The 60,948-nt window shown below is 37.1% G+C and overlaps 2 long non-coding RNA genes across 2 annotated transcripts; both read left to right on the top strand.

Annotated features, from left to right (window-relative positions):
- Positions 1-564: 564 nt before the first annotated feature.
- Positions 565-12,942, top strand: LOC140947077 (uncharacterized). The gene is made up of 3 exons (XR_012166915.1): positions 565-775; positions 4,980-5,082; positions 12,643-12,942. It is a non-coding gene; the product is annotated as an uncharacterized lncRNA (long non-coding RNA).
- A 22,967-nt stretch (positions 12,943-35,909) lies between these two features.
- Positions 35,910-49,951, top strand: LOC140946189 (uncharacterized). The gene is made up of 4 exons (XR_012166816.1): positions 35,910-36,029; positions 45,271-45,406; positions 47,827-47,933; positions 48,862-49,951. It is a non-coding gene; the product is annotated as an uncharacterized lncRNA (long non-coding RNA).
- Positions 49,952-60,948: the final 10,997 nt, after the last annotated feature.

Here is a 60,948-nt window from a genome sequence, read left to right as displayed (position 1 = left end):
TGCGCGTGCGCGACAAAAAAACCCGCAGCTTCCTGACTCACCAAAGGAGGATTTACTAAAGAATGTGGTTTTACCACTGCAAAAAAAAGCCATTTGTTAAGTGCGTCTGAACGAAACACTTTAAAGAAAACGTTAAATGCCTTTACCTTTTAATTTAGTCTTTTCATTTTATTGTAGATAATGCATTCGAAAATCCCAAGTTCAGATAGACAGGAGTTTTATAAACCACAGAAATTCCGCATTTAAGGGGGTAAGTTTTCCGCTAGGACACACCCGTCGACACAAGCTAATTTCAAGCTGTTTCACGAAAAAGACTACTTCTTCTGTTCATTTGGTATCACTGTAAAATGATTAAGAAAAACTGATTTATATACCCGTTTTGTTTTAGTAAATGAGAACAGTAATGTAGGAGCTGAAAAGACCCAAATGAGAAGGTCGCATGTTTTTTGCACTTGTTTTCAATCACCTCGCACGCATTGAGGACCGTTTTAGTTTTCGCGGGAAATCTAGTGCCGCGAGGATTCTGGGAACGAGAACCGAATGCAGTACAATGGAGGCCATATTTTTAAGGGAAATGGGGAAAATGTTACAGTTTGTGGTCAAAAATATGCGCAAGTTGGACTGTTTTTGGGTTGCTACCATTGGAAGTGTTTCCTTTCTCGTTCTGTGGCTTTTTGGGGCAAACTTAGTCACCAGTATGGCTGCAGATCACTGGAAAGTTGACCATGTTTTGTACTATGTTTTACGACCACATCGCCTCTTCAAATTTATACTGGTAAGTTTTACATGTATACTCCTTGCTTTACTTCGAAAAAATCTTCAGTTACACTTCCTTTAGAGGAGGATTTCTTGCCTGAAAGTTCAGTTGGCGTGAAATGTTGTCGTAGTATGTTGTTGATATTTGTTTGTATTGTTATCTGAGGACTATTTTTTTCACCATGCAAATGAGTATGTGACAACAATAGGCCCATTGTTTTCTAACCCTAAAGTCTGTCCGCAGTCTGCATTTTACACTGCCACGTATTGTTATGCTCCAAGCCAGAAATTTAAAATATTGAAGTGGCAAGTATCAGATTGGCTTGCTTGTTGGAGTGATTTTACTTGAACCGTGAAATAGGTAGTAGAATACAACGAACTACTATGCATTAATTCTATTGTCTTCTTTTGTTTACCCCTCACTATTTTGCACTATTTGTTAGTTTCTATTTCATGGTTCAAGTAAAGTCATTCTATTTATCTTCGCTTTTGTAAGGAAATTTTTACAACTCAATTGTAAAATGCAGTTAATGGAGTGTGACACCCTCAATCAGCAACATGTAGCACAATGTTATGCCAGCCCCTATCACATCTGAGCTTAGTTGTTAGAGGGTCGATTAGCACTAACCCGGGGTTAAATTTTAATCCAGGATTCTTTTTCTTTCTGGAGTTTTACTCATAGTAGGTCAAATTACTTGGTGGCATGTAAATTCACTTCCACAGTTGGGAAATTACGGATACAATGGCAGTCCTAGTTTATGGTGCAGTTGGGGCTAGTTTCTGATACGTCGCTCTTTTTGTAAGGCTAGTAAAACTAATTTTCCTCATGCATATCTTCTGGAACACTTCAAGAGTACGTTGTTTCGGGTAGTACAGTATTTATCATTGGCTTACCCTCAGTTAACAGGTCAACTATAAAAGGCCTAGTAAAAATCCTGTGTCTCATTTTGAGCTGTACTGCTAAGTTGTGATAGTTCAACCATCCTAAAGTTTTGTAAGATTATATAAATTGGGCCTTGTTTAGAATTTTTGGGATACACATGTATAAACTGAATTATTACTTTCAAACTTCCTTGTGCTGCGACTTTCTCCATAGTTTCATAACAAACAAACAACAGCCAACAACAACAAAGAATAACAACAAAACAAAGTTTAAAGAAAACAATAAGTTTATTAGTTTTTGTTATACAAGTACATGTATATAGATGTTACAGGTCAAAATTATATTCCATTTAAAATTTTTTAACCTAGGTTGATTCTAAAGTTTCTTTTTCTCCCAGCCCTAATTCATGAATAATCAGGGTTAGGATTAGGACACAAATGAAATAGCCGATCAACCCAGGTTAAAAAGTTTTGACCTGAATTTAATTTTGACCTTTAACATAGACAAACAGTGACCAAATTTTTTATTAGTTAACCATAGGTGTGCAGGTTGATAATGGGAAGCTTAAGCAATGGCATTTTTTGAGCAACGCACATCAACTGGAAGTGGACTTTTTGCATCCTTGGGCAGGGGTTTGGCCCAAATTCTTGGGCAAATCATCTTGTAAGAGCAAAGACACTTGTTAGTGTCAAGGCAAGGCTGCTATGTAATGGGAGCCCGGGAGCCAGAGGCTCCTAAGGCTTTCCCTTGCGCGACCAACATTTTAAACAAGGAGCCCGAATGGGTGTCTAAAATTTCTGATTATGATTATCTTATGGGATTGGGCATAACCTCCATACCTATTTCCAGTGAATTTGGGCTAAAGTCGTGGCAAAAATCATGGCTGTCATAGCGTAATTTCATCGAGTTGGTAGTCTAGAAGCTTGGTTCCGAATATTCCCAATATACAACTGCTTTAGAAATGGCTTTGCATGCAAAGGAGGACCAAACAAGTATTTAACGTCCTTTATCATTTATTTTAATCTTCCATGATTTTTAAGACTGCTGTCATACGGACAGATGTGAGTGGAAATTCACTTTTATCGACTTTTATATGGTTTTGAAAATCTTTGCAAAGTATGAAGATGTTCTCTTCTTCACCTTGTAAAAGGCAAAGCTTTGTGAAAATGTTGTAACGACAAATCACAATAATTCCTGTAAACATTTTCTCAAAGAATACTTCACCATTTTTTCACGCATTTGATCAAAAAGTAAACATATTACATACAGTTAATATAATTGCTTCAATCTGTAAATATCAATAATTGACATGTGTCAACCTCTACTCAGACAAACTTTTTTGTCTAGCCATTTCAATAATAGCTACTATTTTGCTACCTCGGTATTTCAATCAATTATCGCAGCCTAAACAAGACGGAAAGAGTCTTTACCTTTACCCTATCTGGGCACCTAGCAAAAGCTATCAGATCCCAATGAGAAGACTTGATTGAGAAACACCCAGAACTGAGAAGCTAAAACCTGGAGTTCTTCAGAAATAGAAAGAAAGAATAAAACTTTGCTCACTTCATAAACTTGACTGGTTCACTAAACGTTCTTTAGTTCTTTAACAAGAAAACAATCAGATTCCTAAAAGAAAGAGCACTGAATCAAGATTAGTCGAGTTAGTTCCCATTAAGGCAAGTTTTTGACACACAAAAAGAAAAGTGTGACTGAGATGTGTTGTTGTTAAAGTGAAATTGGCCATTTCCATTCAGGTCACCAGGTGCAATGTAAGTCATCTTTAAGCTAGTAATTTACAGTCGCGTGTTGAATTTGGTGATTGAATGACAATTGAAGTACTACAAAAATACATGTAACTTTTCTGGACATTACCTATTCAAGCCATCACGATAAGGCTACATGTACATGAATTGATGTTTTTCTGTTAGTCTGTGACTCTAACATTTTATAATACATTACAGTTAAAACATAGTTGTAAACGATTGAAAGCAATGTTTCAATGGTACCAGATCAAAGATGAATCATCTCGTGTTCTAGAAAAGTTTTATTAAATTTGCTATTTCTTTTCTGCAGTTTAGTCTATTTCACATAGTATCTTTTACTTACTTTGAAATTATTCCGACTGTTTCTATTGCTGTTTGAATTGCGGTGGTCAGCTTGCATGCCTTATCCATGGAAACTGGAAGGGAGAACAAAACTTGCTAGATCAAGGATAACTTGTAAATTTGAATCATCAATCAATTAATTAACTTTTTTTCTATTACATACTTTGGGCTCGTAGAAATGTGGCGCGGGCTCCTAACTTATTATTTTAGGAGCCTGAAGGGTTCCCGAAAATTTTTCTTAGGCAGCAGCCTTGCAAGGCATAATAAAAAGAAAAAGGCCTCACTTCCAGTTTACATCACTCAAAAACAATTCGCTCAAGCTCTGTAATATCTGTAGAGTGTCGACGACAATATATCAGTGAACCTTTAGTTGAGTATTGGTTACGTTTTCGGCAGTGTGTCAGTTAACAGTAACGTTGTTGCTGCCCGTTGATATAGTAGGCAAGATCATCTCAATTTGAACAAACTAGTCATGTTCAGTCATAGCAGGGCCACAATTATTCACTTCTCAGTTCAAACCTCAGAGAATTTACCAAGGTAGGTTGGTTGACAGTCTACCAACAGTCAACCAAACATTGGTAATATGTTGGCGATGTGACCAATGATACATGTATGTTGCCGCAGCACATCATTGTCTTTTCCCAGGTCTTTTGTCTTGGCCAATTCATTAGTATCTATCTGGTGTCTTCCCATTTTTGTGTGTAACCATGCAGTGAAATAACTTCCCCACTCTCCTGCCATACTTCACATGTCCTGGAAAACATTTCAAACAACACCACAAATCATTTTAGATTTCAATCGGATAACAAAAAGCCTCGGGAAATTTCAAAGGAGGTTTAAACTGCACAAATATTTATCTACAAAGTGAAACTGAATCAACAGTAATTTTGTAGCTGGACTGGTAATAGAACCGATCATTCTGATTTTCTACTTAAATATGACTTGAGGGCGAGAAATTGTTGTTCACCGCTTTACAGATCTCAGCCATAGATGAAAGTGTAGATGCAGTCTACATTGTACGTGTAAAATTTTACACTCAGTTTCCAAAAATGTAAATGTCTGACTGTTATACATGCATGACAGCAAAAATCCCTGAGTGTGGGGAGAGTTTTATTAATGTGGCCCATAAACAAGTACATTGTGTATGAGGTTACAGTTCTGGAAACAATGATTTTTTAAGCTTCTACATGTAAGTTCTTCATGAAAATTAACAAAACTATTCAAATTTATTTCAGGTTCTTCTTGTACAGAATTTTGTATCATTATGACAAGAAAAAAGGCAATCAAGTAGCAAACAGGACCTGAAGAAATAGGCAGAAATTAAAACAAGGCAGAAAGGTGAGTGCAGAATTTTATTGTGTTGAGTAGTTCTTTATCAGGAGATGGTGTCAGTGGGGCTATTATTAGAACATTAGAACTATGGTTGGAACAGCGAACAGCCACACACAATGACAATCATGACATTAAAAACAACAACTTAAAGCGTAAAGAAATAACCATCACATGTATCAATCATAATTGCAGTGAAAGAAATGATTAACCCGAGGAAAAACCTTAGCAAAATGGCTTAAAAACACTCAAGAAACTTGAGGTTATTTCATAGTGGCCTCATGCACACTGATGACAAGGCCCCTGTGTGCATGCTTCTAATAAACAAAGTGGAAACCCACTAGCCAGATTACCAGCAGTTACAATGTACAATGGTTGTTTATAGTTGTGCATTTTGGATTTCATGGTTTGCTGATTTTGATCATTGGCATTGTTTCTGCGAGAAGCTGTTCTCTTAACAAGCTGTGCTCTCTCCACTAATTAACAATTGCTGTTTATAGTATAATCTATTAATATTTCTCCTTATCACTTCCAAAATTACTTTGATTACATCTTTGATTAGTTAATTAACTACCAATAAGCTGATTTCTTTTAGAAGTTACTTCAACATAAAGCTGTACTGCCTTCTCAGTGCTGAAACCTGTCAATCTTGACTTGATTATCTACACTAATTTAATGTATTAACTCAGCTACCTTAATTGAGAATATCATCATTAACAAATGTTTCTGGTAGTAACATCGTTCTTATATTAGTGACCATTACTCCCAGGTTTTTTTACTTACACTGTACATGTACTAGTACTAAAACATTCAACCCCAGAAGAATGAGAAGAGTTTAATCGAGTTTTAGTGACAGTTTGTTAAATGGTGATCTTCCTTATAAAAGACATGATGTTTTGCTGACAACATGTACCTATTATTAAATACCAATTAACAGAAACATGGATGATAATTATTTAGAAAACGACGGTGTGAAGTGTGAATCAAAAAAATGTGAAGAACAAATTTTACGAAAAAGAATGAATTAAAAACATGGTGAAAAAATTTGCTGGAATGGGGTCTGTTTGAGTATTCAAGGTTGATCTCTTTTCCTTGATTAGCAGCATCTTATAATGAGGTACTCAAACTTTCCGCAACATTTTTTTTACGATCATAAAACGTTCATGAAGATTATTCAGCTCTTGCTGGTGCTTTTCCTTCAGATGTTTGCGTAGATGAAGGTGGTGGCTTGTGTACCCAATGTTATTCAGATCACTCAAATTACATTGATATTTGTAAACAAACACATTGTTGGTTCACTAAGGCAGTCCTTCTTTCTGTCACTTTTAAATCTTCCAAGATTTTTGGTTCATGAAGACTGGCTTTAGCATGCGATCAAATTCCTACCAAGGTTGTGTCATTTCTGTGAACAAAGTCAGCAGCAAAAACGTACACTAATGATAATCCGTTAAACGTTAGAAAACTAACGGATAGCTAACGGTTTTGAAAGTGCTTCTAATGGTTTGTCCTGATGTTCTAATAATGTTTCTCCTAATGTTCTGATACTTTGCACTGACCTTCTAACGTTCAAATGCTTGGCCCTAATGTTCGAAAGGCTTGTAATAAAACTTTCTAACGGTTGATCTCTAGCTCTGACTAACAGATCATAAGTTGCTGCTATCAAATTTGCATGGTTACGTATAACCTACCTCTTTCTTTTTAATGGAAGTGTTTAGTCACTGCTACATGTAGTTTCAAAAAAGTAACAGTGAATCATTTCAGTCTGGTGGAAAATTAAAATTAGACTCTCGCTCAATACCCACATTTTCAGGTTGGCTTCCAAACCACTGATAAATGAATTAATTCAAATTTATGTCGAAATTTGATCCATTGGAAATGAAGAGAATATTAAAACGTGACAAGTGGTGCAAAGTCTGGACATCGCTTGTCAATCACTAATGGGGGAGGAGTGACTGGAATGGGAAATTTCCACTTGGGACAGTGCATCATTGAGTGAACCTCACTCTCTCACTCCCTGCAACGATGATTTGTGGCATAAATGGGGCTCATATGCTGACATGCCGCATGAAAATTCCAATCCTTACAATAATCCTTGGTGAGTTTACTAGGAGTGCATCCGCCAGAGGACTGCTGAGACGTATTGCATGGCCCTTTAATCCCTTAATCAAAATACTCCTCAGGGCTCGAAGTTATCTTTTTAGTGCACTTGCAAAGTTTTGCTAGTAAGATTTTTTTCCACTAGCAAACTGGTGAGACCACAAGCAAATTATTTCCCTTTGTTTGGGAGACATTGATAATTCTAACTAGCAATCGTTTGCTAGTGGATATTTTTCTTACTCGCAGATTATCAAAATCACTCGCATTTTGCGAGTTTGCGAGCGTTAATTTCGTACCCTGCTCCTAAAACAGTTGAAACTATACTAGAAGTTATAAAAAAAGTATCATAAAAATATACACATATAAATGTTATAAGAAAGACATCAAAAATATTATAATGAAAAGTTTATTTAAATATATGAAGTATAAATAAATGATATTATAGAAATATGAAATAAGAATATACTAGTAAATGAATTAGTTCCCATGAGTTTTAACAATGACTTAATAACTGGAAGTGCCACACCTTCAAATTTATCAAGAGAGTTCACACTAGTGTTCATTGGCAAATTGTTCCAAGTAACTATTGTCCTTGGGATACACGTTGTTAGATACACTAATCTGGTGGAATGGATAGTGATTAGGTGATCTGTTGACTCGAGTTAAAGGTCTCTATTCAGGCAGAAAGTGAATGGCCACATGGCCCTACCATGTGAGTACGTGGTGATGTTTGTGGGCGCAAATCGTTGTGGCTAAAAAAGGTTTGGGGGCACTCTCGTATTTTGTCGTAATGATGCCAGTGCAACCGACCTTGTTCTACTGCTGTTGCGATGGACGAATGGAAATTCCGAACGCTCGCCCATGCATACATGTAGGTGGACGCCCATTCCATGAGCAACTGTAAATATGTCAGTAAGGCTTACTTATCTCTCTCTTATCCTTCTCATCACTTCTTATGACTCTCAATGTAGAAAAATAGTAGTTTTGAGAATCGCACCACTGTGTGGCAATCGGGTAGAAGATAAAACGGATTGTTGCATAGCAGGATACGACATTTTATGCCATCTGCAGCTGATGCTATGGTGGCAGGTGTAGAAGCGTTGGTTGGTGAACTGATTTCCAAACACTTTAGTTTGAGATTAGCTTTAGTGATCTCAAGATGCAGTTTCCTGAGGGAATTTCTCTCGAACTGGTGATGGCCCATAAAACACATATCCCTAGTGATATGTGACAAACTAGATTGCTTCTACGATTTTTCGTTTAATATATATACATTGTATATGTATTTATAGAATTTTCTTTTCTTTTTTCTCTTGTACCCGCCTCGAATAGCCTTCGCTAATTGCGGGCACATGCTTTTTAAGCTATATTTAATTTGAAATAAACTTGTTGTTGTTGTTGTTGTTGTTGTTGTTGTTGTTAAGGAAAAACTGCTTAAGTGCGAGATTTGAGTCTTTTACTATAAACAGACAGAAATTTCGCAGTTAAGGAAAATAGTTAAGTGCGAGATTTGTATCAGTGTAATAAACATGTATTTAGAGTAAAACTTCGCGATTAACTAAAGTTAAACTCATCACAAATAGATGAGCTTGGGATCCGCAATGATTCGCACTAGCAAAGCGTTTGATCCGCAAAGATCAGCTGATAACACTGCACGTGTAAAGCAATGAACCTTGAAACCCTGTGAAACCTCTAGAGGCCACCCCAAAGGTCACGTGCCGCAGATGGGGGAGACCGCTGGCTGCATTTGCTCACATTTTAACTTTGCCTAAATGATATTTAGCCACATCAAAATTGTGCTTCGTATGTGGGAGTGAGTAAAAAACTCGCAATGATTATTAATTAATTGCGAAATTTCACTCTGTATATAAACACAGTCGTTTATTTCCTAATTTTTGTTTGTGTCTGTAGAGATTCTTAAATGCAAAATTTGCATTTATCAAATCACCCGTTTTATAAAGCAAAACAACAACTTTGCACTTTTTTTTACATTTTTTTTCCCGTTTTTGCACGACTACGCGGTGAAAATGCCTAATTTTGCGTTTTATGGAGGACGTAAACAAGCAACGACGAAATTTTGTTTCTCTTTGTGAGCCTGGATATGGCTCCTTGAAATTGAGCTTCGGTAGGATTCGCCTACATTTGACAAAGTAAGTGGGTAGGAATAATCGCTATAAAGACTGAAAGGACGCAAATTCACCTTTTGAGCGATGTTTTCTTTGTTGTTCGGTCGTTGGACCTTAAAAAAAAAAACTGAAATAGAATGGCCTTCCTTCCTATCTTTACTGAATATATGCTGGAAATAAATCACTAATAATTGTTTTCCCGCCTTTTTGTTGTGCTATTGAACTATAGCTAGTGAAGAAACAAGCTTCATGTTAATGTCGAGGAAACAGGGAATCTAACTGCGAAAAAATAATTATTAAACTCTAATTAATTAACCTTCATAACAAAATGGTCTTACTAGACGGCTTTACACAACTCCATTTATTTCATGGTCTTCTCGATAACTAAGTATACTTCTACAACGAGAAATCATTGGCTATTAAATTGCATTGCCAAAAAGCATTCACTGAGTGCTCCTGAGAAGAGGACACCAGGGGCCTGCCGCAGAGAATCGGCAGTCCTCGACGGAATCACCAAACCTTTTTACGTCTTTCCTTCACGAATACAAATGATTTTTAGGATCCAGTTCAGAGGCATCGGAGCCTTTTGCAAGCGTAAGGGGCCGGCAGGGGAGGTGGGGGCTCATCGTACACCAAACCAAGCGTATTCCTCTACTCAATTTTCCCAGAATGTCGTTTGCATAGTGTGTGGAACAAAAAGCTGTTTGCTTGCTTGTAACCTTAACAGTGTCCGGATCGTTCATACTCAAATTTTTGACGTGCATAAGTAGGCCGTTGTTCACACGTCGATCTTGCTTCATGTTCATGGTTCCTGCAAGGTATTTCTTGAGTCGTCGAAGGACGGAAAATGTATGCTACGAAGTCTCCAAGGTCATGTACAGTTCATAGCAAATTTAATCTTATAAAATGCTGAGCACTTCTCTAAGGCGCGGTTTTGTAACGAGTTTGTGGAAAGCTGGGCTACCCAAGATTTTGAGAAATAACAACTTTTACAAATGATAGCCATATTTTTAATAGCTGAACTGAACGGGCCTGAGTGAATGAGGACGTTGTGTATGAATCAACGAAATTTCCAAACCATTTTTTTGGCCTAACACGCATGCGTCTGTTAAGAACCGTAACATGATTGTTTTAAACCATAAGTCAGCGAAATGAGTTCTCGATCCAAATATATAGGTCAATTTTCTAAGGCAAAGTTAGGTTGATTGTGCTGGTGGGGTTATAGGGTGGTGAGAGATGGCCAACTCTCTGAAACCTGCTTGACTAACCCGTGCAGTAGACGATTGACTTACCGGGGGGGGGACTGTCGAGCTTGCTGACGGACCCCAAACTCCGGCCCAGCAAGTGCAGGGAGGTGCTCGAACTATTAACTCGGTCCCAGAGGTTAAATGGGAACCCTCGCGCCGGAGGTTAAACGGTTAACTCTCTCCCAGAGGTTAAACGGGAAAAATGGCCACCAGAGCTGCCTCCCCTGACAGGGTTTTTGCTTTTTTTTGTGACGTGTCACGCTGTCACGCAATATGTATATTTTTAACCCGGGGGGGACTGCCATATGAAGGGGGGGATGCTCATCGGAAATTTTGAATTAAACTCCTTAAGAAAACCAACCTGTGCGTGGGCCAACCTTTTATTGACCCCTATAAGAGCCAAATTTCAACATAGTTGGCTAAACAAAGATCGATGTTATTTTGTGTAAAAACTGAGATGTGTGACCTGTTTATGTTGAAGGCGAGGGTCTGTTCTGCTTGTTGTGCAAAAGACATGACATGTCTAATCCTCAAAACAAGTCGAAAGTTTTTAACAAGGAGCCCTGTTAACGATTTCGCCCAGACGAGTTTGAAGATCACTGCCGTACGTCACAACATATGAACGCAGTTTCAGCGGAGATACTACAGAGGGTTTCCGTGTTTCAGAGAACCCTTGACGAACGCGAAATAGTCACAGAAGATGTGCTGTTGAAGGTGTTCACAGCTGCTTATTGCATCATGAAAAAGACCTTCCTAACCACAAGATCAAGTCACTTGTAATCCCCCGAGCTTACATGTATTCCCGTTCCGGGGCCAGTGAAAAAACCTCACCAACCAGCGTATTATTTTAGTGTCTCAGAATGTTGTAGTTCTCTTTAATAAAGACGTAATCATCATAAAACTGCTAATAATAACTCTTCTCTTGATGAAGACTGCCCTTTTTTGGCGGTAATGCCTTTTGGAAAATGTCTAAAACTTCTTTGGTGGGGAGAGGGGCTTCCATGACTGCTTCCGACTTTCCCGGTTACTAACCACAATTACCCAGCAACTTGAAATCCTAGTGATTTTGATAAAATAAAAAGTTCAATTTTTTCTCTATTTGTTTTTGGTGAAAAAAAGAAAGACTAAAAACAAAGTTTTATGATGTTCTAGATTCTTGGTTTTCACTGTCACGCAATAAACCCGGCTCAAAAAAATAAATTAGAAACCGTACAGTGGAAGAAGCCAAAAAAAATGAAAGGTTATAAAAGACTAATATGTAAACAATTTTCCCAAATCTCTGGTCTTTGTGGCCCACAGTTTCTGAGTTATTTGCCGAAACATTCCACGCACCTTTGTAGAGCTTTGTATGGAGACGCCATATTGGTGGACAGAAACTGTCCACCAATATGGCCGCTGGAAATCAACAAAAATATCTGGAGTGCACTTTTTCCATAAAAGTTCTTCCTTTTCACTCGAGAGCTAGCAAACGTACGCATAAACACATCTTTTAATACTTGAAATGGTTAAACTGCTGAAAATCAAGAGGAGAGACGTTTTTCAATGAGACATCGTCCAATTTTGGTGTTACGCACTGTGAAAACTCGAAAGTTCAAATTGCTGTATTTTCGAAATGAAACATGCTTCGGGGCTGGAAACTTGTACAAAGATTTATTGTGAAAGGTTTAAACCCAGGGGTCATTTTTTTCTATTTATCTTCAACCTAGTGTAAATAAGAATTCGTAAAACCTCGCTTTTTTGACTTTGCAATCTGATGACGTCACGGTGAAAACCATCAATAGGAAAGAAGCCCTTCTTGACTATAAAAATGTCAGTTTTTCAAAGCCCCAAAAATGGGACTTTTCTAGTAAGGTTAACCCACGATTTTGGTAAAAAAAAAACCTCGATTTTTTTCTCTTTGGTCTATTTTAGTTAAAATAAGACCAGAAGTAATGTTTAATGATGTGTTAGAGAATAAAGATTTTTTTAAAGGGGTAAACCGATGATTTGGTTAAGACTAAAAACAGAATCATCGGCTTTTCATCGACTAGCCCTGAGTAGTATTTAAAACAGCGCACAGTGTTTGTTTTACATTTTGCGAAATAAATCTGTATTTGCAGGTTAACTCTCATATGGAAACAGTTGGTCACGTGGTATAATTAAACGAGTGAGACCTGGGACCCAGAAGCATGTTCTTGTTTCTGAACTTTACAGTGATTTTCGGATCACCGTTTGTACTGAACTTCAGCACCGTGGCTGAAACGGTTAACCATCTCGTGGCTTATTCCTCGTCGTTTAGCTCCTTTACGTGAAAAGAAATGTGCTACTTCAACAACAGGAAACAAGCTTTGACGCAAAGCAGCACAATAAGTCTGTCGGCCTGGAGGTTAAATTAAAGGTAAGGCTCTTCTGAGATCGTAGAAATGTGGTAGAGACTAAGATTCTTTTGTTGATGTAAGAATTTAAATTTTCCAACCGCTACATGCAAGGAGGATAGATGACGTCATAATGTTTGTGCAAAAATACTCGTTGTCTCCAATCATCAGGAAATTGCGATGAAAAAAATATGTTGTTGGCATTGTAACATTTGACCTGATTGGTTTTCTTCCCGCCAATCATGTTAAGTTATTTCTTACTTTACAATAGCATACCAGAGTTTATGAGGAAACCTTCGATGTTAACAGTTAAGTAGTTCAAACAACGCAAAATATTTGAAATTTTATTGTCAAAAATTCGAGCCTACAGGAAGTGGCAAACTCTTGGGACCGGCAGATACAATGAAAAATCTGGTGGCCATTTTTCCTATTTAAGAGTTAAAAAAGGCAACTTTGATCATTCTTTAACTTGTACTCTATTCGGCACGCAGAAATGTGACATATATCGCACATTTTTTAGGTTTTACAGAAGTAAAAAAAGACAGCTTTGGTTATTTTCTGCCTCGCACTCTCTTCGGCACCCAGCAAAAATGTGACGTATATCGCAGATTTTTCAGGTTTTAAGAGTGAAAATAGTCAACTTTGATCATTCTTTAACTCGTACTCTATTCGGCACGCAGCAGAAATGTGACTTATCGTACATTTTTTAGGTTTTGAGACTGAAAATCGTCAAGTTTGATCAATCTCTTTCTTGTACTCTATTCAGCACGCACGTGAATTGCGACAAGTATTTTATCATAGTTAGGCTTTTCAAAAATAAGTAGGCCTGTTATAAATATTATTTCCGTATTAAATAGCAACCTGTTTTGTAAAAGGCCTTTTCTCATTAATGGAAATTAAATTTCAGAAATTGCTGTTTTCTATAAGAAATGTAACAAAAGTTGTAACTTTTTTACCTGATGTCTGTTGATGGCTGTTCCTTACTCATTCTCCAGAAGTTCTTTTACGTTCTCAAGTCTTAAAATTTTCTGCTTTGATGCATTAACTTTTGGATTCCCCGTTTTTAGCTTTGAGTTTTTATCATTTACCTTCAGAACACGTAGAAGAAAACTTCATTTATTAAGCTAAAAAGTACTGAGATCAGCCGCAGAATTTTGTACCTGTTCATTTAACAGGCGGGTCATTGATTGAGGGTTGAATGATTGCGTGATTGACCTTTTAAATGAGTCATTTTCCCCTTTCAACAACAACAGCAACATTTATTGGCATTTCCATGAGTAGCCATTACCGATTACAATATTGATTATGTCAAGGTAAAGGAAAACTCTGTGTACCAACATTTCGCTGTTTTAAGTCATATGAAGTTCCAAATAAATTCGCATTAAAATTTTACATAATGTACTTATTTTGCTTCACTTGTTTAGTACCAAATATTCAGCACTGCGATGTAACCGAGAATGTGTGACAGACGATTTTAAAGTGCCTAACATTTAGCGCGGTTGGATGTCATTTTATATTCCAGATGCACAAGAACGTGTTTTCTCAAATGATCTATGACCAAATAATAGTACTTCGGAATGTTAAACAGGAACTTTAATTTACTCAAACAGGTAGATGAATTAATAAAACTTAATCGTTTGGCTTAAAAGAGTTTTCAATTGTCGAGAATCTAAAGTCCCTTGAAAAGCTTTAAACCCATTTGAGGCTAATTTAATTGGATTCCGAGGTCAGAGCTTTGTCATTATGTTGTCATCAGGTCGATTCAGGAATTTTATAATTTGTCATAATTTATGCATTGTACTCTTCTTGGCACGGTACTCTATTCGGCACTTTACAGGAGCAAACACAAAGACCTTTGGGATAAAATTCTCCTGAAGTACAAGAACTAAAAAAAGACATTGATGTTTTTCCCAAAGAATTTACATGAATGTTGTGATGTGAGCTGCAAACCAGTGATTTGAATACTGTAAATACTTCCTTGCGTACCAGCCAATTCCAAAACTGCCCATTCGCAATTCGCACATTTCCCATTATTGAGCTAATATGTCTGTGGTGTGAACTTATGTATATTTGTGGCTTTGCATCTTTGTATGTTTGGATGTTTGTTGCAAGAGCCAATAAGGTTGAAGGTACTATGAGTTGATGCTTAGGAACCATTGAGATCTTGGCATCTATGTAAACATGGCATTGCTAAAGGTCGAACAAGGGCACTTTGAGACCGCCATCTTGATTCTTCACAATTTTTTTTCGTCTTTTATAATGGCTACAGGTGTTTAGAAGCATTACATAAAATATCTTCATGGTTCAAACGTTCTGTACAGTGATGCAGCTATTCAAGGGTTCATATTTTAGTGTGGATGCTGCTTCAAGACATTTCTGACTGAATTTGGCTATCACGAACAGTACAACACACTTATTTATGAGTTGTGTTTCACCTGCTTCAAGGTAGAGTATAAAAGATCATATATTTTCAAAGCTTTTCCAGTGAAACAATAGTTGATAAAAATATGGACTTTAATTCGAAAGTATGCGGCCTATAAATATTATTGTGGTTTTAGATGTTTGAAAGATAGCTTATTTTTTTGGAAGTTGTACCGAGTATTGTTAATGCTGTAAACAATGTTTATTCTCTTGCTTACAAAGTTCAGCCAACCTTTTTTGTTCTGGCAACTAAGTTGACTCGACCCAGCTATTTTCAGAGGGTACCATCCTACTTTGAAACTCTCTGCTATCCCCACCTTTACTTTGATTGTAAGTCTAACATATAGCATGGATAACATATAGATCAATCTACATTATAGCATAAAATTTTTGGTGATCGGAGTAAATGTCACGTGGTTATAGTGCCATGCCTCTTTGGGGTCTGAGTCCAAATTCTGGTGTTGCCGGCATTATTTCGTGAAAATCTCTCGGCTACATATAGTGTGTATTAGTGCCTTGCGTTGAGCAGAGTTTCAACAAGATCGCAAAGACCCAGTGCGAGAAATTCAGCGTTTTCCAAATTTAGGTCAGGACTGGTATATTAATCCCTCTCTTAAATAAGCCTCCCAATCTCTGATATAGGAAGCCTTGCTTTTCAGGGAGGGAAATTATTAAAGGAACTGTGTCCCAAAATTCAGCCAAATTAGGAAATTACAAAATGCCTGTTAAATTAAGAGAAACTTAAAAATAATCGCTTAAAACTTTAAAGGAAGGTTAAAATAACATAACAGAAACAACCGATGCTACGGATGGGCAAAACTGAAGAAGATTGAAACTGATTGAAAACTAGGATTTTTGAAAACTGTTCAGCCTAACAGTTTTTTAAAGTTGATCCCTGTTGCTTGCAACTTGAAAAGTAATGCTCAGGAGACATATTTGTTTGTCTCATATCTCTGATCTTGTCATTTACATGTGATTTCTTTGCTTACTTAAAGTTCCATAGCGATTGAGGGCGAGTAATTCACAAAATTAAACAAAATGAACTGGACTGCCGTGACACATCCCCTTTAAGCCCTGCACTCTTTTGAGCTTCCCTCCCCCCTGAAATCTTTTATTATTAGACTGTATTAATCAATTGCCCGACTGTAACACATTAATGAGTCCAGTCTGGCTTTAACAATTAAGCTTATAGGCACTTTAGGATCGAACAACTCAACTCCAATAAGAATGTCAAAAACACTAGGGGTGTAATAAGCAAACCAACAACTTTGCATGTGTGTCAGCCTGTTTTCTTTTCTTTGCCATCTTTGGACTACTTCATGTATGACGTAAAAATGCTTAATTTCGCATTTTATGAACTTATATATGGTCCCCTGGAATTCAAATTTAGGAGGGTTTTGTTTACATTTCACAAAGTAAGTGGGTAATAATCATAAAAGACTGAAAGAACACACATTCACTTTTTAAGCAACATTCTTATAGACTCCAAACTCAGTTTTAACAAGCATATCTCATCTACTTGTAGTAAGGTCAACAAACAATTTTCAGTTGTAAAAAGATTGAAGCATCTTTTCAGCGATCATATCAAGCGGAGGTTATACATGTACAATGCCTTTATTTTACCTGCTTTTAATTACTGTAGTGATGTTTGGCACTTTTGTAGCGAGCGTAGTAATGGCAAATTGGAACAACTCAATATGCAGGCTTTTAGGACTGTTAAACCTCTTGACAATGTCCACCTCTCAGATGTTATGTAATTTGAATACCTCTCCGATGACATGTGTCCCCGCTCTCGATAAGCTATCAGCCAAGATTTCAGCTAATATGTTGACTGACACTCGGCCAACTGATGTAGAGTGACATATCAACTGATACTCGGCTGACATGTCGACTGATATTTGACTGATATGTCAACAGAGTATCCGCTGATAGTGTCAACCAATACTCGGCTATGGGGTGCCCAAATTAAAAAAGATCTCGCCTCTCTACAACTTCCACTTTTTCCTGTCCCCAAGGTGACCATTGTGGAGAGGTTCAACTGTATTTAAAAATACCTTGGAGGTCTCAAATTATCATGTACACTTATATGTAGCTAATTGTTCAATCTTCAATTTCTTATTTTCTTTCTCAGGCAGAAGAGAACAAAAAAGATTTGTCTTGAAAAGGGTTGGGGCAGAACTTTAGATGTTCAAAAGTGGCTCCAACAATACAGTAGTAGCTGGAGTGAAGGACGTCATCGCCACGGGGAAGAGATCACAATTCGCCAGGTTGGTTTGTGAACCTTCATTCATACTTTTAATGGTTACCAACTGAATTTTAGGAAAAGATTTAGTTCTGGAAATGTTTGCTGACACAGGCTAGGAAGTCATTGAGTGAGGCAGTGATTTTGCTGAAATTTGGTGTTGCTAGGTATATGAAATTGGTAGCGGGGGAATTAGATAAGGGTTTCATGCTCGCCCATGCATACATGTAGGTGGAAGCCCTTTCCATGAGCAACTGCAAATATGTCAGCAAGGCTTTCTTATCTCTCTTTTATCTTTCTCATCTTTTCCTATTTCTCAATGTAGAAAAATAGTAGTTTTGAGAATCGCACCACTCTGTGGCAATGGCGTAGAAGATAAAACGATTGGTGCATAGCAGGATAGGATGTTTTATGCCATCTGCAGCTGAGGCTGTGGTGGCAGATGTAGAAGCTTTGGTTGGTGAACTGAGTTCCAAACACTTTAGTTTGTCAATTGAGATTAGTTTTAGTGATCTCAAGATGCAGTTTCCTGAGGGAATTTCACCTCAACTGGTGATGTGTGTTCCCCTACCCATAAAACACATATCCCTAGTTATATGTGTTCCCCTACCCATTAAAACACATATCCCTAGTGTTATGTGTTCCCCTACCTGGGAAACACATATAGTGATTTGTGGTCCCCTACCCAGGAAACACATATCCCTATATCGCCAAGCTTAGACATTTTGTTCCCCGTCATCGTTCTTGCTATTTGAGCAAATGAGCCTTTTAATGTACGACATCCATAATAATCTCGCTTCTGATGACATTATGCACACTATACTTTATTTTCGAACACATCATTTTCCCATCTCCGCCTGCAAATAGCAAAAGCTAGACGAGGTGGGCGGAGAGGAAAGGTTACAGCACACATAACAGATAATATTGTAAAGTAACTAAATAACCTTTCTTCATGAAACTGTCTTCTGTCCACAGTTACCGGACTCGATCTGTTACTAATGAAAATTAATATGTTGAACAAGTTAGAACTGAAAATATAAAGCGAGCCTTCTCTGTTTCCGGTGCCTTGATTTGGAACAGTATTCCACTTTCTATCAAAACACACAAAAAAAAATCAATTCAAAAGCGAACTAAAGAGAAAACTCTTTGAAATACTGGTAAAAGAGGACGACTATATTAGAGTTTCTTATATTACAGGGCAATTCTCAAAATCGTAACATGGTGTACTTCCGTATGAAGTGCAGTCTGCCTTCCTGTCTGACTCTGGCTATAAACCACACGACAAACTATATTGCTTCTAAGATTTTTTGCTTAATATATATATATATTTATAGAATTTTTTTTTCTTTTCTACCCGCCTCAAATAGCCTTCGCTAATTGTGGGCACATGCTTTGTAAGCTATATTTAATTTGAAATAAACTTGTTGTTGTTGTTCTTGTTAAAGAAAAACTAATACCTTGGAGGTCTCAAATTATCATGTACACTTATATGTAGCTAATTGTTCAGTCTTCAATTTCTTATTTTCTTTCTCAGGCAGAAGAGAACAAAAAAGATTTGTCTTGAAAAGGGTTGGGGCAGAACTTTAGATGTTCAAAAGTGGCTCCAACAATACAGTAGTAGCTGGAGTGAAGGACATCATCGCCACAGGAAAGAGATCACAAGTTGCCAGGTTGGTTTGTGAACCTTCATTCATACTTTTATTGGTTACCTACTGAATTTTAGAAAAAGATTTAGTTCTGAAAATGTTTGCTGACACAGGCCAGGAAGTCATTGAATGTTGCAGGGATTTTGCTGAAATTTCATGTTTCTGGGTATATGAAACTCGTAGCGGGTGAATTAGCCCGCAATAACAGCCATTTCTCCTTCCTCCTCACCGGTAGCAAGGTTTTGCAAGGAGGAACGTCTGCAACTCAGCGAGAAAAATTGCATAGTTAGGTGGAAGGTGTTGATGGGCCAAACACGACTCATAAGCTCGTGATAGTGTGTTCAGTGACCTTATAGTTTTGCTCTAATGAGGATATCTCCCAGCGATTTTCCTCTTTTATATGAAATGATTGGAGGCTTGTTGTATATTTCCCTCAGTAGTGGTTTATCTTGAATTAAGTGCCATTTGCTCATTAAAATGTTTTTAAGGTTCGGCAAAGCAGTATGGCACGTGGTAACAAAAGGCAGAATTTTCTTTCACACTTCATTGTTCTTTTGTAAAGCTGACTTCTGTTCGGTAAATTTAACCTCAGAGGTGATTTTTTCTATGAGATTCTGAGGGTAACCTCTACCTCGAAGGCGTTTTTTGAAGTTGTAGATGTTGTCATTGAAGGATTTAGCTGAGGAGTTAGTTGTCAGATGTCTAAGGGATTCGCCCCTTATGAGACCTTTTCTGACCTTCTGAGGGTTGCAAAAAGAGAAATGCGTATTATTGAAAAGTCTCTGTAGGTTTAAAATGTGTGCCGGGATGTCAAGGATTCCTTGGTTGTGAAATCTCTTGCCTTAGTAAACAGAAAAAGAGAAAACTCTTTGAAATACTGGTAAAAGAGGACGGCTATATTAGAGTTTCTGATATTACAGGGCAATTCTCAAAATCGTATCATGGGGTACTTCCGTATGAAGTGCAGTCTGCCTTCCTGTCTGACTCTGGCTATAAACCACACGACAAACTAGATTGCTTCTAAGATTTTTCGTTTAATATATATATATATATATATATTTATACAAGTTTCTTTTTTCTCTTGTACCCGCCTCGAATAGCCTTCGCTGATTGCGGGCACATGCTTTGTAAGCTATATTTAATTTGAAATAAACTTGTTGTTGTTGTTGTTGTTAAGGAAAAACTGCTGAAGTGCGAGATTTGAGTCTTATACTATAAACAGACAGAAAGTTCGCAGTTAAGGAAAAATTGTTTAGTGCGAGAATTGTGTTCTTTCATGTAAACAGAGAGAAATTTCGTAGTTGACGAAAAATGGTTAAGTGTGAGATTTGAGTCTTTTACTATAAACAAACAGAAATTTCGCAATTGAGGAAAACAGTTAAGTGCGAGATTTGTATCCGTGTAATAAATATGTATTTAGAGTAAAACTTCGCGATTAACTAATTGCAAAATTGTGCTTCGTATATGTGAGTGAGTAAAAAACTCGCAATTAATTAATTGCGGCGTTTTACTGAGTACATATACAGAGTCGTTTATTTGCGAATTTTTGTTTGTGTCGGTAGAGATTCTTAAATACAAAATTTGCGTTTATCAAATCACCACTCTAAAGAATGTGCAACTAAACGTTTGTGGTACATTTTACCGGTATTGTTTTGTACGTAATTAAACAATGTCCACTATTTTCTGACTTATGGAAAAGGAACGAAAAATACGTGTAAACTTGATGCAACTGTGAACTTCTTTTCAGCGGTTGCAGGCAATATTACGGTAAAAAAACGTAAGTCAAATTTCGAAAATTATAACCTAATCTTGTGTTTTGCAACCAGCGTGTTCTATTGACTTTAAGATTCAATGACGCGACGGCAACCAGAATGTCTGAAAAAAACAATACGTTTTATGAAGCAAAACAACAACTTTGCACGTGCCTCGCACTTTTTTGTACATTTTTTCCCGTTTTTGCACGAATGCGCGGTGAAAATGCCTAATTTCGCGTTTTATGGAGGACGTAAACAAGCAACGACGAAATATTGTTTCTCTTTCTGAGACTGGATATGGTCCCTTGAAAATTGAGCTTCGAGAGGATTCGCCTACATTTGACAAAGTGGGTAGGAATAATCGCTATAAAGACTGAAAGAACGCAAATTCTCTTTTTGAGCGATGTTTTCCTTGCTGTTCGGTTGTTGGACCTTAAAAACCCTTATTGTGTCCTCTTCATCAAAAATAATTAAAACTGAAATAGAATGGCCTTCCTTCCTATCTTTACTGAATATATGCTGGAAATAAATCACTAATAATTGTTTTCCCGCCTTTTTGTTGTGCTATTGAACTATAGCTAGTGAAGAAACAAGCTTCATGTTAATGTCGAGGAAACAGGGAATCTGACTGCGAAAAAATAATTATTAAACTCTAATTAATTAACCTTCACAACAAAATGGTCTTACTAGACGGGTTTGCACAACTCCATTTATTTCATGGTCTTCTCGATAACGAGGTATACTTTTACAGCGAGAAATCATTGGCTATTGGCTAAATTGCATTGCCAAAAAGCATTCACTGAGTGCTCCTGAAAAGAGGACACCAGGGGCCTGCCGCACAGAATCGGCAGTCCTCGACTGAATCACAGAACCTTTTTACGTTTTTCCTTTACGAATCCAACTGTGTTGTAACCTTAACAATGTCCGGATGGTTCATTATCAAATTTTTGACGTGAATAAGTAGGCCGTCGTTCAGACGTCGATCTTGCTTCATGTTCATGGTTCCTTCAAGGTATTTCTTGAGTCGTCAAAGGGCGGACAAGTTATGCTACGAAGTCTGCAATGGCATGTACAGTTCATAGCAAATTTAAACCTATAAAATGCTGAGCACCTCTCTAAGGCGCATTTTTGTAACAAGAGTTTGTGGAAAGCTGGGCTACCCGAGATTTTGAGGAATAATAATAGCCACATTTTTCATAGCTAAACTGAACGGGCCTGAATGAATGAGGATGTTGTGTATGAATCAACGAAATTTCCAAACCATTTTTTTGGCCTAACACGCATGCGTCTGTGAAGAACCGTACCATGAGTGTTTTAAACCATAAGTCAGCAAAATGAGTTGTCAATCCAAATATATAGGTCAATTTTCTAAGGCAAAGTTAGGTTGATTGTGCTGGTGGGGTTATAGGGTGGTGAGAGATGGCCAACTCTCTGAAACCTGCTTGACTAACCCGTGCAGTAGACGATTGACTTACCGGGGGGGGACTGTCGAGCTTGCTGACGGACCCCAAACTCCGGCCCAGCAAGTGCAGGGAGGTGCTCGAACTATTAACTCGGTCCCAGAGGTTAAATGGGAACCCTCGCGCCGGAGGTTAAACGGTTAACTCTCTCCCAGAGGTTAAACGGGAAAAATGGCCACCAGAGCTGCCTCCCCTGACAGGGTTTTTGCTTTTTTTTGTGACGTGTCACGCATATTGCGTGACTGCGTGACAGGTGACGTGTCACGCTGTCACGTAATATGTATATTTTTAACCCGGGGGGGACTCCCATATGAAAGGGGCGGGGATGCTCGTCGGAAATTTTGAATTAAACCCCTTAAGAAAACCAACCTGGGCGTGGGCCAACCTTTTATTGACCCCTAAAAGAGACAAGTTTCAACATAGTTGACTAAACAAAGATCGATGTTATTTTGTGTAAAAACTGAGATGTGGTGGCCTGTTTATGTTGAAGGCGAGGGTCTGTTCTGCTTGTTGTGCAAAAGACATGACATGTCTAATCCTCAAAACAAGTCGAAAGTTTATAACAAGGAGCCCTGTAAACGATTTCGCCAAGAAGAGTTTGAAGATCACTGCCGTACGTCACAACATATGAACGCAGTTTCAGCGGAGATGCTGCAGAAGGTTTCCGTGTTTCAGGAACCCTTGACGAACTCGAAATAGTCACAGAAGATGTGCTGTTGAAGGTGTTCACAGCTGCTTATTGCATCATGAAAAAGACCTTCCTAACCACAAGATCAAGTCACTTGTAATCCCGCGAGCTTACATATATTCCCGTTCCGGGGACACTTAAAAAAACCCACCAACCAGCGTATTATTTTAGTGTTTCAGAATGTTGTAGTTCTCTTTAATAAAGACGTAATTATCATAAAACTGCTAACAATAGCTCTTCTCTTGATGAAGACTGCCCTTTTTTTGGCGGTAATGCCTTTTGGAAAATGTCTGAAACTTCTTTAGTGGGGAGAGGGGCTTCCATGACCGCTTCCGACTTTCCCGGTTACTAACTACAGTTACCCAGCAACTTGAAATCCTAGTGATTTTGATAAAATAAAAAATTCAATTTTTTCTTTAATTGTGTTTAGTGAAAAAAAAAATACTAAAAATAAAGTTTTATGATGTTCTAGATTCTTGGTTTTCACTGTCACGCAATAAACCCGGCGCATAACAGGTTATAAAAGACTAATATGTAAACAATTTGCCCAAATCTCTAGTCTTTCTGGCCCACAGTTTTGCCGAAACATTCTACGCACCTTTGTAGAGCTTTGTATGGCCACGCCATATTGGTGGACAGAAACTGTCCACCAATATGGAAATCAACAAAAAAATCTGGAGTTCACTTTTCCCATAAAAGTTCTTCCTTTTCACTCGAGAGCTAGCGTACGTGCGCATAATCACATCTTTTAATACTTGAAATGGTTAAACTGCTGAAAGTCAGGAGGAGAGACGGTTTTCAATGAGACATCAATTTCCTATTTTGGTGTCACGCACTGTGAAAACTCGAATGTTCAAATCGAAATGAAACATGCTTCGGGACTGGAAACTTGTACAAAGATTTATTGTGAAAGGTTTTGCACCCAGGGGTCATTTTTTTCTATTTATCTTCAACTTAGTGTAAATAAGAATTCGTAAAACCTCGCTTTTTTGACTTTGCAATCTGATGACGTCACGGTGAAAACCATCAATAGGAAAGAAGCCCTTCTTGACGGTAAAAATGTCAGTTTTTCAAAGCCCCCAAAAAGGGACTTTTCTAGGAACGTTAACCCACGATTTTGGTAAAAAAAAACCTCGATGTTTTTCTTTTTTTCTATTTTAGTTAAAATAAGATCAGAAATAATGTTTAATGATGTGTTAAATATAAAAGAAGCCTCTCTAGAGAATAAAGATTTTTTTAAAGGGGACAGTATGTTGCCCAGTATCCGGACACTTCAGTTTAAGATTGTAATAACTTTCCTTTGTTAATCGTAAGAGCTCTGAAATTTGGCCCAGAGAAAATCTATCTAGTCCTTAATATGACGAAAGACAGTTTAACTTTTTGCCTTTGTTTCCATCGCGAAATCAATATTTTTGCAGAGCTCCTATGTTGCCCAGTATCCGGACAGCTGGCCCAGTATCCGGACTACTGTAAACCGATGATTTCGGTTAGAAAAAAATTCAAGTTTTTTCTTTATATGTTTTTGGTAAAAATAAGACTAAAAACGGAATCATCGGCTTTTCATCGATTAGCCCTGAGCAGTATTTAAAACAGCGCACAGTGTTTGTTTTACATTTTTCGAAATAAATCTGTATTTGCAGGTTAACTCTCTTATGGAAACAGTTGGTCACGTGGTAAAGTTAAACGAGTGAGACCTGGGACCCAGAAGCAAGCAAGATGGCGCCTTGAGATGGCGCCTAAGATGTGCTTGTTTCTGAACTTTACAGTGATTTTCACCGTTTGTACTGAACTTCAACACCGTGGTTGAAACGGTTAACCATCTCGTGGCTCATTCGTCGTCGTTTAGCTCCTTTACGTGAAAAGAACTGTGCTACTTCAACAACAGGAAACAAGCTTTGACGCAAAGCAGCACAATAAGTCTGTCGGCTTGGAGGTTAAATTGAAGGTAAGGCTCTTCTGAGATCGTAGAAATGTGGTAGAGACCAAGATTCTTTTATTAATGTAAGAATTTAAATTTTCCAACGGCTACATGCAAGGAGGATAGATGTCGTCATAACGTTTGTGCAAAAATACTCGTTGACCCCAATCATCAGGAAATATTGCTTTGAAAAAACTATGTTGTTGACATTGTAACATTTGACCTGATTGGTTTTCTTCCCGCCAATCATGTTAAGTTACTTCTTACTTTACAATAGCATACCAGAGTTTATGAGGAAACCTTCGATGTTAACAGTTAAATAGCTCAAATAATGCAAAATATTTGAAATTTTATTGTCAAAAATTCGAGCCTACAGGAAGTGGCAAACTCTTGAGACCGGCAGATACGGTCTCTCTTTGATCATTCTTTAACTGGTACTCTATTCGGCACGCAGCAGAAATGTGACGTATATCATAGAGTTTTCAGGTTTTAAGAGTGGAAATAGTCAACTTTGATCATTCGTTAACTCGTAAGTTCTATTCGGCACGCAGCAGAAATGTGACTTATCGTACATTTTTTAGGTTTGAGACTGAAAATCGTCAAGTTTGATCAATCTCATCTTGTACTCTATTCAGTACGCACGTGACTTGCGACAAAAATTTGAAAAAATTGCTCATATGTCAGTGGTGTGAGCGTATGTATCTTTGTGGCTTTGGATCTTTGTATGTTCGGATGTTTTTTTGCAAGAGCCAATACAGGGCTCGACTTCCAGAAAAAAATCTTGGGGCCAGCTGGCCTCTAAGTTTTCATTTTTGGTCGCCAGGACAAGTATTCTAGTCGCCAAAAATTATCTTCAAGAAAAAATAGCATACAATATACTTAAGGTCTTTTTCACCTCAACAAAATCGTCAATAAGTTACCTTCTACAAAACAGGCTACATAACCCCTACAATGGCACTTGTTATAAAATTCATTTTTACGTATTTATGTATTCCGTTACCGTTAAACTAACGGATAGCTAACGGCTTTTCTAACGCTCTAACGGCTTGTCCCAACGCTCTAACGATTTGTTCTAACGGATCGTCTGACGATCTAACGGTTGATTCTTAGCAGCTAACGGTTGGTCCGTCTACTTGTAAGAGAAAATCACTAGTGATGAATTCGATTCGACGGAAGTCTTTTTTAAGACTTCCGTCAAAATTAATCGGGCAAATGGATCGCAGTTTTCAACAGGTCCCTTGTTTGTCCGGGAATAAATTTTAGCGCATCGATTAACAATGATTCCTTTATGTCGAACATGTATCTAGATTGCGGACTCGATTGCAGATTAGTCTGATAAAAACTTAAGAGAACAAACGTCTATCTCGGGCTTCTTGTAAACTACTTTTTTATGCAAATTTATGTTGACATTTGAGCCCTTTGCGACAAAGCGTTACGTGACAACCCAAGTGAGAGCTTTGCTGCATTTTATTGACTTCTAATAAAGTATCGTTGAAGTCAGACTTCTTGAACAGACTTCTAGTCAAATCAACTTTTGCCCGAAAATACTGACCATCTGTTTCTTCTTTGTGAAGGAGACTTTCGATCACGTGTTAGGCAACGAGATAGATCATGTTTCACCGATTTTCATTTCTGAACATCAATGCAAATATGGAACGGCAAAGCGAATTTTTGCAGAGTTGTTTTTTCATAGCCCAAATGAGTTTTTTTCTAATACAAAAAATTTGTTTAACTGCAAGTGTATTTCATTTCCTGAAGCCTGAATAACTGTTTGAGGAAATTTACGCTTCAGTATTTACCTTAAGAGAATCGTGCGAAAGGAAGCCTTAAATCATCGGTTACAAGCTCTTACAGAATAATTTTTCTAAAGCGATGGTGTTACAGACCCACTAAAAGACAGTCTCCGTTGCCCGTTGGAACTTCTTCAACAGTGTATTTCAGTAGAAGATCGACGGACGATCTAACGGATACGGATGAGTTGCTAGCCTAAAGACTGAATTGCCAAACGCCTCCAACGATTTTTATTGATCTGTCTAATGGATGACTGACGGAGTATCGTTAGTGTCATTTTCCCTAAGAAGGTCACAAATATCATGGGGGCCAGCCTGGCGACCAGGCGTGAAAAGTAAGTCGCCACTAAATAAAATCAAGTCGCATTGGCGACCCCAGGGGTCGCAACGTCTAGCCCTGCAATAAGGTTGAAGGTACTATGAGTTGATGCTTAGGAACCAATGAGATCTTGGCATCTATTTAAACATGGCATTGCTAAAGGTCAAACAAGGGCACTTTGAGACCGCCATCTTGATTCTTCACAATTTTTTCGTCTTTTATAACGGCTACAGCTGTTTAGACGCATTACATTAAATATCTTCTTGATTCAAACGCTGTGTACAGTGATGCAGCTGTTTAAGGGTTCATGTTTAGTGTGGATGCTGCTTCAAGACATTTCTGACTGAATTCGGTTATCGCAAACGGTACAACGCACGTATTTTTGAGTTGTGTTTCACCTTCTTCAAGGTAGAGTATAAAAGATCATATATTTTCAAAGCTTTTCCAATGAAACAATAATTGATATTTAGATATGGACATTAATTCAAAAGTATACAGCCTATAAATTGTGGTTTTAGATGTTTGAAAGGTACATGTAGCTTATTTTTTTGAAAGTTGTGCCGAGTATTGTTAATGCTGTAAACAATGTTTATTCTCTCGCTTACACAGTTCAGCCTAACAGGTTTTCAAAGTTGATCCCTGCTGCTTGCAGCTTCAAAAGTAATGCTCAGGAGACATATTTGTTTGTCTCGGATCTCTGATCTTGTCATTTACATGTGATTTCTTTGCTTACTTTAAGTGCCACAGCGATTGAGGGCGAGTAATTCGCAAAATTAAACAAAATGAACTGGACTGCTGTGACACATCTCTTTTAAGCCCCGCGCCCTTTTAAGCTTCCCTCCTCCCTGAAGTCTTTTATTATTAGACTGTATTATTAATTTCCCGACTGTAACATGTTAATGAATCCAGTCTGGCTTTAACAATTAAGCTTATAGGCACTTTAGGATCGAACAACTCAACTTCAATAGGAATGTCAAAAATACTAGATGTGTAATAAGCAAACCAACAACTTTGCACCTGCGTCAGCCTGCTTACTTTTCTTTTCCATCTTTGGACTACTTCATGTATGACGTAAAAATGCTTAATTTCACATTTTATAAACTTGGATATAGTCCCTTGGAATTCAAATTTTGGAGGGTTTTGTTTACATTTGACACAAAAAGCCGGTAATAATAATCATGAAAGACTGAAAGAACACAAATTCACTTTTTAAGCAACATTCTTGTTGCTTGCGTAGTAACGACAAATTGGAATAACTCAGTAAGCAGGCTCTAAGGACAGTTAAACCTCTTGACAATGGCCACCTCTCAGATGTTGTGTAATTTGAATACCTCTCAGCTGACATGTGTGCCCGCTCTCGATAAGCTATCAGCCAAGATATCAGCTAACACGTTGACTGACACTTGGCCGACTGATGTAGACTGACAATTCATATCAACTGATACTCGGCTGACATGTCGACTGATATTTGACTGATATGTCAACAGAGTATCCGCTGATAGTGTCAACCAATACTCGGCTATGGGGTGCGCAAATTAGAAAAGATCTCACCTCTCTACAACTGCCACTTTTTCCTGTCCCCAAGGTGACCATTGTGGAGAGGTTCAACTGTATTGAAAAATACCTTGGAGGTCTCAAATTATCATGTACACTTATATGTAGCTAATTGTACTATGTTCAATTTGTTATTTTCTTTTTCAGGCAGAAGAGAACAAAAAAGATTTGTTTTGAAAAGGGTTGGTGCAGAACTTCAGATGTTCAAAAGTGGCTCCAATAATACAGTAGTAGCTGGAGTGAAGGACGTCATCACCAACAGGGAAGAGATCACAAGTTGCCAGGTTGGTTTGTGAACCCTCATTCATACTTTTAGTGGTTACCTACAGGTCTGAAAATAATGGACAGCAGGTCGCTGGTCATGATGACCAGCCAAATATTTTTTAGCTCGGACAAACCCTGATTCTGGTGGTCAAATACTGAATACTATAAATTTTTTTGGCCCAAGGAATATCGAATTATGCCGGTAATAGATCGTTTTTACTACATTGATGTTCACATTTTTTGACAGCAAGTTGGTGAAAAATGCATTCACACATTGTAGAGTTCCTTTCCGTGGTTCTCGCGTGTTTGAATGTCCGTTCTACCTTGAATACCATCGTGCGGCGGTGTCTTAAGTCTCTAAAGGTGAAAAGTGAAGCGTAAATCCTTTTCAAACTCTCAAGGTTCAGGAAATGGAATACACATACAGTTCAACAAACTTTAGGAATTACGAAAAAAAAATAATATGGGTTATTAAAGAAAAAAGTCTGCACAAATTTGTTTTACCTTGATGTTCTGAAATGAACATCGGGAAACTTGATCTTTTTCCTTACTTGGCACGTGATCGAAAGTCTCCTCCACCAAGAAGAATCGTCGCATTGGCAAGAAGTCTGTTCCACAAACAGCATGTTTATTATCAGTAGTCGATAAATATACAGCAGCGCTTTTGTTTGGGTCATCGCGCAACACTTTATCACGAAGGGCTCAAATTTCAGCAGAAATTTGCGTAAAGTTATTTACAAGAAGGAGAATTAAGTGCCGAGATAGACGACGTTGCTTTTCGATTAGCTTAAATTTTCATCAGGCTATTCTGGAACCAAACGAGATTCATGTTTGACATAAAGAAATTATTATTTATGAATGCGCTAACATTTTATTCCCAGAGAAACACGATCAATTTGCCCAAATTCCGTTGAATTCCCAAAGCATGCAGGTCACATTACTGATTACAGCAAAGCAGAAAGTACACTATGACCTGCAACATTGCATTACTCCACCAACTCAGTTTGTTATTGTTTCGCTTTGTTGTGTTTCATTACGACATGAAATTAAGTTATTGCGGCATTCTTTTTCTTAGAAGGTTTCAGTGCAAAGCGGCAATGTTCGTATCCAAAAGTGACAGGTCAAAATGACCGGCAAGATGAGAGTTTGACTGGTCAAGTCCGCAATCAGGCCAGACATTGTTCGTTGACCGGCCGTTATTTTCAGCCCTGACCTACTGAATTTTAGGAAAAGATTTAGTTCTTGAAATGTTTGCTGACACAGGCCAGGAAGTCATTGAATGTGGCAAGGATTTTGCTGAAATTTCATGTTGCTTGGTACAGTATATGAAACTGGTAGCGGCTGGCAACGTTTTGCAAGAAGGAATGTCTGCGACTCAGTGACAGAAATGCCATATTTAAGTGGAAAGTGTTGATAGGCCAAACACGACTCATAAGCTTGCAATAGTTTGATACTTGACCTTATAGTTTGACGATATCTCCCAGCGATTTTCCTCTTTTATATGAAATGATGGGAGGCTTGTTGTATATTTCTTTCAGTAGTGGTTTATCTTGAATTAACTGCTATTTGCTCATTAAAATGTTTTTAAGGTTCGGCAAAGCAGGGTGGTAGTGGTAACGAAAGGCAGAATTTTCTTTCGCACTTCATTGTTCTTTTGTAAAGCTGACTTCTATTCGGTAAATTTAACCTCAGAGGTGATTTTTTTCTATGAGATTGTGAGGGTAACCTCTAGCGCGAAGGCGTTTTTTGAAGTTGTAGATGTTCTCATAGAAGGATTTAGCTGAGGAGTTAGTTCTAAGAAGTCCAAGGGATTTGCCTTTTATGAGACCTTTTCTGACCTTGTGAGGGTTGCAGAAAGAGAAATGCGTATAATTTATTGAAAAGGCTCTGTAGGTTTAAAATGTGTGTGGATGTCAAGGATTCCTTGGTTGTGAAATCTCTCGCCTTTGTAAACAGTTTTATCCAGAAAGTTAATCCCTTTATCAGATATTTTTAGTGGTAGATTTAATTGAAGGGTGATGCCTGTTTGCAAGAGCAATGAATTCATCTATCTCCTTCCTCTCAGTTCTCCACCATGAGAAAAATATCGTCAGTGTATCTTTTCCACTCAAGAGGTTTAGTTTTGCTGAGGTTCGGTATTTCTGTCTCGACTGCTGACATGAAGATGTTGGCAAAGGCGACTGCCATCTGTGTACCCATTGCAGTTCCGTGTGTTTGGAGATAGTTTTTGCCGTGAATTCAAATGAGTTCTCTTAAAGAATAAGTTTAAGGATTCTTCTGAGGGATTGGGTGGGGATAGGGTGTATGCTTTGCATACTGTGTTTATTCTCTCTTCTTGTAAGATATTTGTGTACAGGGTAGCAACGTCTAAGGAGACTAGGAAAACGTCATCTGGGAGGTTTCTCCTTTCTTAAATTATCATGTACACTTATATGTAGCTAATTGTTCAATGTTCAATTTCTTATTTTCTTTTTCAGGCAGAAGAGAACAAAAAAGATTTGTTTTGAAAAGGGTTGGGGCAGAACTTCAGATGTTCAAAAGTGGCTGTAACAATAGAGGAGTAGCTAGAGTGAAGGACATCATCGTCACAGGGAAGAGATCACGAGTTGTCAGGTTGGTTTGTGAACCTGCATTTATACTTTTATGCTGACACAGGCCAGGAAGTCATTGAATGTGGCAGGGTTTTCACTGAAATTTCGTGTTGCTAGGTATATGAAATTGGTAGCGGGGGAATTAGGCTGCGATAACAGCCATTTCAATCAGTGAAAGATTCCGGCAATTGTACTTTTTAACAAAAAGTTCAACTCTGCTAGTTAAAACCAGCAGAAAAACTAAGTTTCTGTATTCATTTTCCGAAGAACAAAATGCAAACTTGTTACCTTTTTATGTCTACGCTTGTCGTTTAGGTCAAAAGGTACCTTTTTTTTGAAAAAGAAGTCAGGTATTTTCATCTTTCGAGTGAATGATATTTTGACGTCAATATTGTCCGCTCTTCATCCATTTCCAACTTTACCAAACGATGATTTAAAGCGCGAAAGAGGTTCCCATATCTTTTTGTTGCTTTCAAGCGATCTCATTAAAGGCGCAAAAAGGTCCCTGTTTTGCAGTTGGAAGTGATGTTCTCAAAAGCGTCAAAATGGTACCTTTTTTGCAGTTGGAAGTGATATTGTTAAAAGTGCAAAAAAAGGTACCTTTTTAAAAATATAAAATAGCGTTTTCAAGCTTTTGGGAAGCCATTTAAAATCTTACTGATTGACAGATGTCAACCGTTAATACCTCTTGAGCTTCAATGAACGATGCAGAGTTTTTTAGCGGATTCTAGGTGATCCTGTTAAAATTGAAATGGTCTACAAGGGGAATCAGCGGAGTAAAAAGTTTTAGCTCACTTCTTTTAGCCAAGATCAAAAGCGAGAAACTATAAGAAATCCGAAAATTCTGGCCACCAGCCAAATGGATAAAATGGCTCCTGAAAATGTAGCAACTTCTGGTACTTTAAAACTAGATGCAAGAAGAGAAGCTCAGCAAGCGCAATTTTAAGCGTGGAGCAAATACTTTATCCTGAAAGAAGTCCTACATTTAAAGCAAAAGTGTTCATTTTTCTTTTCCTTTAAGTCTAAACTGAGCGGGTTCCAAGCGGGTCATTTTAACACAGTGAAACCTGTATTAAGTGGACACCCTTGGGGAATGCTGTAGTGTCCGCTTAATACAGGGTGTCCGCCTAATACAGGTTTCGATTAGATAAAGTCATATGAGGTGTCAAATGTCATTCAAATGAACAGTGGAAACGTTTAGAATAGTCCCAGAGACTATGATGATATACTTTTGCACTAATTTCTTTATCAAAGTGTACCAATTTGATCATAGTACCATAAAAATAGATTGCAGCCCAAAATTGAAGAAATCAGATGAGCGAAACAAGCTCTATACAAATAAAACGAAATAGAAAACAATACCGTACTGAGAAAATGATCAAATAAGTTCGTCAAGTCACGTTTTTTAATGTAAATATCGAAAAATTTGTGGCGGGCAATTCGAGGCAATCTTTCACATTTCCGGTGTCTGGCGTGTTGGGTGGTGGAATTTAATTTCACATGTCCGTTTATACAGGTTGGCTACAATAGAAATGGCCATTTCAGGTACTTTTTAGGTGTCTGCGACCGCTTAATAGAGGTGTCCTCTTAATAAAGGTTTCATTTAAAATAAATAAGGGAAATAAATTTGGGGACTTCGTCTACTGTCCGCTTAATAGAGGGTGTCCGCTTAATACAGGTTTCACTGTAACTGTCTTGTTTCGTGGGTGATGTTTTTCGCTCCAGAAAGGTTATCAGAGACTTGAGTCTTGGGGTTATTTTTGTTTCCTATAATATAAATTGTACAAACAATTAAACTTCTGGTGCTTTTTGAGCTACAGACCGAAGTAAAGCCATTAACAGTAAAAATGCCACCATACTAACCACCCCCTAACTAAATAATAAAGTAAGCCTGAACAGCTTTCCTCTTCTTAGACTTTTGAACAGCATGCCAGCATTTTTTTCGAGAATTTTGTTGCAATTTCCCGAAAAAATTTTTTTTCAGAGAAAATGAAAATAGAAAATAAACTCTCAAAACTGAAAATTGAAATAAATTCAAATGCCACTGTTTAGACAATTATCTTTTGGTGTATTAAAGCCATTAGCATACATTCTGGTTGTTTTAACACTTATACGATACTTATCATCATCTCATCGTCACACATTTTAGTAAATTTTTTTAGGTTGAGCATGTTATTAAAAAAAAAATGGAGCATTAAGGTAAAGCATTTTAGCCAGGAATAAAAAAAAGCATTTTAAATGCACAAGAGCCTGGCCCGGCTTCTCTTCAGGTTACTTATAACTGACACCTGTCATTCACTGATAACCATTTAACCAGTGACAATGCTTCCAACTTCACTCTAACACTGATCAAGATGGCTCACACCCAAGCCAGAATCAAGCACGGGGAATAGATTTTAAAACTGCGACCTGACACTGTCACAGTGTCAAGCTCAGCAATTGTTTTCAAACTTGGCCAACAACCGGGGAATATTTATCTCTTGACTAGTGGATTGGTAAATTCAGACAAAAAAATTCATAAAATGGCACCAAACGGTTGACATCTGTCAATCAGTAGGATTCTAAATGACTTCCCATGGCTTGAAAACACTATTTTACATTTTTTAAGACTTTTAATAAAGGTACCTTTTTCCCGCTTTTGAGAACATCACTTTCAACTGGCAAGGTTTTTCGTGCTTTTGAGAACATCGCTTCCAACTGCAAGAAAGGTACCTTTTTGTGCTTTTGGCTTGAAACCGAAAAAAAAGGTACCTTTTTCTGCGCTTTAAAACATCTTTTGGTGAACGGAGAAATGGATGAAGAACACACAATATTGACGTCAAAATATCATTCACTCGAAAGATGAAAATACCTGACTTCTTTTTCATGAAAAGGTACCTTTTCTTAACTTTTAACCTAAACGACAAGCGTAGACATAAAAAGGTAACAAGTTTGCATTTTGTTCTCCGGAAAATGAGTACAGAAACTTAGTTTTTCTGCTGGTTTTAACTAGAAGAGTTGAACTTTTTGTTAAAAAGTACAATTGCCGGAATCTTTCACTGATTGAAATGGCTGTTATCGCAGCCTAATTCTAATTAACTTTTATCGTAAACGACAAGCATAGACAAAAAAGGTAACAATCTTGCATTTTGTTCTATGGAAAATGAATGCAGAAACTTAGTTAAATAGTAGAATTGCCGGAATCTTTCACTGATTCATTTCTCCTTGCTCCTCGACGCCGGAAACGTTTTGGGAGGAAGAACGTCTTCGACTCAGTGACAGAAATTCCATACTTACGTGGAAGGTGTTGATGGGCAAAACACGACTCATAAGCTCGTGATAGTTTATTGGGTGTCACCCTATAGTTTTGCTCTAATGAGGATATCTCCCAGAGATTTTCCTCTTTTAAATGAAATGATGGGAGACACGTTGTATATTTCCCTCAGTAGTGGTTTATCTTGAATTAAGTGCCATTTGCTCATTAAAATGTTTTTAAGGTTTGGCAAAGGCAGAATTTTCTTTCACACTTCATTCTTCTTTTGTAAAGCTGACTTCTGTTCGGTAAATTTAACCTCAGAGGTGATTTTTTGTATGAGATTGTGAGGGTAACCTCTAGCGCGAAGGGGTTTTTTGAAGTTGTAGATGTTCTTATAGAAGAATTTAGCTGAGGCATTAGTTTTCAGAAGTCTAAGGGATTTGTCCTTTATGAGACCTTTTCTGACCCTGTGAGGGTTGTAGAAAGAGAAATGCGTATAATTTATTGAAAAGTCTCTGTTGGTTTAAAATGTGTGCAGATGTCAAGGATTCCTTGGTTGTGAAATCTCTCGCCTTTTTAAACAGTTGTATCCAGAAAGTTAATCTCTTTATCGGATATTTTTAGCAGTAATTTTAATTGAAGGGTTATGCCTGTTTGCAAGAGCAATGAATTCATCTATCTCCTTCCTCTCAGTTCTCCGCAATGAGAAAAATATCGTCAATCTATCTTTTCCACTCAAGAGGTTTAGTTTTGCTGAGGTTCGGTATTTCTGTCTCGACCGCCGACAAAAAGATGTTGGCAAAGGCAACTGCCATCTTTGTACACATCACATTTCCGTGTGTTTGGAGATAGTTTTTTGCCGTTGAATTCAAATGAGTTCTCTTGAAGAATAAGTTTAAGGATTCTTCTGAGGGATTGGGTGGGGATAGGGGTGTTTTCCCCCCGCTTTGCATACTGTGTTTATTCTCTCTTCTTGTGGGATATTTGTGTACAGGGTAGCAACGTCTAAGGAGACTAGGAAAGCGTCCTGTGGGAGGTTTCTCCTTTCTCAAATTATCATGTACACTTATATGTAGCTAATTGTTCAATCTTCAATTTCGTATTTTCTTTTTCAGGCAAAAGAGACAAAAAAGATTTGTTTTGAAAAGGGTTGGGTCAGAACTTCAGATGTTCAAAAGTGGCTGCAACAATAGAGGAGTAGCAGGAGTGAAGGACATCATCGTCACAGGGAAGAGATCACAAGTTGCCAGGTTGGTTTGTGAACCTTCATTCATACTTTTAGTGGTTACCTACTGAATTTTAAAAAAAGATTTAGTTCTGGAAGTGTTTGCTGACACAGGCCAGGAAGTCATTGAATGTGGCAGGGTGTTCGGTGAAATTTCGTGTTCCTAGGTATATGAAATTGGTAGTGGGGGAATTAGGCTGTGATAACAGCCATTTCAATCAGTGAAAGATTCCGGCAATTGTACTTTTTAACAAAAAGTTCAACTCTGCTAGTTAAAACCAGCAGAAAAACTAAGTTTCTGTATTCATTTTCCGAAGAACAAAATGCAAACTTGCTACCTTTTTATGTCTACGCTTGTCGTTTAGGTTAAAAGTTAAGAAAAGGTACCTTTTTGAGCTATTTTGAAAAAATAGCTCATATGTCAGTGGTGTGAGCGTATGTATCTTTGTGGCTTTGTATCTTTGTAACTTTGTAACTTTGTAACTTTGTAACTTTGTATCTTTATAACTTTGTAACTTTGTATGTTCGGATGTTTCTTGCAAGAGCCAATAACGTTGAAGGTACTATGAGTTGATGCTAAGGAACCAATGAGATCTTGGCATCTACTTAAAAATCACATTGCTAAAGGTCGAACAAGGGCACTTTAAGACCGCCATCTTGATTCTTTACAATTTGTTCGTCTTTTATTACGGCTACAGGTGTTTGGAAACATTATATTAAATATCTTCATGATTCAAACGCTGTGTACAGTGATGCAGCTGTTTAAGGGTTCATATTTTAGTGTGGATGCTACTTCAAGACATTTCTGACCGAATTCGGCTATCGGTACCACGCACGTATTTATGAGTTGTGTTTCACCTGCTTCAAGGTAGAGTATAAACGATCATATATTTTCAAAGCTCTTCCAGTGAAGCAATAATTGATATTTAGATATGGACTTTAATTCAAAAGTATGCGGCCTATAAAATGTGGTTTTAGAAGTTTGAAAAGCAGCTTATTTTTTTAAAAGCTGTACCGAGTATTGTTAATCCTGTAAACAAGCTGTAGAAATATTATTTTCTCGCTTACAGGGACCGCGGAGCAAGGTGAAAAGTGGGAGGGCTGACAATTGAAAATAATTTTTTCATACTGAAAATCGAAAAAGGAATAAAATCATAGTATTTGATTTGTTTCTGTCGCGTGACTTTGCATACTTTATCCAGTATTTGTTGCTCTTTATAGGTCGGCATTAGTGAAGATACCGAAATTCTTCATACGATTTTCATTCCGTCCAGCAAATGTGTTTGCGATCTGAATCACGTCTAAGCTTTCCGTTAATTTCTTATGACAATTAAGTACTGTCAAGTTGCTGAATCGCTGCTGTTTCATGTTCTTGCCATCGAATATTTCATTGATTCGAAAGGAGAAAGACAAAAAATAAAACTTTCATCAACTCAAAACAACTACTCACCTTCGTTTGGCTTGAAAAAGCTAGTAATTTTCTTCATTTTGTCTGATAAAACTGATAAAAAACTTTGCCGGAGCTGGAAGTACAAAACACGCTGCCAAACGAAGCGAAGGGGTGACCAAGGCATGGCGTTTGATCAAGGGGTAAGTCGGCCCCAGGGCACAATTACCGCGAAAACCACAGGAGCCCCAAAAAATGCCTGGCGTTTGAAATTAAAGAAAGTACAGAGAATATAGCGGAATATAGACGGAAAAAAAATTGTTTCAAGTCTTTTTTTTATTTTAATCATTTTTCTTTTTAGCACAAAAAGTGGGGGCGGGGGCGCAAAAAAGTGGTGGGGCCGCGGCCCTACCAGCCCCTCCCCCTCCGCGGTCCCTGGCTTACAAAGTTCAACAGACCTTTTTCGTTCCGGCAAAACAACAACAAAAAGGAATAATAAGTGAACAACATGATACATCCTTCCTGCATACTAAGCATTATATTTATTGAAACGTATTTTATTTAGTAAAAATGCGTATAAACTTAAGTAGAAACAGTAGCGTTAGGGAATAAAATTGGAAGAAGCTAGTTGACACAATAATTAGGTACTGCTTTATTGAGTGGAGTAACATGATATGAGCAGAGATATATTTCGGCAGTTTGATAATTTTCTTGGAAGTTAATAAATGTTAGGCTATCAACCTTGACGTTGCATGAAACATAATTTAATTGCAGATGTTGTAATAAGGCCGAGGTGGTTTCTTAAAATCGCTTGAGAAAATTTTGTAGTAAACAATTTGCATTTTTTTTAAGTACGAATTGTAAAAGGGCCAAAGACCAACATCTTCACATGCAAATCGTGTGCATGAGTTATTTTTATAATTCTGTTTACTCGATTACTGTGTGAAAACTCGAATTCCCTCACGTACGAACCACGGAAGGGGGCAAAGTCCAACACTTTCACGTGCCATCTGTGTGACTGTACATCTCATGCAGATTGGCTTTTCACAATAGTAATAGTGACTTGAACGTATAAAGACCTGTTTCGTTTAGTAACCAATGCCCTAAAAAAGGCTCTTGTCTTTTAAGAAGCAATAGCTTTTAAAACATGAAGAAATAAGTTGTCGGAGTTAAAGACTGTCTCACAAATGTTAATAAATGTTAGGTTATCAACCTTGACGTTGCATGAAACATAATTTAATTGCAGATGTTGTAATGAAGCCGAGGTGATTTCTTAAAATCGCTTGAGAAAATTTTGTAGTAAACAATTTGCCTTTTTTTTTAACGTACGAATTGTAAAAGGGCCAAAGACCAACATCTTCACATGCAAATTGTGTGCAAGAGTTATTTTTATAATTCTGTTTACTAGTTTATTGTGTGATAACTCGAATTCCCTCACATACGAACCACGAAAGGGGACAAAGTCCAACACTTTCACGTGCCAGCTGTGTGACTGTACATCTCATGCAGATTGGCTTTTCACAATGATAAATAGTAACTTGGATGTATGAAGACCTGTTTCGTTTTGTAACCAATGCCTTAAAAAAGGCTCTTGCCTTTTAAGAAGCAACAGCTTTTAAAACATGAAGAAATAAGTTGTCGGAGTTAAAGACTGTTTCACTGAGTAGAATCGCACGTGAAAACCTCGTGAATTATGATGACGCAACCATCTACCTCAATGATAAAAATCCTGGTATTTCGTAACTATTCAGTATTCGATGAGTCACATTTTGGCTTAAGAAACTCCGAGGAAACCTTAGAGTTTTCCTTCTAATCAACGTTTGGTGAGTAGAAATTTATTTTACTTTCGCAATTTGTTTAACTTGCACCAGATGTAACTGGGAAAGACGGAGGAAAGTGAATACATAGGTTGAGGATCGACTCAGCTGAGCGTTTCGTGTTTTCATTTATGTAGCGCAATACCCAATTTCGCACAAAAACCAAATCTACATCTAGGATGAAAAAGGTAGATTCATCACTCTTGGTAAGGTTACACCGAAGTATTATAGTTACACTGAAGCATTCAAAATAGCTCATGCACGTTGAACGTGCCTATGTTTATGAAAAAGAAGTCAGGTATTTTCATCTTTTGAGTGAATGATATTTTGACGTCAATATTGTCCGCTCTTCATCCATTTCTCACTTTACCAAACGATGATTTAAAGCACGAAAGAGGTTCCCGTATCTTTTGGTGCTTTCAAGGGATCTCATTAAAGGTGCAAAAAGGTACCTTTTTTGCAGTTGGAAATGATGTTCTCAAAAGTGTCAAAATGGTACCTTTTTTACAGTTGGAAGTGATGTTTTTAAAAGTGCAAAAAAGGTACCTTTTTAAAAATATAAAATAGCGTTTTCAAGCTTTTGGGAAGCCATTTAAAATCCCACTGATTGACAGATGTCAACCGTTAACACCTCTTGAGCTTCAATGAATGATGCAGAGTTTTTTAGCGGATTCTAGGTGATCCTGTTAAAATTGAAATGGTCTACAAGGGGAATCAGCGGAGTAAAAAGTTTTAGCTTGCTTCTTTTAGCCAAGATCAAAAGCGAGAAACTATAAGAAATCCGAAAATTCTGGCCACCAGCCAAATGGATAAAATGGCTCCTGAAAATGTAGCAACTTCTGGTACTTTAAAACTAGATGCAAGAAGAGAAGTTCAGCAAGCGCAATTTTAAGCGTGGAGCAAATACTTTATCCTGAAAGAAGTCCTACATTTAAAGCAAAAGTGTTCATTTTTCTTTTCCTTTAAGTCTAAACTGAGTGGATTCCGAGCAGGTCATTTTAACACAGTGAAACCTGTATTAAGTGGACACCCTTGGGGAATGCTGTAGTGTCCACTTAATACAGGGTGTCTGCCTAATACAGGTTTCGATTAGATAAAGTCATATGAGGTGTCAAATGTCATTCAAATGAACAGTGGAAACGTTTAGAATAGTCCCAGAGACTATGATGATATACTTTTGCACTAATTTCTTTATCAAAGTGTACCAATTTGATCATAGTACCATAAAAATAGATTGCAACCCAAAATTGAAGAAATCAGATGAGCGAAACAAGCTCTATACAAACAAAACGAAATAGAAAACAATACTGTACTGAGAAAATGATCAAATAAGTTCGTCAAGTCACGTTTTTTAATGTAAATATCGAAAAATTTGTGGCTGGCAATTCGAGGCAATCTTCCACATTGCCGGTGTCTGGCATGTTGAGTGGTGGAATTTAATTACATGTGTCCGTTTATACAGGTTGGCAACAATAAAAATGACCATTTCAGGTACTTTTTGAGCTATTTTGAAAAAATAGCTCATATGTCAGTGGTGTGAGCATATGTATCTTTGTGGTTTTGTAACTTTGTATGTTCGGATGTTTGTTGCAAGAGCCAATAAGGTTGAAGGTACTATTAGTTGATGCTTAGGAACCAATGAGATGTTAGCATCTACTTAAACATGACATTGGTAAAGGTCGAACAAGGGCACTTTGAGACCGCCATCTTGATTCTTCACAATTTTTTCGTCTTTTATTACGGCTGCAGGTGTTTGGAAACATTATATTAAATATCTTCATGATTCAAACGCTGTGTACAGTGATGCAGCTGTTTAAGGGTTCATATTTTAGTATGGATGCTGCTTCAAGGCATTTCTGACCTAATTCGGCTATCGGTACAACGCAACGTCAGTATGAGTTCTGTTTCACCTGCTACAACTGGGTAGAGTATAAAAGATCATATATTTTCAAAGCTCTTCCAATGAAGTAATAATTGATATTTAGATATAGGCTTTAATTCGAAAGTATGCGCCCTATAAAATGTGGTTTTAGAAGTTTAAAAAGGCAGCTTATTTTTGTGAAAGCTGTACCGAGTATTGTTAATCCTGTAAACAAGCTTTAAAAATATTATTCTCTCGCTTACAAAGTTCAACAGACCTTTTTCGTTCTGGCAAAACAAAACAAAAAAGAATAAAAAGTGAACAACATGATACATCCTTCCTGCATACGTATTCTATTTAGTAAAGATGCGTAACTTAAGTAGAAACAGTAGCGTTAGGGAATAAAAATGGAAGAAGCTAGTTGACACAATAATTAGGTACTGTTGTATTGAGTGGAGTAACATGATACAAGTAGAAATATATTTCGGCAGTTTGATAATTTTCTTGGAAGTTAATAAATGTTAGGCTATCAACCTTGACGTTGCATGAAACATAATTTAATTGCAGATGTTGTAATAAAGCCAAGGTGATTTCTTAAAATCGCTTGAGAAAATTTTGTAGTAAAACAATTTGCCTTTTTTTTTACCTACGAATTGTAAAAGGGCCAAAGACCAACATCTTCACATGCAAATTGTGTGCATGAGTTATTTTTATAATTCTGTTTACTAGATTACTGTGTGATAACTCGAATTCCCTCACGTACGAACCATGAAAGGGGGCAAAGTCCAGCACTTTCAGGTGCCAGCTGTGCGGCTGTACATCTCATGCAGATTGGCTTTTCACATTAATAATAGTAACTTGGACGTATGAAGACCTGTCTCGTTTAGTAACCAATGCCCTAAAAAAGGCTCTTGTCTTTTAAGAAGCAATAGCTTTTTAAACATGAAGACATAAGTTTTCGGAGTTAAAGACTGTCTCACAAATGTTAATAAATGTTAGGTTATCAACCTTGACATTGCATAAAACATAATTTAATTGCAGATGTTGTATAATGAAGCTGAGGTGATTTCTTAAAATCGATTGAGAAAATTTTGTAGTAAACAATTTGCCTTTTTTTTACGTACGAATTGTAAAAGGGCCAAAGACCAACATCTTCACGTGCAAATTGTGTGCAAGAGTTATTTTTATAATTCTGTTTACTAGCTTACTGCGTGATAACTAGAATTCCCTCACGTACGAACCACGAAAGGGGGCAAAGTCCAACACTTTCACGTGCCAGCTGTGTGACTGTACATCTGATGCAGATTGGCTTTTCACAATGATAAATAGTAACTTGGACATATGAAGACCTGTTTCGTTTTGTAACCGATGCCTTAAAAAAGGCTCTTGTCTTTTAAGAAGCAATAGCTTTTAAAACATGAAGGAATAAGTTGTCGGAGACTGTTTCAGTGAGTAGAATCGCACATGAAAATCTCGTGAATTATGATGATGCAACCATCTACGTCAATGATAAAAATCCTGGTATTTCGTAACTATTCAGTTTTCGATGAGTCACATTTTGGCTTAAGAAACTCCAAGGAAACCTTAGAGTTTTCCTTCTAATCAATGCTTGGTGAGTAGAAATTTATTTTGCCTTAACAATTTGTTTAACTTGCACCAGATGTAACAGGGAAAGACAGAGGAAAGTGAATATATAGGTTGAGGATCGACTCAGCTGAGCGTTTCGCGTTTTCATTTATGTAGCGCAATACCCAATTTAGCACAAAAACCAATTCTACATTTAGGATGAAAAAGGTAGATTCATCACTCTTGGTAAGGTTACACCGAAGTATTATAGTTACACTGAAGCATTCAAAATAGCTCATGCACGTTTAACGTGCCTATGTTTAGGTGTCTGTGACCGCATAATAGAGGTGTCCTCTTAATAAAGGTTTCATTTAAAATAAATAAGGGAAATAAATTTGGGGACTTCGTCTACTGTCTGCTTAATAGAGGGTGTCCGCTTAATACGGTGTCTGCTTAATACTGGTTTCACTGTAACTGTCTTGTTTCGTGGGTGATGTTTTTCACTCCAGAAAGGTTATTAGAGACTTGAGTCTTGGGGTTATTTTTGTTTCCTATAATATAAATTGTACAAACAATTAAACTTCTGGTGCTTTTTGAGCTACAGACCGAAGTAAAGCCATTAACAGTAAAAATGCCACCATACTAACCACCCCCTAACTAAATAATAAAGTAAGCCTGAACAGCTTTCCTCTTCTTAGACTTTTGTACAGCATGCCAGCATTTTTTTCGAGAATTTTGTTGCAATTTCCCGGAAAATTTTTTTTTCAGAGAAAATGAAAATAGAAAATAAACTCTCAAAAGTCAAAATTAAAATAAATTCAAATGCCATTGTTTAGACAATTATCTTTTGGTGTATTAAAGCCATTAGCATACATTCTGGTTGTTTTAACACTTATATGATACTTATCATCGTCTCATCGTCACGCATTTTAGTAAATTTTTTTAGGGTGAGCATGTTATTCAAAAAAAATGGAGCATTAGGGTAAAGCATTTTAGCGAGGAAACAAAACAAGCATTTTAAATGCACAAGAGCCTGGCCCGGCTTCTCTTCAGGTTACTTATAACTGACACCTGTTATTCACTGATAACCACTTAACCAGTGACAATGCTTCCAGCTTCACTCCGACACTGATCAAGATGGCTCACACCCAAGCCAGAATCAAGCACGGGGAATAGATTTTAAAACTGCGACCTGACACTGTCACAGTGTCAAGCTCAGCAATTGTTTTCAAACTTGGCCAACAACCGGGGAATATTTATCTCTTGACTAGTGGATTAGTAAATTCAGACAAAAAAATTCATAAAATGGCACCAAACGGTTGACATCTGTCAATCAGTAGGATTCTAAATGGCTTCCAATGGCTTGAAAACACTATTTTACATTAATTCTTTTAAGACTTTTAATAAAGGTACCTTTTTCCTGCTTTTGAGAACATCACTTTCAACTGGCAAGGTTTTTCGCGCTTTTGAGAACATCGCTTCCAACTGCAAGAAAGGTGCCTTTTTGTGCCTTTCATGACATCGCTTGAAACCGAAAAAAAGGTACCTTTTTCTGCACTTTAAAACATCTTTTGGTGAACCGAGAAATGGATGAAGAACAGACCATATTGACGTCAAAATATCATTCACTGGAAAGATTAAAATACCTGACTTCTTTTTCAAACAAAAAGTACCTTTTCTTAACTTTTATCGTAAACGACAAGCGTAGACAAAAAAGGTAACAATCTTGCATTTTGTTCTACGGAAAATGAATAAAGAAACTTAGTTTTTCTGCTGGGTTTAACTAGCAGAGTTGACCTTTTTGTAAAAATAGTAGAATTGCTGGAATCTTTCACTGATTCATTTCTCCTTGCTCCTCGACGCCGGCAACGTTTTCAGGGAAGAACGTCTGCGACTCAGTGACAGAAATTCCATATTTACGTGGAAGGTGTTGATGGGCCAAACACGACTCGTAAGCTCGTGATAGTGTGATACGTGACCTTATAGTTTTGCTCTAAAGAGGATATCTCCCAGCGATTTTCTTCTTTTAAATGAAATGATGGGAGGCTCGTATATTTCCCTCAGTAGTGGTTTATCTTGAATTAAGTTAACAGTTGTATCCAGAAAGTTAATCTCTTTATCAGATATTTTTAGCGGTAAATTTAATTGAAGGGTGTTGCCTGTTTGCAAGAGCAATACATTCATCTATCTCGTTGCTCTCAGTTCTCCACAATGAGAAAAATATCGTCAATCTATCTTTTCCACTCAAGACGTTTAGTTTTGCTGAGGTTCGGTATTTCTGTCTCGACCGCCGACAAAAAGATGTTGGCAAAGGCAACTGCCATCTTTGTACCCATCGCATGTCGTATGTTTGGAGATAGTTTTTGCTGCTGAATTCAAATGAGTTCTCTTGAATAATAAGTTTAAGGATTCTTCTGAGGGATTGGGTGGGATAGGGGTGTTTTCCCCATAGAAAGTCTGGTATGCTTTGCATACTGTGTTTATTCTCTCTTCTTATGGGATATTTGTGTACAGGGTAGCAACGTCTAAGGAGACTAGGAAAGTGTCCTCTGGGAGGTTTCTCCTTTCTCAGATTATCATGTACACTTATATGTAGCTAATTGTTCAATCTTCAATTTCTTATTTTCTTTTTCAGGCAGAAGAGAACAAAAAAGATTTGTTTTGAAAAGGGTTGGGGCAGAACTTCAGATGTTCAAAAGTGGCTGCAACAATAGAGGAGTAGCTGGAGTGAAGGACATCATCGTCACAGGGAAGAGATCACAAGTTGCCAGGTTGGTTTGTGAACCTTCATTCATACTTTTAGTGGTTACTTACTGAATTTTAAAAACAGATTTAGTTCTGGAAGTGTTTGCTGACACAGGCCAGGAAGGCAATGAATGTGGCAGGGTTTTCGCTGAAATTTCGTGTTGCTAGGTATATGAAATTGGTAGTGGGGGAATTAGGCTGCGATAACAGTGATTTGTCCTTGCTCCTTTTCGCTGGCAACGTTTTGCGAGGAAGAACGTCTGCGACTTAGTGACAGAAACTGCATACTTAGGTGGAAGGTGTTGATGGGCCAGACACGACTCATAAGCTCGTGATAGTGTGATACGTGACCTTATAGTTTTGCTCTAATGAGGATATCTCCCAGCGATTTTCCTCTTTTAAATGAAATGATGGGAGGCTTGTTGATTATTTCCCTCAGTTGTGGTTTATCTTGAATTAAGTGCCATTTGCTCATTAAAATGTTTTAAAGGTTTGGCAAAGGCAGAATTGTCTTTCGCACTTTATTGTTCTTTTGTAAAGCTGACTTTTGTTCGGTAAATTTAACCTCAGAGGTGATTTTTTTGTATGAGATTATGAGGGTAACCTCTAGGGCGAAGGTGTTTTTGGAAGTTGTAGATGTTCTGATAGAAGAATTTAGCTGAGGAGTTAGTTTTCAGAAGTCTAAGGGATTTGCCCTTTATGAGACCTTTTCTGACCCTGCGAGGGTTGCAGAAAGAGAAATGCGTATAATTTATTGAAAAGTCTCTGTAGGTTTAAAATGTGTGCGGATGTCAAGGATGCCTTGGTTGTGAAATCTCTCGCCTTTGTAAACAGTTGTATCCAGAAAGTTAATCTCTTTATCAGATATTTTTAACGGTAAATTTAATTGAAGGGTGATGCCTGTTTGAAGAAGAACGAAATTATCATGTACACTTATATGTAGCTAATTGTTCAATCTTCAATTTCTTATTTTCTTTTTCAGGCAGAAGAGAGCAAAAAAGGGTTGGGGCAGAACTTCAGATGTTCAAAAGTGGCTGCAACAATAGAGGAGTAGCTGGAGTGAAGGACATCATCGTCACAGGGAGGAGATCACGAGTTGTCAGGTTGGTTTGTGAACCTGCATTTATGCTTTTAGTGGTTACCTACTGAATTTTAAAAAACGATTTATTTCTGGAAGTGTTTGCTGACACAGGCCAGGAAGTCATTGAAAATGGCAGGGTTTTTCTCTGAAATTTCGTGTTGCTAGGTATATGAAATTGGTAGCGGGGGAGTTAGGCTGCGATAACAGCCATTTCTCCTTTTTCCTCGCTGCTGGCAAGGTTTTGGGAGGCGTAACATCTGCGACTCAGTGACAGAAATTCCATACTTATGTCAGACATAAGCGTAATTTTTACTTATTAAAAATCTGGTAAAGTCGTTGGGTGCCAAATACAAATTTGTTTAATTTTTTATTTCTCCTGCTTGATTTTGGAGAATTGCTGTGTTCATCTGCCAATAAGCTCCAGCAACACTCAAACTCTTCTTCTAGAGAAGAATAATGATATTCCACAAATATTGACTGTTTTGTCATAGATTCATAGTGTTTACATTTGACTTGTTTTTCATTCCTAAACAATAGCTGAAACCACTTAAAATATAACTACTCCATTGTCCAATCAGTGCTTATGACCAGACAGATTTTACATTATCATTATGGAATTTTTTGTCGCTGAGTCGCAGAAGTTCCTCCTTGCAAAATGTCCCCAAGCGGCGATGAGCAAGGAAAATTGTATGTGTTCACAGGCTAGCAGGGAATTGTTTTTTTTTTACTTTTGGTTGCTACGAATATAGTCATGGGTTACCAGGAAAAAGCTCACACCTGTTTCTAGGTTGGTCCAGTCACATGCCCCAACCCCCCCCCCCCAGAAAATTTTTGAAATCTGGATCTCTTAGAATACATTTTCAGCATTCTAGAGCAAAAATTAGAGTTTTTGAACAGAACACAGACGTCATTAAATTTTGGCTTTTTTATTCAGCGAAGAGTAGGCATCAAGTTCATGTGAAATAGCAGCGAATTTTAGGCCTCTGGCCTTTATTGAAAGCCCTAATGTGAGGTACAGCTGGAGTGGGGTTTTCCCCCTAAGGGTTGATTTCCACTGTCACTTAATATTTATGTGCATACGTGCGTAAAATTTAGGTTCGCAAATAAAATAGAGGCCTTGAAAGGTTGCATGTAAGCATAAAAATAGAACCCCACTAAACGTCATGTTTAATCTTGCCTCTATTTTATTTACATGATGAAAAATTATGTGCGTTAAGGTGTGTAGCTAAAAAGGTGACAGTGGAAATCAACCTTTAGAGCAGGTTGTTCTACAGGAAGGTTTTTCAGCCCACTGTTGTTCCACAACCCTTATTCAGGTGAAATCCTTTTAATGTTAAAATTAATGTTGCAATTTGTTTTGAACAGGGTGGGACAGATCTTCAGATGCATGTTCACGAGTGGCTCCAACAATGTAGGCAGCTGTGAAAACTAAAGGACATCATTGCCACAGGAAAGAGATCACAAGTTCATAGGTTGGTTTGTGACCTTTATTGGTGTTACTACTAGCATAACAAAGTAGAATGTAACTTAATCATGTGGTGAATCAGCTGTTACTTTGATTAGTGATCAGGCCATTTAAATCGGGCATTTCTGATCATATAAACTTCTCTACATCCTCAAGTTTACTAGTCTCTGGATGTGATGTGTTTAACCTCATTGAATGAAGTTATTAGTCTTATCTTATTATTATTATTATTTAATTATTATTATTATCATTTTTATTATCATAAATTATTTTATTATCATGGCTACAATCTGTTACAAAAAGGCTTGAGACACCAACTTATTATTTGGCCAAAATTGTTTATCAGACATTGTGGAATTCAAGCTGCTCTTGCCCATTAGATTCCAAGATTATACTCAACCCTAATACAGACATCTCATTATTATGGACAGTTTCCTTTGTCCCTGGGGAAAGAAACCCCTTCATTTTCTCCATATTCAATCCACTCAATATGGACACCTGTTAGTACAGACAGCGTGCAAAGAAAGTAGTGTCCGATAGCCTGGGGCTAGTGGATTTCGCTATCGGGCTAGTGAAACTGTTTTTAACTTGCCCGACGGGCAAGTGATGTTCTTTGGGGAATTTGAATAACAGAAGAAGAGTGAAATCAATTCTGCTTGACGAAAAGCTTTTGGGGCTAGTTGAAATGACATCTGGGCTAGTAAATGCTAGCTTCCACTTGCCCGAATGGCAAGCTGTAAAAATGATTTTCTTTGCACCCTGACAGTCCTTTTCTAATGGCCCCCTCAGTGTCCATATTGATTCACAGGGTTTGACTGTAATGGTTCTTAGAAAATAATATTATATGAACTGAGAAATAGAATATTTTATTATTGTAATGTTCATGATTGTAACTTGACTTAGATGCTTATGTATGCTATGTTTTTCTTATCCAGATCAGATGCATTATGCCACAAACAGACAGGATCAAGTCTTCAACATTTAGGTTTTAAAGATTATCTTAAGTACCATATAGATTACTTTGTAATCCAGCTCTGATTGAACCAGATAAACAAAATGTGGCTGCTTGTTCAAAAGACAATCATTATTAATCTTATCCAGGACACAAAATTAAAAATGCATTTAAATGCACTTTAAAGGAGTCAACAATAAAGTGCATCTTTCAGGAGTTGGTTGGTTTGCGTACACCTAGGAGTTCGCTACAACATTCACATGATACAAGGCATGTGGAGATTTCTTTGTGCAGGACTTTTCTTCTTACAAGGTTTCTTAATACAATCTTTCAACTGCAGAAATTAGTAAGTAAAACGTACAGGGCAAAAGTATCAACAGCTGATTCCTTGTGTTTTACTTGACGGCAAAATTACTTTAGTTGCTGCTGTGCAGAAGAGTTGGTTTCGATTTTGAAAAGAAACAGGAACAAACACAAAGAATTGAAATTAACTGATAAAAGTGAGTTGAATCAATGTCTATTTTCAGAGCATGTGGTAGCTTAGTGTAGTTGGAGAAATTCACTTGACCCTAACCTTTTCAGGAAAAACAGTCTGTATTTGAAGCTCAAAAGGCAATCCAAATCACTGTCTACACAAAATGAAGGAAAACTGTCGAGAACATTTTGAAGTGTACATACCACTTGAAACTTAATTTGAGAGTTTTAATGAATCACTGGAGCAAGTTACGTGTAGCAGTTTCACATTGATTTTCTGACTGGATTCTTGTTCCATAAAAATGCATATAAAAATTCAATTTTATAATCCTACTGTGCAAAGAACCACTCAGTTAAAATTTGGCTTGATAATTAATCATGTCAAATAAATTTTTGATTTTACCCCTGGATAAGTATTAGTTTGCTTTTGATCAGTTTTGCCACAGCTATGTTATTGGTATAAGCTAAGTTCTGCTATAGTTTAATTTAAAAAAAAAAACAGTTTTACATAACTTCCATGTGCCAATTTTTGCAATTCCAAAGTCATTGCAAAAATTTAGAACTACCACATTGTCAATGACGCGACAATATTGAAAACTGTAATAAAGTTCACAATCATTGTGTCAACAAACATGTGGGAAAGTTTGGCTTAAAAAGGAGAAACAAGCCATTATTTTTTCCAACCTAAAGATGAATTCATGCAATGTGCTCTGAGCTTACATGTGCATTGAAGTTTCATATTATCATTCACCCAAGTCAATTTCTGGTTCAAAGAATGTTATGTATTCTACAGTTGCACTAAGAAAGTTTAAGAAACTAAGGTTTACAACAGAAAGCGATGAATTAATTTCATCAGAGTGTTGCTGACAAGAAAATCTGCAACTCAAAGCTTTACCTCAAAAACCTAAAAAAAGGGTTGAACTTAGCACTTTATCAAAAACAAAATGTTAATAAGGGCTAATCACTAAAATCTCATTGAAATTTTTAAAATTTTTTAAAACTATAAAAAAAATTGTTGGCACTGTGGTTAGAACTGTGTTCAAAGTTCTCATGATTTTGACATGGAAGATGAAGAGATGTAAAACTGACTGTGGGTTAGATCAGACATGCAATCTACATTGTGGCTTATACAGCCAGCATCACTAACTGATTGACTTGTTAGCTGCCTGACGGACTAACATACTGCCTGACGGGCTTACTGTCTGGCTGATTGACTGATCATGACTTGCTGACTGACTGACTGACTGACTGACTGGCTGGCTGGCTGACTGACTACCTAACTTTGTGACTGACTGACTGACTAACTGATTGACTGGTTGACTAAATGACTGACTGACTTGCTGACCAACTAACTACATAGCTGACTCGCGGACTGACTTTGGACAAAAATTTATACAGCGTGAATGATTTGTTGCAAGAAAAAAACGATGTATTAAGCATGAAATTGCTAGAACCTTTGATTGGCTGAGGGCTTGATTTTTAATTAGATGATCATCAGACATTATTTCTAGACTTATTTTGCCCAAAAAAAAAGGAAACAAAAAGGAAATTTGCAATTTTTGACCAAACTCTTGGGTTAACCCCCCTATGAAAAAATGTCAGCATGGCAACTTTGTAATATCAAAAATTTTATAGTATAGGAGGGCTTGTTTTCTACCGCAATGATCATCAAACAGTATTTCAAGGTCCATTTCTCCAAAAACATACAAAGATAAAATTTCCATTTTTTGGCCAAAATCATGGGTTGACCCCTTTGAGAAAATCCAATATAGCCACTGTTTAAAATCAATATTTGTATATTCTAGGACGACTTGTTTTCTAACTAGATAATCGTCAAACACTACCTCAAGGCCTATTTTTTTTCCCTAAAACAAACAAAAAGGAAATTTGCAATTTTTGACCAAAATCATTGACTTGCTGACTAACTGACTGACTGGCTGACTGACTTACTGACTAACTGACTGACTGATTTACTCAAGGGACTAACTAACTGGTTGGCTGACTGACTGACTGACTGACTCACTGATTCACTGACTAACTGACTGACTTGCTGACTGACCGACTTACTGCATAGCTGACTGACTGACTGACTGTGGACAAAAATTTATACAGGCTGAATGATTTGTTGCAAGAGAAAACAACTTATTAATCATGAAATTGCTAGCACATTTGATTGGCTGAGGGCTTGATTTTTAACTAGATGGACATCAGACATTATTTCTAGACTTATTTTGCCACAAAAAAACAAACAAACAAAGAGGAAATTTGCAATTTTGGACCAAAATCTTTGGTTAACTCCTGTGTAAAATCTCAGTATGGCAGCTTTGTAATATCCAAATTTTTATAGTCTAGGAGGGCTTGTTTTCTACCTCAATGATCATCAAACAATATTTCAAGGCCCATTTGTCCAAATACACGAAAAGATAAAATTTCCATGTTTTGACCAAAATCATGGGTTGACCCCTTTGAGAAAATCCAATATGGCCACTGTCTAAAATCAATATTGTATAGTCTAGGACGACTTATTTTCTAACCAGATAATTGTCAAACACTACATTAAGGCCTATTTTTTCCTAAAACAAACGAGAAGACAAAGGAAAATTTGCAATTTTTGACTTAAGTCATTGACTGACTGGCTGACTGCCGGGCTGACAGACAGACAGACTGACTGGCTGAATGATTGACTGGCCAACTGGCTGATGACTGACTGTTTGACTGATTGACATACTGAGTGACTGACTAACTGACTGGCTTGTTGACTGATTGACTTGCTGACTGACTGTGGACAAAAATTTATACAGGCTGAATGATTCGTTGCAAGGAAAAAACGACTTATTAATCGTTAAATTGCTAACACCTTCGATTGGCTAAGGGGTTGATCATCAGACTTTATTTCTAGACTTATTTTGCCCCCCCCAAAAAAACCAAACAAACAAAGAGGAAATTTGCAATTTTTGACCATAACCTTGAGTTAACCCCCATGTAAAAAATCTCAGTATGGCAACTTTGCAATATCCAATTTTTTATGGACCAAAATCATGGGTTAACTCCTTTGAAGAAATCTCAAAATGGCCACAGTTTAAAGTCAATGTTTTTATAGTCTAGGACGACTTGTTTTTTAACTAGATAATCGTCAAACACTTCTTCAAGGCCTATTTTTTTTCCCAAAACGAACGAAGAGGAAGTTTGTAATTTTTGACCAAAATCATAGGTTATTCCCTTAAAAAATCCAAAATGGTGACTATGTGAAATCCTTTTTTATAGTCTAGGAAGGCTTGTCTTCCTAACTAGTTGAACAATTTACCTCGTTACTTGCTGACTGCATGACATACTGATATATCTTCTGATTTACTGCTTAACTGATGTATCGACGTATTGACTGAACAACTTAGCGCTTTATTGACTTTGACTTAGTTTACTAACTGATTGAATGACTTGACTGTATAGTCTTGGTGGATCGCATGTCTGTTCTAGTTTATTTCTTGGTTAATTTACTGTGAACTTTTTGACGAATCTCAAATCTACCTTAAATTGCCTAAATTGCAAGGGGAGTGGGTACTAGCTTTTGGCGCCTTGAACTATGGAATCGTTTTTTAGTCACAACCAATACTTTTTGAGGCTGGAAGGGTGGTTAGAAGAAGAAAGCGACAATTTAGGGTATTGGTTTGGCCTGCGAGAAATCACTTCACTGTTATAAATGAACTGTGAGAATGAGCAAGGAGAATTGGCATTTTCATCACTTGGGAACTAAGAGAAGTTCACAGTATCAAGAAAAAAGGTCTTGGATAACGCTTAGTGTGTAATTTGAGACTAACTTTGTCAATGATTTGTTTATTTCGCAAAATGCGCCACAAAGGAGTGCGTTATGAATCCTTTTTATTTCCAGTTTGCTTCAGAATCGTAGTCTTGTTTGCAGTTGTCCTTGAGATAGTCACGCAAGGCGTTTGCCTCTGCGTGACGACCCCAAGAGCCACTCCAAGGAAGATTGCACCATTTTATTTCTTAACAATGAAACAGTCGAGATAATTATTTTTTGGTCGATTTCGTTTCTGAAAAACACTTGTTTGTGGCTTACTTTGCGTCGAATGCAAACTGCTTGACAAAGATAAGTCTGATTTTTACCACAAAGGTTTACTAAGGGTTTATCAAAAGCAGAACTTAGCTCTCTCTCCCTCTCTCTCTCTCTCTTGATTTAAATGAGCTAGTGCTTTAATCTGAAAATACGAGTGTTGGTGCGAGTTTGAGAAAGACCTTGAGGTGTTTCAATATAGTTTTTCAGAGACCATACCGATATTTTTCATTCCCCTTAGTGCGGATGTTGTCAATTTTTTACATTCAAAAGTTGCAACAGAATTCAGACTAAAATGTACTTGTCATGGAGGTATGCATGATCCGCATTAAATTAGAAAAATTAGCGTAACGTCAAAACGATGAATGTTGTAGTAACGCAGATTTTTGGCCAGTTTGTAGGCTACGTTTGCCTTGAAATTTCAAGGTGTTACAGTGAATCAATCTTAATGGAGGTTTCAGACATTATTATGGCATCGTGAAGATTATTTGATGAGGTTTAAAAAGAATTCTGTCAAGCAGTTCTAGAGATGTACAGGGAAACGCTAATAATCAAAATTTAGAATAAAGTTGCACTTAGACAGGTGGTGAGATAACAGCTGAGTTTCCAGGATCGCATGGAAGAAAATTCACCAAAATTTCCAAGCAGCGAATTATGATATTAAGCAGCGTAGGATTAATTTGAGTCATTTAGAAATTTTTTGTTGAACAATTTATCACGGCTATCAAATAAAAATCATTCAGTAGCGATCACATAAGGATAAAATCACTTTTTAATATGAATGAATAATATCGGTATGGTCTCTGAAAAACTCAATCGAAACAACTTGAAATGTTGCTTATCAGCAAATTATAAGAATTTGCGTGGGCGAAAGTTCTCTTAGTAGTGTTTTGTTTTTCCAAGTTCGCATCGACACTTGTACTTTGTTGTTGAAGTACTTATGGTTTTCTTAAACGTAAAGGCTTGGACACATTGAAGAATTGCGCGCAGTAAATTTACGTCGTTTTTTAGCGCTGAGATTGTTGCTTGCGATGTGTAGCAGTTTGTTCAATAAATCTGCAATAACATTGAATGCAACAATCGCTTGGTTGGAAAACGGTGTATAAGTTAAAGATTAGTTTATACTAGCGACATACACGCAAGCAATACCGGTACAACTGAGTTCAGTGAGATCGTCAACAACAAAAGCATAACCAGAAACATGGGAAGAAGGAACACACTCATTCTTTTCTTGATCATCAGTAATTCACAAAATTAAAGTTTAAGCGCAAGAAGAAAAAAACGAACTCGTTTGATTTTCTTGTACTTGTGCTTTAAATGCGTGAATTACTGGTGAGAATAGAAAGAATCAGTGCGTACTTTCTCCTGTGTTTGTGTTTATTCTTGTGCTGTTACGTCCGCACTTAACTTGTGCTTGTGTTTATGTCGCTGGTGTAAACAAGTCTTTACTGCGCGCAATGTTTTGCTGTGTCCAAGCCTTTAGGGCGTTTATCTGGTGCACTCAAGTAGTTGGATTACAAAGTAAACGGCACGGGTACTGAAGATAACAATACTTTATTGAAGAAATAAAACTGGTCTCTGTTGTCCATTTATTTACAGTAAAAAAATAAATAAAAAAAATATGTTAAAAAAAAAGTAATCTAGCCTTCCTCGCCCCTGCCGGGCTGCTTTCACTCTGCTCCGAGTAGGTGTTCATTCTTCTGTCCTCAGTTAATATTCCAACTTTAAAATCCTGGTCTGTTTTATCTGATCCCTTCATTCAAGCTGGGGGCAGTTGGACACTTAGAAAATTCAGCCGTTTGTTCCCAAGTGGTGTGGGCAGCGTAGAGGAAAGTGAGAGTTTGCTCCTCATGCCCTCAGGGTCCCATTCATTTACGTCACAATACCACACCGGCCAAAAATAATTCTCAGCGAAAAATATAATTTGTTTTAGTTGAAGACGCGTATCTACAAAGTCAATATATCGTGAAAATATCCAGAGACTCGGACAAGAAAAAAGAGGGTGCTACAGAGAGTAACTCACTTTTCGAGTGCGTGTCCGTCAGAAACGAAGGCAGAGAATTGAACAAAGAATCGCGCTGGTCTGACTGACCTTCATTTCACAAACTTCACCAAAGAGCACAAGTCAATAATAATCTCTCCTCTGCGAAGTAACTAATGCTGGATTTCTCTCGCCCTATTTTAATGTTTAGTGATTAATGTTTAGGTGAAATAAGATTTTATTCTAACGCCGTTTATTATCATTTATCCTAAAATGCCGATGTACCGCGATTAAGTTTTGGTCTTAATGTTTCTTAATATCTAAATTTGCCTGCCCTATTATGAATTAGGATGCCGTTATTTAGAATCAGTGCCGAATAGATTTTGCCTTCAAATTTCGCCAAAGGGATTATATCTAGAGCGACTTTGTAAATAAATATTTCATTAAAGTTAAATTTTGGATCCTTTTACTTCTAATGAAAATAACGGACAAATTTTCGCATTTCGAAACGAAAAAGGAAATTAGCGGAAATATATATATTTTTAATCCTATAAAGTAAAATTAAATGTTAGCTGGAAAAACTTGGATTTGATTTAAGTCTTAATTTATGCAGCAAGCCGCGATGAGTATCCGCATAATAATGAAAATTTGCCGGAATAGTGATTTGAGCCAGTTTCCCTAGAGATGTTTCAGCTGTCGTGACCGGAACGGATACTTAACATCAGGTTTCCAACAAAAGACTGGAACTTGTCAAATGTGTTGTTTAAATTTAAAAAAATAAAAATAAAACGCGTCTTCCAGTCCCAGTCCTTTATGGGAAGGCCGATTTTAATGTATCAATTGAAGTCACTGCTGAATGAAATTAGCTGAAAATTTAAGCAAGATACTAAAATCTATGCTTATGATAAAACGTTGTTTATAAATTTATGCCTACAACCGAACCTAAAGCATGAAGGTCAAATTAACTTGATTTATCACACAAGCCAAGGAAATCTACTCTATGTCCCTTTCAAAAAAAGGAAATAGAGAAGACTTCTACAGCAGTCTGATTAACCAAGTTAATTTAATCGTAATAATTTGATCCTAAATTAATACGGTTTAGTTATCTAGGTTTCCGAAGGCTTAGGTAATATCAAAGAGAAGTTAGTCTTTAACATCAACAGCCAAGTTTGTTTGATTGTTATTTCCAGTTGACACAAAAACAACAGACAAACAAACAACAGATGTTGATGTAATAAAACCTTAGTTCTGATCAGTTTTAGATAATTCAAGCCGGAAATATGAGAATGAAATGATGATTAAGATAATAATTGAATCCTAAATCCAAATTGTTTAGTTATTTTGCTTTCCAAAGGTTTAAATAATATCTAAGAGAAGTTAGTCTTTAACATCAACAGCCACGTTTGTTTGACTGTTGTTTCCAGTTGACACAAAAACAACAGACAAAAAAACAACAGATGTTGATGTAATAAAACCTTAGTTCTGATCAGTTTTAGATAATTCAAGCCGGAAATATGAGAATGAAATGATGATTAAGATAATAATTGATTTGCATATATCCTCTGCGATGGTTTGAACGGTTGTTTATTATTAGGCCTAAGCAAGCTTGAGATAGATGTGAAATTTTTAGGTTTAGAAGAGAACTCCATTACCAGTTGCCCCCCATTAGAGAGATTTTTATGACTATCAGCTCAATTTGATGTCATTTGTAAAAATCCACCCACGCCACACCAGTGAGATTCAGTGTCCAATCCTCTGTCCTCGAATCCTCCATCCACTCACCTACTTCGTTAGTCACACAATGTTAGCACCCCCGTTTTTCATCCTACCGCAGTGGAACATTCCCAGACATTGTTTGCAGGCAAGCACCTTACTGTTTTTTTTGGAAAAAGGTGTGGGCAGTATTATGACAAAATGAATGAAGCCCCAAGAACATAAGAAGCAAACTCTCACCTTCCTCCACGCTGTCCTCCCCACTTGGGAACAAACGGCCAAATCTTCCAAGTGCCCAACTGCCCCCAGCAAGAATTACAGAATCAGATAAAATTCCACAGGATTTCTTCGTTGGAATATCTCAGAGGACATCAGAAACACACCTTCTCAGAGGCAGAGCTTCTACAGCCCAGCAGGGGCGAGGTTGGCTAGATTAAACGTGATGGGCTCCTAATCGTGTGAGTGTGCCACCTTAGATCTGAAATTAAATAAGAAGCTAAAATTTTAAGTAGAAAATGCAAGCCCATTAGCACTTTATAAACATAATAGCCCTGTATTACTTGGTGTTACAATAAAATTCCGAAAAAGAGAAAGAGTTAGTAATAATCCTAACTTTTTACTAGTTTTTTTTTATAACCGCACATCACTAACTGCAAATAGCAACATGCTGGTTTGCTAACAGGAAAAAACCTAGAGTAAAAACAAACAAACAAACTGACAACTGATATTTACGAAGGAACTTTTGTAACACCAAGAAATGTGGACGTGCATATTATAAATAATCCGAACATAATTAAAGAGAATGTGATTGTAACCAATAGTCTGCTGTCTTGAATACGCTCCTAGGATTTTTGAAAGCTATTCCAAAAGTTCTTTGTGATCTCCAATGGAAAAACCGTTGCAAAGATGCAACTTTGTAAGTTGTGAAATCAGTACTAATTTTTGTTTCTAGATTTGTACTAGAATGAAAGTTGGCAACAAAAAACAGACCAGTGATGACCTTAAACACTATTTAAAAAATGTATAGATGAATTATTAAATAAATATTAAATCTAACCTGAATGAAGTTCCTGAGTTGAGACGCAGAGCTTTGCATTGCTGAAGGTTAACCCCCTACATGCTAAGCATATGTTCTATTTTTTTTGGTTTTATTTTTTTTCTACATGTTTCCTTGTTTATGGTAAACTTTTAGTAGGCAGCTAGAACTTATACCTTGTAGTATACCAAAAAATTAGATTTGAGATAATGAACTAGAAACTTTTTTTTTTTTCTTTGTGGTTCTATATAAAGGTGATCCAAAAAGTATTCAAATTGACTGTTTTTTTTTTCAATGCCAAAACAGAAATACTAACCTTAGTCTCTGGCTAAGACTGATTTGTGCTAGAGAAAGTTCAATTTATGCTAGTTGAAGCCGGGTTAAAGGTCTTAAAGTAATTGTGCTAATGAGCTTGCTGTTAGTTGTTTAGATAATATAGGATTATAATAGCAATTGCTTCACTTGACTACCGTACTACCAGAATTTCTAATAATTCCTTGTAAGTTGACTATTTTAATGCAGTGATCCCAGAGAAATTAAAACAATCAAAGTCTTCATAATCCTTGAACTACTAAAGAATCCTGGTAGTCTGTACTTAAATGAAACAATTATACAAATGGTGTAATGACAATTGGTAATAATAATAAAAATAATTATACAAAGGAAGCAATATTGCCAACTGTTGCAATTTTGGGGGCAAAAAATTTCAACGTTAAATATGATTTCCAGAAGTTTTCCCAGGGTACCTGCAGCCTGAAAGGTAATAATAATATGCGAACTATGATATTAACCATTATTTGTGTTTCAGTGCTTAAGTTTGAGATTGAAATTCCCCTTACATAGTATAAACAAATGAGGTTTAAATCAAATTTTATGAGTTTTCAGATTTTGACTGCTTCCTTTGCTGATTAATTTAAGAACAACACCACCAAGCGATCAATATTTGCCTCATGTGCAGAAACACTAAATCTGAAACCAATTTTTCCCAGATTACTTATCAAATAAACAACTTTGCTCTTAACCTGGGAAAGGCAGAACATGCCTGTCCTGCCATGAAATTTTTTGAAGCGAGGTGTTGATCGCTATATACCGGTACTATCAGTAATTATTTAGCAATAATTATCATTGATAAAAGTAAACACAAATTAATGACTTATTGATGTGTTCCCACATAGCAAGCCCAGTGATGTTAAACAAGATTCCAAAGAGCAGTTTAAACTACAGGTTACCTGTTTTCAGCCAAAATTGAATTCATTTAAGTCTCCGATTAAAATGAATGCAGACTGGTGTGTAAATTTTTAAAAAAATTGCTAGTAATTTGACAAATATTTTATGCAAAAAAAAATAATGGTAACCTTGATGTGTTAAAGCAAGATAGTTACTTCATTTTATGCCTGGAAACCATTTTTGTATTTTCAGACTGCATCATGTGATTTTCCCTACTCTATTTCAGGTATGAACTGTTGTCTTTAAAAGTGGAATGATAAAATAACATATCCTATCTGACCCCGGTTCCAGAATGCAAAAAATTTTACTCTATTTCATACTTTCAATAAACGGTATATATCTTAGCTTATGTAAGGGAATACTCCCTCAGAAAGACCTACACCCTCCTACTGAAATTTCCAGTGAAACGCAAGATATTTCAGGAAAAAAACACATCTTATAAAAGCCATCAGCTAGCTGGTGGTATAGGTCACGGAGGTATCCATGGCAACCTGTAAGCAGCAACTTTAAAAGTGGTCACACCAATTGTCACACTGATTTAATCATCAAACTAATAAAAAACGAAACCCTGTGCTTGAAATGTGACCTAAACCTTCTGTAAACTTAAGAATGTGTGACTCCCACTGTAGAATGCGACAAAATAAATCATTTTGTGATGCCACGACTGGTTTACCATGAAATAATGTCTGTGGAACAAACAGAAATTTCATACTAATGACCTATCACCTATCTAGGTTGTGTTTCTGATTGGTTGTGCTGTGTAGGAAATTTGCCTCAAACAAAGAGAAGTACTTCCCAAATCTGGGTAGTGATATGTCATCATTATAGAATTTCTGCTCTTCTTCCTCAGATGTTGTTTCTTTGGCAAACAAAAATACTGCTCAATGGAATCGTGTAGTGGAAATGTTAAACTTAAACTAACTGGTTGAACAAACAAGTGCCAGGGAGCAATTTGCAAACTGAAGACCAAAACTTAACATTCCTTGACAGAATAATATTGATTCATCCAATAAAACAAACCCTACAAGTAAATGCCTCTGTTTGTGCAATGGTGGCACACACACTGGAATTATTACTAATAAAAAAGTGGAATTTCAGTTGGTCACATGACTGAAAAAGAGTCTAGATGCATATAAAATGTAAAAGATTTTCGAACTGATTCCAACCGTCCTTATTAAGAGACCGGTCAAAATTAATTTTCCCTGATGAAAGGCAAATATTTAATTTCTGTTAATTTCAGGCTATTTTCTGAAACCCCTTACAACACTTGAAAGTAATTTCTGAAGATTGCAATTAGTTTTCCAAAAACCCATAGCTTTTATAAGGAAGTTCTTTCAGCCATACAACAACTGGGTAGATTATGATTGTTGTGTATTTTATGTGATATATAATATTTAAGTTCTATTCTCATGTCTAAGGAAATGTTGTGTGAATGGGGGTTGTGGAACAACAGCTGGGTGAAAAACCTCCCCGTACGTCCACTTGCTCCTAGGAGGAAAACCCCAGGCCAGCTGTACCCCACATTCAGGCCTCCCGGGCAGGGCCAAAAATTTTGACTAAGTTTTTATCA

Source organism: Porites lutea, chromosome 8, assembly GCF_958299795.1.
Source record: "Porites lutea chromosome 8, jaPorLute2.1, whole genome shotgun sequence".
NCBI lineage: Eukaryota > Metazoa > Cnidaria > Anthozoa > Scleractinia > Poritidae > Porites > Porites lutea.
The sequence above is the reverse complement of the archived record's forward strand: the minus strand, read 5'-3'. Positions and strand labels throughout refer to the sequence as shown.